At 33.6% G+C, this 50,539-nt stretch overlaps 3 protein-coding genes across 9 annotated transcripts; 2 read left to right on the top strand and 1 right to left on the bottom strand.

Moving 5' to 3' along the window:
* The first annotated feature begins 904 nt into the window (after positions 1-904).
* On the top strand, positions 905-15,548 carry LOC138318443 (uncharacterized). 6 transcript variants are annotated; one of them, XM_069260801.1, is made up of 18 exons: positions 905-1,192; positions 2,794-2,874; positions 3,202-3,248; positions 3,476-3,536; positions 4,007-4,138; positions 4,451-4,520; positions 6,662-6,759; positions 7,139-7,309; positions 7,672-7,815; positions 8,032-8,089; positions 9,097-9,158; positions 10,160-10,201; positions 10,980-11,051; positions 11,319-11,372; positions 12,302-12,364; positions 13,036-13,098; positions 13,516-13,946; positions 14,598-15,548. In XM_069260801.1, the coding sequence occupies exons 2-17, from the start codon at positions 2,826-2,828 to the stop codon at positions 13,932-13,934; spliced, it is 1,605 nt and encodes a 534-aa protein (XP_069116902.1). In that variant the 5' UTR covers positions 905-1,192; positions 2,794-2,825; the 3' UTR covers positions 13,935-13,946; positions 14,598-15,548. The 6 variants fall into 6 exon arrangements, with proteins under 6 accessions (XP_069116902.1, XP_069116919.1, XP_069116937.1 ...); XM_069260818.1 differs by lacking the exon at positions 905-1,192 and adding an exon at positions 2,189-2,599 and having other exon boundaries at positions 7,148-7,309; XM_069260836.1 differs by lacking the exon at positions 905-1,192 and adding an exon at positions 2,189-2,599 and having other exon boundaries at positions 13,516-13,739.
* Positions 15,549-25,101: 9,553 nt separating this feature from the next.
* LOC138318482 (uncharacterized) lies at positions 25,102-30,373 on the bottom strand. Its single transcript, XM_069260873.1, has 3 exons — positions 29,901-30,373; positions 27,854-28,048; positions 25,102-26,683 (listed from the first exon to the last, which is right to left on the bottom strand). The coding sequence occupies exons 1-3, from the start codon at positions 30,322-30,324 to the stop codon at positions 26,055-26,057; spliced, it is 1,248 nt and encodes a 415-aa protein (XP_069116974.1). The 5' UTR covers positions 30,325-30,373; the 3' UTR covers positions 25,102-26,054.
* Positions 30,374-32,352: 1,979 nt separating this feature from the next.
* Positions 32,353-50,212, top strand: LOC138318473 (uncharacterized). 2 transcript variants are annotated; one of them, XM_069260850.1, is made up of 15 exons: positions 32,353-32,495; positions 34,086-34,143; positions 35,077-35,208; positions 36,542-36,611; positions 36,818-36,876; positions 39,427-39,558; positions 39,671-39,731; positions 40,530-40,597; positions 41,002-41,037; positions 41,763-41,819; positions 42,143-42,196; positions 42,885-42,977; positions 43,320-43,433; positions 44,382-44,447; positions 45,150-50,212. In XM_069260850.1, the coding sequence occupies exons 1-15, from the start codon at positions 32,463-32,465 to the stop codon at positions 45,518-45,520; spliced, it is 1,404 nt and encodes a 467-aa protein (XP_069116951.1). In that variant the 5' UTR covers positions 32,353-32,462; the 3' UTR covers positions 45,521-50,212. The 2 variants fall into 2 exon arrangements, with proteins under 2 accessions (XP_069116951.1, XP_069116959.1); XM_069260858.1 differs by lacking the exons at positions 32,353-32,495; positions 34,086-34,143 and adding an exon at positions 38,567-38,594 and having other exon boundaries at positions 35,139-35,208.
* Positions 50,213-50,539: the final 327 nt, after the last annotated feature.

Raw genomic sequence — 50,539 nt, 5'->3', positions numbered from 1 at the left:
ATGAAATTATCCATGGGTAACAATGAAATAAGTTTGTAAAGTCAGATTGAAATTCGGTTCAAAATATTCATTTTGATAATCAACACAATAATTTTTCAGTTTTTATTATTGTAAAATTGAACCTTGTTTCGGTATTTTTTGTCATCTAGTGCTATATGAGTACCTAGACTTTAGTTAAGAACAAAATGACAAAATACTATCCAGTTGTTATAATAATACACAACCAAACTTTAGCAATGTGGTCTATGTAAACACATTTAGTTAGTTGGTCTCCCTTGGTAATTTCTGGCATGTTGTCCCTCAGACATCGTCAATAAAAGTGTTTTTTGAAATCGATAATTGAAAACAGAGAGGACAGCGTATCGGACAAAACTAAAAAAAAAATTACGAACATCGCGAATATTTCAGTGAAGAGAATATATCGTAATTAAAGTGATACTTTTTTCGTGAAAAGTTGAACAGACAGTAACATCTAAATCTTACAAACCATGGCCGATATAGAATGGGTTATCTATAAACTACTTGAAAGGTTTATCTTGATCTTCACACGAATGCCTTAACTTCCATTGTCAGCTTTAGAATACACATTCCATAACATTTATAGAGAATGCAGTTGTAAACAAAAAATTGCTAAATACACAAGTGTGGGTAAAACGCGATACATTTTTGGGGGACTTTGAGAAATATTAATATCAATAAAGTGATAATACTGCATTAACGATTTATAATGCAAGCCGTTTATTATGCGGCTGTGCTGTATTTTATTTTGTCATATGCATGGTGGAGTTGTCTTTCTTCAGATGTTATGTCAATTGGCGTGTAGTCTATCTGATGCAATCATTACATTATTTCTATGGTCAACTGATGCAATCATTAAATTATTTCTATGTTCTGTCTGACTCGTCATTCATTTTACGTATGTTTAGGCTGTATGTATTGTATGTTTGGAATACTGACAGTAAAGATGGAGTATAACTTGTGAGGAAGGTTTGACATTTATGTATAGAGAATTATTTCAAACAACATCTGACCAGGTCGAACAGCACAAACCATAGAAGGAATATACGTATCCAGCCTACCTTGAGGCCAAAAAGACGTCATTGTCTGTTTAACGGACTAAATAGTGCTACTCTGCTGCAGCTACTATACACCACCAACAACGTATTTTAATTTGGAATAGTCACCTCATAAGGTATCAATTTGATATTGTGGCTTCTACTGTAACTAGTAAATGTTTAATATTGTGCACTCGTTCATATAAACCTTAAATAACATATATGACAGGTTTTCCCAATGAAATATTGACAGCTTTATTTTACATTTAGGCATTTATACGTAATTTTTCACACTGATATGTAATGCTAGGTTTACACTATGTTCCCGGCGGCCACGGCAGCCCCGTTTCGGGCCACCGTGGACAAAACGTGGTGACCGCGAGACAACTTGAGACAACGCAGAAGGACGTGATAGACAAACGTGAGCGGTCGTGATTACCGTGGATGCCGTACCAGATTTTTAAACTGTCAAAAAATTTGCCACGGCAGTCACGGTACAGATGGTAAACGCCACAGGACGTCATAAAACGGGATTGACGTATCAAAACGTAACAATGCGTGCGAGGCCGTAACAAAACTTCCAGACGGTCCGTGGTGGAACGGGCAGCAAGCACGTTTCCCGGAATCTAACGGTGATTTCAAGTTTTGTGACGTTCTGTTGCGTTTTTTCCACGTTTTATCACGGTTGATGCAGATTGGCTGCACGTTTTGTGCCGTTTTGTCAAGGTTTGTCAAGGTTTTGACGGCAAGCTAAGGTGGATGATAACCGTTTCGATACGTTCTGTCAAGGCACATCACGGCTTGTAGCGATTGAAAGCCCGACGTGATACGGCGTGTTACGTCTTATTACGGTCTTACGTTGCAACCAATATCTGATGAAGTATCATTGCCTGGCCTGGTACATATTTGCTACTTCATGGATTATTTGTATTATTAAACAGAAATAGTCATTATCAAACACATTAAAACCATCAAATTATACAAAAGCTATTATTACAAAAGATAGATTAAGTGATTAACCATTACAGACAAAATGGCGTAAAAACACTTGGCTATAATATTTATATATTCATACCAAATATAATTTGTAATTTAAATGTGTTTGAAATGACATTTTCGGCAATAGATATTGTTTCATTTGCTTCAAAAAAATCCCGGTATCAGACTTTCATCCCTAGTAAGCCTTGGCGGACCGTGAAAAACGTATCGGAGCTTGATCAAAACGTGTAAAACGTAGCAGACCTCATCAGATCGTAACAGGCCTAGTGAGAACGTAGTGGTATCCTTGATAGACCGTGCTAAAGCCGTAGTGTACCTTTAACCTCCCGGAACAGCACTTTCCCGTATATCTACGGTCCATGACGTAATCCGTAAAAGACCGTGGCAAAACTTCACAAGACCTAGCTCAACTTGAATACAGAGACAAAAATAGCCAAAATTCCACGGCGCACCACGTTTCGGGCAAACGGGGCTACCGTGATCGCCGGGAACATAGTGTAAACCTAGCATAATGGCTATTTAAAATTCAGGAATGTGTGCATCAGGTTAGTTTTTTTTTATTATTTGATAAAATTAATCAGATTGTGAAAGCAAAACCTCCATTTAATCTTATAAATGTTAACATTAATGTATGTTATATTTATGATAGATAATAAATCGATGTTATGTTTTAATGTATTTTCTGTTTGTATTTGTTTTACATTAATCGCTAAGACCTTTTAACGTTATCTATATTTAGTGTAAAGGAAATACCCCTGGCTAAATGCGTATATGTGTAATGCACTGATGTCGATGACACTCTGTACCTCTCCTACGGAAGGTAAGGTCCTATCTATCATTTATACTGTTTCCTATGATTCAAAACCAAATGATTATACTCCATAATGTACGGTAGAATGCCTTACTAAACATACTCATATAACATATTTACATACCTACCACTGCATGGGTAATTTTTTATCTAACAACATTCAGATTTTAAAGAGTTAAACTAATTCATACTGTAAAGTGACAACTGTGCTATTTAAAGCGCTTAGTGTGTTCTATAACTATTATTCTAAAAGTAGCATCAGGAAATTCCTTAATTACGACTACACTATTTTTAGACCTACTGCATTGTCATATATATTCTTCTTTTCTCTTACAGTAGTGTATGGCATTACTGTTTGCAACGCCATGGTAATATACAAATATGTACGTACTTATTTTGTTAAATATGTTGTAATGTAATTCTTCGATTAGGTAGATCGGCCGAAAGGTTACATGCTAATAATCTAATACTTTATCAAAGGTCCTGGTTTTGTTCATTATTGAATATATAAGAGTTGCATATTTTGTTAGTCATTGACATGTTCATTATTGTTTTGCATTTTGATTTGCAGTCTCTGTACTTCCTGACCAGATTTTGTTTTATGTTAAAGGTGCTTTTCGTATATGTAGGCCTAATAGTAGTGGAAGGGATAGAGGCATGCGACTTTCCAGGTATAGAGTTTTCTAACTTTACCAATTAACCATCAATAAACCATGTGAAATGATTCTTCCTTCAAAACAACAACATTAAAACGACTAGCTTCAGAATGTTAGATATGTTACACAACCAAGACACTACTGTGTGACGTCATATAATCTTGGTTACGGAAATGTAAATTAATGAAACGAATGGGAAGTGGAACGATTTGTAGTCTTGTGCTGGACATGTTAATTCATTATATATAATAAGTTAATAAATTGCCTTAACCTAGAATATGTTATAGTACGAACAATTATGATATAATCATTTTTATTTTTTGTTGATTACATGTTATTATTACATAAGTACTATTTATGAGAATTTTTTTTTACATTTTTAATTTCATTTATAACATCAATATCACAATTGTCCAGTTATGTTAGCCTTAATTTGAACCAGTTTAACTTTTATACGTTTTTGAGGTTCTTTCGTTAATTTACAGAAACAATATCAGAAATACAGTCTGATGGATCAAACAAGTGTCGTTGTGACACTAAACGCGGATACTGTGGGGATCGAGAGGATTTGTGTGTAAGGAAAGAATGCGGTGAAAACCAAATTTTGCTGCGTAACTGTAAGTATTTGTGTGCTTCATGTTACATTTATCTAACACAAAATTTAGCTTTTAAAACAAACCTCTTATTTACTGCGATATAACTGTCGGAGGTTGAAAAATATTATACAAAAATAGAATTTTGATAAAAAAGACATATATGATGTTATGCGATGAGACTACATGTATATTAACAATGAACATGACAAAAGCAAATATTCTTAAAGTATCCTGACGTATTATCAAAAAAAAATTTGGCTGCACAAATCCTTTAAGATGTCCATAATGACATTAAAGTCGAGACTTGTGTTAAAGTACTAATTGTTTTCATAGGTTCCTGCATATGCCAGGATAATTACGCGGAAAATTCTCGAGGACACTGTGTTGAGTTAAATATACCAAGGCAAGTATTACTGGAAGTTATATTCTATATAATTTACTTTCATTATGCAACAAATACCATTATCACATGACAACATCACTTAACCCCGACAGAATGCCGAAACCTTTACGTTATTTTTTTTAAACAATAGATGTTCTTAAATTGATGGATTTGACAATTTAGATGCTAACCATTGTGTAGTTCTATTAAGCTTCTATGACCTATGAAGATGAACTAACTCAGTTTATATAAAAATGTAATTATAACAGAAACCATGATTAAAGGTGCAAAAATGCCATTTGTTTGAAATGCCGGCATAAAATTCAACTTTATTTTGGTACATAATTATAAAAGGTTATTCTGTGAAAAATTAGATATCACAAACTTATAAAGAACCAATTTTATACAATAATGAGGCTTATGTTTCGCGGTTCATTTACACAATTAAGGGTCTCACTTTTCAAAAAGTATTAACTTATAGTTCCTGACGAAGGAGGATGGAAGGAAACCCAGTAAACTCGAGAAAACATTACAAATGACCTCACTAGGCAAGAGGTATCAAATTGACTAAACTTGATCAGATCTAAATGGATATATACATGAACGTACCATGTGCCTATGTTAACTTTCATTCCAAACGTTCACAGTCCTTTTTAATCGTCATTTATTTTATGGAATGCCGAGATTTCTAAAATAAAGAAAGCTATACCTAGAAAATATATTGAAATTATTAAAGGTAATGAACCAGAACCAGAACACAAACAACATATAATATATATTAACAATAAATTAGAGATATGTGTCTTTAATGTAAATCATTTTAAAATTGTAAAGCCAAAAGAACTTAAATTGGAAACCCTGCATACTATTACTACACCAACTATAAGACCAACAGCAGAAATTAAATGGAATACTCAATTTCAGAAGGAAATAGATTGGATAAATGTTTGGAATTTTTTTTGGAAATACCGACTATGCAATCACAAATAAAATGAAAAAATTTCAATGGAAAAGTATACATAGGGTGATATATACCGAAAACAAATTAAGTCTAATGAATAGATCCGATGGACTATGTCATATGTGTAGAACTGAAAATGAGACTTTAACCCATTTGTTTTTTAACTGTTTATTCACAACACAATTGTTAGACATAATACATGCTAATCTTTACAATAATGAAAGTTTTGACACTGTAAATATGACATGGAATATTGATGAGGAGAAAATGATGCTCGGTGACTGCACTGATAATTTATTGAAAAATGCAATATCTAACACAGTCATAATTACAACTAAATGGGTTATATGGAAGATCAGGAATATAAAAAAATACCAAAACAAATAAACTTCTCCTACATCAGCATTTCAAATTTTAAAAGAATTACTTACAGATAATCTATAGTATCAGTATACATAAAAATCAAACAAAATGGGAAAAAGGAATTGATAGTTTCAAAATACCAAAGTTTATAAAAAAAAAACTGTGACTTAAGAACTACATGTATTTATAATTACTCGTTTATCACTCATGTATATGTGAGAGTTAGCTCCCCTTGTTGTTGATATCAATTTTACTACTATTGTGTTTTTCATACTCCTAAAACTAATATTATGGGTTGATTAGAAGTTAAATTAAAAAATGTAAAAAAAAAGAAGAAGAAAGTACATATTAACAAATAACATTACATAATATGTGTACCACTGAAATTATTAAAAGTAAGAAAGTATTTATATCAATTTATAATAGAATGTCTGAATAAGTGATATGGAGTAGTCTCCCTTCTACCGATATTTTATATTAGAGTTGTCTCCCCTTACCTGACATCTTTGATGGCAATATTAACTACTTGTTTGAAATTACTAATATCAATTTATTTTGAATGGATATGAATGATTGAGAGGTAATGATGAATAAATGGTGAAAATATCTGTAAATAATGTAAAAGCGGTGAAAGTTTGTGTTCATGATTAGCATAATCTATGTAAATGTGGAAATTTGTGTGCAAGTCCTTCTGTGAAAGGAACATGATGTTATTTATACATGTATGTCTATTAAATAAAAAAAAAATGGGAAAAAGAATCGTCATTTATTTAAAGAAACTGTGATAAACTATGCTGGGCACGAAATAAAATCTATTAAATGTGAATGTTAATTTCAGATGTAAAGTTGGAATGATAGAGCTCTCTAATGGACAATGTGTAATGCCGAGCACTGTTCCAACTTTCAACATAACAACAGTTAGTGTTGCTCCTGCAGGTAAGTTACAATAGAAACAGGAACCTGCATTACGATTGTCACAGTACTTGTAATATAGTGGGTGTCTCAGGAACTACATATTTCTAAAACATGCATTTTAATTACGTTAAAGTGGAAAATTTTAACTTATAATTACAGCTTGTCATGTGTTCTGCATATCTACTCAATGAAGATGGAAAATTCTTAACAATAATCATTTCCATTACAATTTGATTGGTGGAAGTTGAGGAATGCAAGTGACACCACGATACCATGCAACTGTATATCATACTCAGTGAAAGAATTGAAAAATGACACTAAATCAGCAAACAACAATAGTATTAAAACGCAATACGTATTAACTATATTGATTACATTTTAGATGATGTTTTATTCGCAGGTTTTACAGAGTATCGCCAGCCTCCGCCTGAGGTGATGGTCACCAACTTTACCTCTACGTCTGTAACCCTCGGTATCACTATTGACCGGAAGGATATGGATGTGTTAGTGATCGCTCGTATATATAAACCCCTAAACGAGTCCTTGTTGAGACAACAGGAAATAAATCTTGGTAAATATTGTTGGGAACATTTGTTATCTATATTAGACCTGCTACATTAAAATTATGTATTTCGAGTTTATCATGTTATTTGCATTTATCTATACAAATTACGCGTTCAGTTTCTTTATATTTATAATTAAACTTTCTTTAGGTTTTCTTTATTTTGTATCTACACCACCACCAACTATTTGCCAAGGGTGATGTTGTACATTAAGTACGGGTTTTGAGCGTCTATCTCATGATGTTGTTTTCAAAATTGTTTCTAAATATCGAAACCCATCCCCTCTATGCAAATGTATCGCATCAAAAAGGAGATTATTAGAAATGAACCATATATTTTTAAAAAAATCCATATCATTTATGTTATTCAGATCCGAACAGTAATATGGCCTTAATGCACATTCCCAACTTGACTCCAAACACGAGTTACACGGTAGCTGTCAGATTGTTTCCCAAGTTTGCCAGGGCATCCGCTACCACCATTATTCGGATACAGACAGATACATATACAGAAGGTAGTTGTTTGATTTATGTACTTTTTGTAGTTTGTAGTTTTTTTTCGTTTTTTTTTCCTTTTCTTTTTGTAATTCGTCACTGGTTATAGGTAGACAGGGTTATTGCATGTATATTTTACGTTGTTGAATAATTACGTACATACATGTGCACGGTCAATTTTCGAAGTTGGTGCATGATATGAAAAGCATTTGATTTTGTTTTTGTTGCAATTTCAGTTTTCGTTCGAAAAAAGGAAGACAATCTTGACACGGACAACAATACATTTATAATTGTGTAAGTATGATAAACACAAAATCATTGATAAGATGAATTTGTTCAAAACATACACAAATGCGAGATTATCCAAAGTCATGATGTGAACAAGATACCGAAAGGCGTTCAAAAACACCATAAAATCAAGATTTGAATTGTCAATATATGTAACAAAGTCGAAGACAGATTACCTTATTCTATTTTTCGTGGTTTTATAGTTGATATTTCGGCTACGTCTATCGCATTTGTGTCTCTTAACTAGTTTTGTTTCGATTGACTTTGTTGGCATTTCTTACATAAATAAATACAAGATTAATAATATTATAGTCAGTGTAATGTAGGCGGGTATCTGGCCTCTAAATAACATCTGGACACAATCATCCAGCGTGGCCAACAAATTTTGTTCAACTAGCTGTTACTCTTAACCGCATCATGGGGCCGCGGTGGCTGATTCGTTAAGATCTCCCGACACATTATCACAACCCCTCCACCACTCCAATGTTAAACAGGTACCAGACACTGAACGCTGGTCGTTGATTTTGACTATTCTCCACCAATTTACCTGACACGTCCTTGATCATACTGGCGCTGTTGACAGGCATTAAACTAATCAATACCAAATCATACGCGCTTCACTATCAACTACTGCGATGCTGTTCATCATTGAAAATAGTTTTCCTTAATCACATCACTTTGGCATATGGAGCACTGTATGTATTGGGTTCAAGTTGTTTGTAGACACAAAGACCAACCGACTACTCCTCCTAAACTACTGGAAGGATTCAACGAATCTTGGTGGCCAATAATTCTTACACAGTGTAGAATGTGCGTAAACTGCATCGGAACAAGATACTTTTCGCTTTCTTTATAGATGTGCCCCTATGTTTTGATGAAACGTGACCTACTGGGGGGCAAAAATTATAAACTACTGGGGGGGGGGCAAAAATTATAAACAATAGGGCAAAATGATCATTCAATCATTTATTGTTTGTTTTGCACAATAGTAAAATCGTGTATTTTTTATGAAGGGTGATAGCAGTACCACTGGCAGTGATGTTGGTAATAGGCCTAATGGTGGGGATCATTTTAAGTAAGTATTATTTGTTTATTTGTGATAACACTATAACAAGTTGGACATCAATCATTCATGTGAATGTATGTCGTACTTGATTAATGAATAAACTACTAAATACGTGGTCAAAATGACATTTTCAGTGATTCAGAAATTGTAATATTTTATATATTGCAAATAAATGGAATAGCAAAAAGTGGAAAATGAGGAATTGAGACCATCATCTACCCTAAAGTTAATCTTTATGGTGTTTACACATACCGTATATCAGTTGCTGTTGTACAAATACGTCTGTAAGATATCAATTTTATAAATGCTTAGATAATTCACAATATCATTTTATTCAATAAGTATGTATTTTCATGGTATCTTCCACGGAAGTTTACATACAGAAGTCAACTGTATGATACTGTTATGAAACAAAAATTTGCTATACATGTAATTATATACATTTAAGATTAAAGAATTATCAAAATGGTATTTGATATAAACTTTAATTTTTGTTTCATGCTGCATGTCACTGTAAGTACATTTCTATAGCTATGCTTAATTGTTTTTAATGCATACATATTTTAAAGGTTCTCCACCGCCATCGATTGAACAATAACTGGTATTTAATCGTGTATGAATAGCTATTTTTTATTTTTGCTCTTGGTGCATGTATAGCCACGGAATTCTTTCAGGACAATTCATTATTTTCAATATTTTTATTTTTAATAAAATGAGAAACTCAAACTTTTTGATGATGGTAATGGTGTAAAACAAGAGTACTTTTGTAACTGAAGAAAAGTACTAAATCGTTTGCTCCTGTTTTTTGATAGAGAAAAATAGCATTTCTCAGCGGTGGCGCATCTTTAACTAACGTTAGGAATGTGAGGCTTTCATAATAAGTTTACCATTTACTAAATATCATTTCTATTCTTTAAAACATATCATGCTTTGGTTGTAAGTGATGAATTATTTGACGTTATTTAAGGTTACAAATTAAAATTTTCCCACCTGTTTTCAATATTATTCAGATAGGAAGAAAATATTGAAATACCTGAAAGAGAAAGACGCAGGTATGTTTTAAAGTATTGGTCGCCTTTTACATTATAATTTGAAATTGATTTATACTAGTTGTATAATGAAACATCATCGAGTCATTTCTAGATATTTGTGATCCTGTCACTAAAAGGTCCAATGTTTTACCTTGATACTATTTTTTCTTCAGTTAAGATTATGGGAAAAACTTTAGGTACATTTGTTTTTGTGAAAAAAATGTCATAGATTCGATTCATTTATCGAAATCAGTTTTGAAATTTTTTGAAGATAGACGAATTAACGGAAATTTCAATCAACATCATTAAACTCTACATACTCGAATAAACTTTTGATTGTGAAGATAAAAGCATGCAAATGTAGCAAAAAAGTAAAGGCCCAATACCTTCCCGAAACAATAAAAGCTGTTTTTAAAGAAAATAATAGCATAAGAAAATAAATATCGATGGCCTAAGATGGGGCTACAACACCAAGCAAATTTAAGACAATTTAACATAAACATAAGACAACCAATCGTTATGAAAATTAACATTTGATTTATTTTAAATTGTTTAGAAAGTAATGATAAGTGAAGTGTAGTAACGGTAAGCTAATAACTTTTACGACTCTACAAAATTATCAGCAGTTGGCCTTTAAGAACTTTACTCAACGGTCTATTTAAGATATCGATACCATGCTCAATTTTGTACTTTGATAAACCATCAAAGAGTAATTAATTTGTTCATCTTGAATTAATCGCTAAAAAAGTTAATATGTATACATGCTAACATTAACTGATTGTTTTACATTTATGTGTAGATGTTAAAGATGACCAAGCCTCATTTTCTGAAGTGGGTGGAGACACAGAAAATAATGATACAGATGCCATGGGTATGTTTTATAAGAATAAATCATGAGTCAGTTTTTATTATAAGCGTAAGCCAATAGCTTTTTTTATGGGAGGAAGAAATGCATGAGTTTGCATGTTGTGTGGATCAAATAAAATCAAAATATAAATATCCAATTGAAAACGCGAGTACTACTAATATGTTCATCATACTTCCATTTTTCTTTCATGCCATCAATAACATCCCTTCTCTGTCAAATAACATTTGTCCTAACATAACTTATATGACGGAATTTGTTACTTGTTTTCAGATCTTGAAAGTAATAAGGTCCCTATGTTAACGTCTCGCGTTCCTAGAGAATATGGTAAGCATAGCAATATTTGTGTTCATGTGATATATTGACCAGTCTCTGGTGTCCACTTACCTTCACTCTTGTACCGTCTCGTCTTAATTGTCATAGTAACAAAGTTAAGGTTTCTGATTGGTCAAAATTTAGACATCCTTCGAGTTCTATGAAGATTAGTATATAGGGGTTTGCATGGATACCAGTTGCAATAGTACGACTGTGTGAACGTTTGGGAGACTTATGTAACAGTGAATTATTACAATGAGCAATATCTGTAATATTTGTAATATTAAAAATAAATGATATATTTTATCGTGGTCAGGTGACCTCTCGTCTCTATAAGTACTGGTAGAAACAGAAACGTGGAAGCCAATAGCCAATATAACTCCTCTCTTATACGAATGCTTTAATTGTCAATTGAAAATTTAATTTAATAAATGTTATTAAGTATTAAGAACAATCACATTTCTATATAAGCTTCAAAATAACTTATTAATATTACATTAGAATTGACTTATCGAAATAAATTTTAAACTTTAATCTTCCTTTTAGCGTATATTTCATAATTACTTCACATAATTTGAATGTTTTCCTGACTTTGTTTCAGACTATGATGGAAATGATAACGATTCCCTGCTTACCGATGATAGGCTCACAACATAATTATATATTTCGTTGTATTTAGTAATAACAGTTAATTTATTTGCGCAGGTATTCTATCCAAGCATTTCAGAAATATTATCAATAGTGTACCTTTAAATATTGGGTAGCATTTGTAGATAGAAATTATCTAAGACTTTATTAATAATTAAATCACGTTTTACGTGCATCTGACTTGGACAGTTATATCCAAGATCTATTCACAGTTAACATATTATCAATAGAATTTATGTCGTGTTGAAACAATGTCAGGAAACTTATTGACAATACATGTTCTCCATTTTCAGCCAATATCAAGAAAAATGCGGACTGCAGTCCTATTTATCCGCTTTTGCAAAATACGGATGAACGTTAGTATTTAGTGATTGATATGAAGGATTACAATGTTCGTATTATTTCGAGATTATGGAATGTCTGTTTTTTGTTTGTGTTTTTTGTTTGTTTTACTTTTGATGGTGGCATTTGCTATCTTAAAATGGAATGGTAAATAGATAATAACTGTCAATGAACTGATATGACTTGATCAGGTTAGATAGAAATAAACCTATTTTTAGAAAACTATCGAATGTAACGAAAACTTTTAATGATAAATTCGGCATGATGATGAGATAGATTTAAAAGGCGTGAGAAATAACGTCGAGATGACAAGTAATTATATAAAATGTATATCGGTCCTTGTCTGTGTGAAGTAGAGATAAGACATGTACAATAAGATGTTTGGGATGGATCAAAGAAACGAGTCACTTGCCGAAAAATGCATTTAATCATATAGATCATAATCTACCCACGACAATTAGCTATAGAATATGCAATTATAGAGTTAACATCATTTAGATATGACTTTTCTTAGCAAATAATCACTACGGTAGATGCTTTCGTCATTTTACTACTTTTTGATAGGTCAAAAAGACGAATTTCAGTAACTTGATATTCATTAAACTATCAATAATTGTTCGACATATCAACTCGAGTTGTCCATTTACTTAAGTATCATTCTCTACATTTTATCATTGTATTTTAGGAGGTCAGAATGAGGCGAGCGATGCCACATATGTGAAGAGCGTGGACAATGACTGTGCTAGTGGTAGGTACATAGAATGTATCTTAGTTTTATTTGGATACAAAGTGTGAGGGGGTGAATTAAAATGGAAAAATATAAACAACCGGATAGCTGCAGTATATCTTACGGATAAAAAACTTAAAACTTTTACATTTAAGGTAAATTAGGTAATGACACAGTAAGTATAAACACATAAAACTTTTCTTTTAGCTGTTCCATTAAAAACCAGTAAATATTATTAAGAACCTTTGTCATGACATGGATTGAGAAAACTATTATTAAAACTGTGGATTTTGTCAGTTATTTGAACATTTCTCGTATAAATCCGTCGAGTATGATGGCTGATTTTGTCAAGTGCTTAAGATTTAAGTTAAATGCAAGTTGTTTCGTACATGTAATTGTTGTATTTCAAAGTATTTTTCCCGATTCCTTGCAATACAGTCGACGTTGACATCACTCGTCGCACTACCCCGGAAATGTCCATTGGATCCGATAGTCACTGGGAGAACACCAGTGGTCCCAGAAGCGACATCCTTCAACCTGAATCCCAATTTGAGGATATCTCTAACCGCAGCCTTTCGGAACAGCCTCATACTTTAGACAACAGTACCATACATCAGCCAAGCATCACACAACCAAACACGATGGGCAGCATCAATATACAGGTGATAACTAATCGTGGGCATTCTCCCTCCCCTGGATATGATCAACTAGGCAACAACACACGCTATCACCCTTCAGATGATTCCAATAGAGAGTCGGATAACCTTCCAAGTTGTTACAGTGTTCGTTCATTTGGTGGGACCCAACCAACCAGTGACACCAATACAAGCCTGTACAACAATAGACAGGTTACATAATCAAACCATCGTGTACATATATATTTTTTCATTGTGATTTTTTTTATCATTATCAACATGATATTAATATTTACATCTAACTATATGTATCTCTCAGTTTCATAGTAGTACACGTATTCAACATTTTTGCTTTTTAAAAATTCCAAAAACACCACACTTCGCTTTCGGAATATGGTATTATATTTCATTAATATATAGGGATTGGATTGCGCTTTTATGTTAACCATGCTTGTATGGAGCAATTCCTCTAAGAATATATTCTATGGGGCGCGCTAGCGCCCCATATTGAATATATTCTTAGAGGAATTGCTCCATACAAGCATGGTTAACATAAAAGCGCAATCCAATCCCTATATTTACACTCACACGACTTTTTATTTATACTTTATGCAATAAAATTGTCATTTGAAAGTGACGTAATTATTCAATAAAAGTCGGTCAAAAGTGGGAGGAGCTTACTCAATTGAACAGCGAATTATGACGCTTCACGTAAGATAGAATTATCCATCCGCGACGACAAAAAAGTTCAATATTTTAGTGTGAAATAAACATGACAAACAAAGTAAATTTTATTTAATCAGATCAGATTTTTAAATATATATTCAATTTTGCTAAAAGTTAATATATAGCGTAATAACATAAAGTATTTGTACTCGGCCACAGGTGTGAACTCGGTGACCGTTGTGCAGCGAGGCAAAGCTGACGCACGCTTACACACTGGAGTTCGTCGAAGTTGTCAAAAACCGGTTTTCAAGTAGCTCAATGTGTTTGAGATTGTCGTCTGACTTGACGATATTACATCCTTGGGAGCCATGTGATTATATAATCTACGCTTAGATCCATCGCCATCGATAGATTGAACAATGTAGCTGTGTTGACGCGTAACTGTCAACACGTGGATTACTAGCGGTGCATGTTTTATAATACACACGATTAAATTCTCAAAGAACAGAGACAAGAGGATATGTTTATAACTGACCTCTGTCAGAGGGTCCCACGCCCGTCCACCCCAAAGACTTGATCGTAGGACGAACACAGACACAGAGGTAATGTTTACATTTGACATCCATCATTTTTAACAAAAGTGAAAGCACTGCACGTCGCCCCGGTCGGGATATTTTTCCCGTTTCTTTATACAATTGTTAATTTAAAAAATGTTTGTATCATGTATACATATAAAACATATATGCATTGTTCATATTTTTCCAAATTTCTATGAAAAACAACAATATACAAGTAATGTTGCGTCAAAATGTAAACAAAGCCATGTGTTTCTTTAAAAAAAATAGCCCCTTTACGTCGCATAGAACATTTTCATACGCAAGTTCAAAGTTCAATGTTACCATGCAGTTATGGTAAACAAAATCGGCTAGTACTTTCGTATAGTGAACAAGCCTAGCAAGTGTAAATATACATGTATATTGTTTATTTTTGAATATGCTTATTATTTTTTATCAATTATTGGATCACCATTCGAAGTAACGATACAATATTTGTTACTATTTTTATATTATTATCAAACCATATACTTTCGAATGCTCACAATGTGAAATAGGGAGGATATTATAAAAGTGGCTATGCAATGTTTATGTTACACAGCCACAAGTTTCTATTTATCACATATTTTTTATTTATGGAAATGTAGTTATTTTTTTTTCTTTTTATACTAAATCTGGCTTTCTAACGACCGATTCTTTTTTGCCATACCAGTATAAACAAGAGATCCCAGAGGGATCTTGGCGCCCACCAAAGAATGATCTACGTCTGAAAATAGAAAGAGGGATCTTTTCTCTGATTTTCAACTTTTTATTACAAATTACTCATATGAAATTTAAGAAAGATCTTTTCAGTACTTTCTGAGATATATAACACTAACAAACTTCAATTATCAAAATCCAAGATGGCTACCTGTTGGCCATTTTGTTGACCGATCGGTGCCAAAATGCAATATGCAGGTCCTTGGAGAATCTACATATAAAATTTGAGACAGATCACTTCAGTACTTTCTGAGAAGTAGCGGTAACAAACTTCAATAATTAAAATTCAAAATGGTGGCCTGTCTGCCATCTTGTTGACCGATCGGTCCCAAAATGTAATATGCATAACTAGGGACCTTAAAGGGAACCTGCACAAGAAATTTGAGACATCTCCCTTCAGTACTTTCTGAGAAATACCGATAACAAACTTCAACTATCAAAATCCAATATGGCGGCCTGGCGGCCATCTTGTTGACCGTGCAATATGCACAACTAGGACCCTAGGGGAACCTACATGTGAAATTTGAGAGAGATCCCTTCAGTACTTTCTGAGATATAGCAGTAACAAACTTAAAGTATCAAAATCCAAGATGGCGGCCATATTTGTGACCGTTCGGTCCCAAAATAAAAAATGCACAACTAGGACCCTAGGGGAACCTACATGTGAAATTTTGGAGAGATCCCTTCTGTACTTTCTGAGAAATAGCGGTAACAAACTTTAACTATCAAAATCCAAGATGGCGGCCTGGCGGCCATCTTGTTGACCGTTCGGTCCCAAAATGAAATATGCGCAACTAGGCCCTAGGGAAACTTACATGTGAAATTTGAGAGAGATCCCTTCAGTACTTTCTGAGAAAAAGCGGTAACAAACTTTAACTATCAAAATCCAAGATGGCGGCCTGGCGGCCATATTGTTGACCGTTCGGTCCCATAATGAAATATGCACAAATAAGGCCATAGGGAAACCTACATGTGAAATTTTGGAGATATCCCTTCTGTACTTTCTGAGAAATAGCGGTAACAAACTTTAACTATCAAAATCCAAGATGGCTGCCTGGCGGCCATCTTGTTAATCGATCGGTCCTAAAATGCAATATGCACAACTAGGGCCCTAGAGGAAGCTACATTTGAAATTGGAGAGATATCCCTTCAGTACTTTCTGAGAAATAACGGTAACAAACTTTAACTATCAAAATCCAAGATGGCGGCCTGGCGGCCAATTTGTTAACCAATCGGTCCTAAAATGCAATATGCACAACTAGGGCCCTAGGGGAACCTACATGTGAAATTGGAGAGAGATCCCTTCTGTACTTTCTGAGAAATAGCGGTAACAAACTTTAACTATCAAAATCCAAGATGGCTGCCTGGCTGCCATTTTGTTAACCGATCGGTCCTAAAATGCAATATGCACAACTAGGGCCCAAGGGGAACCTACATATGAATTTTGAGAAAGATCCCTTCTGTACGTTCTGAGAAATAGCGGTAACAAACTTTAACTATCAAAATCCAAGATGGCGGCCTGGCGGCCAATTTGTTAACCAATCGGTCCTAAAATGCAATATGCACAACTAGGGCCCTAGGGGAACCTACATGTGAAATTGGAGAGAGATCCCTTCTGTACTTTCTGAGAAATAGCGGTAACAAACTTTAACTATCAAAATCCAAGATGGCGGCCTGGCGGCCATCTTGTTAACCGATCGGTCCTAAAATGCAATATGCACAACTAGGGCCCTAGGGGAACCTACATATGAAATTTGAGAAAGATCCCTTCTGTACGTTCTGAGAAATAGCGGTAACAAACTTTAACTATCAAAATCCAAGATGGCGGTCTGGCGGCCATCTTGTTAACCGATCGGTCCTAAAATGCAATAAGCACAACTAGGGCCCTAGGGGAACCTACATATGAGATTTGAGAAAGATCCCTTTTGTACCTTCCGAGAAATAGAGGTTACAAGATATGTTAACGAACGGAAGGACGATTATAAGCATAGATGTCACTATTTTTTAATTTCATCGGGATATGAAATAAATTGTGTTTGCAAATTTTTGTGAGAATCGGCTACGCGGATTTACAGTTTGCAAACAAACTTTCTTTCATACCATGAAGAAATTTTAAAAAGTGACATCAATGCTTAAAAAGCACAACTTCAAATGAAGTCTCTATATAAAACAGTAGTAATCAGGCTCGAATGTGTCTTTTTAGTCTAACTACACTACAATCATACGGTGTCATATATATTGGTTATGACGTCATAATCATCTGTGCCATCACAATGTAATTACACGTGTGTCTTACGATATTCATGATATTGCCGTATGGCATCACTGAACTGGAAAGTTGTGATAAACAGTTTTACACCTGTCCGTCCCCTATCGCTGTGATAAGTTCCGCTGGGGGATTCCTCTGTCTTTAGGCTTTTATGTTATTATGTCGTGCATAAGGTACAATCTAATCATCAAAACCATTATAAGTATTAACAAAAGGAAACTTCGAATAACTTACGGATTATAATGGAATTACAAGCTTTGAGGATTAATTTATCCCCCCTCCAGGTGTTGATCGGTTGTTTTGAAAGATAAATCAATTATATTTTCCTCATCTTCTAGTTTTTACTCGGAGGAATTCATGTTTTATTTTGAAGATTTTGTGTGATTTTAAAAAAATAATTTTTGATATTCATGTATTTATATTTACTTACATTATGCTTATCAATTTTGTTTTTCTTTTATAAGATAATTCTCGTGTAACTTTCTCGAGCAGCATTTTATTGTTTTATCCTTGTTCATCGAGGGTTGATGCATTTCTAACATTTATGATTAAATTCAAAAAATCGCAGTTTCCTTTTATGGCATAATCCCAATTCATATATAAGGTTTGCACTGTTGAGGGATGAAGATTTCTATAAATAGATACGGAAAACACATATTGTTCAATTCCCATTGCATAGTTATGAGTATGAGATGGCAGTTGAACCTTAAAATCTGGTTCTGACTTAAACCCTCATGCCACATTAATTTAAGACGCCCATAAGGTCAGGACTGAATTGGGTAAATCGAGTCTAGAAGAGCGGACATTTCTGTATTTCAGAAAGACCTATGTGTCTCTTTGTAAAGCACAAATTAATATAATCAAGTATAATACATCGATTCTAGAAGAGTGGACATTTCTATATCCAAGAAAGACGTATGAGTCTCTTCGTAAAGAACAAATTAATACAGTCAATCTTTCACTTTTTCCATAAGATCAAATTATCTGTTTGTTAATATTTTATTGCATACTTTACTGATATCCATTAATGTTCGTCGCCCTCAGGGATTTTGAAACAGAAATCCACCGATATGAAAATCGAACATCAGCTCGGGAAATTAATATACAATAACACACCTTAACTACGAGATTCAGATAAGAGATTAATAGACATTTGGAATATCTGGTTTAACAAATCTTGATTCGAATGAATTGTTTTACCTCATAACCTCAAAAATGATCACGAAAGATAAATTAAGAATAGAATGGAAACATCTACTTTTCTGGAAAATTATAACATAAGACTCCATTCTAATATTGATAATAAAGCTTGGGCTGGCGCGTCGTTAACAGGACAAGTGAGTCAATCAACATGACCTTTGACATCATTCTTAAATTGTTTGAATGGCCATGATTGGCTGCTTATGGCTATATGAAGTGATAGTATATATTTTTTTTTTATAAAAAAACAATAATTAAGAAATTTCCTTATTAACTACAAATGTATAATTGTGGTCAAACGCATTTGGATGCAAAAATACATTATTTCACGTTTGAAGAACATGTGTAAAATGGTGGAATAAAAACAATATATGATGATGATATATAGTTTATATCGAAATATTATATGAAAGTATCTTGCAATAAAAAGATGATTTACAGCCAATAAACGTAGGAAATATTTGTATTTAGTCTGAAAGTTGAATGTTGAAAATAGTTTATAAACTACTGCCGAATAGTTAAGCATGCAGTATTATAAGACTCTTTCATATGTGGATATGAAGGAAAGGGATATTCTATCCGAGGGTCACAAAATGTAGTAAAACCCGAGGCTTGCCGAGGGTTTTGCAACATTTTGTGATCCCGAGGGTAGAATATTCCTATCCTTCATATCCACTTATGAAAGAGTATTTTTCTTTCATACCTGACGTTTAATTGCAATTTTACAACTATAATATCCCGCCAAATCCACGGCTGAAAGTCAATTTTTCATACATGAAAAATTACGTGATATTTTCAATAAAAATTCCGTTGTTTGCATCTTTGATAGTAAAACCAGTCAAGTTTATGAAAAAATGTTAAAATTGTACCGAGGAAATAGAAGTTTTGTTGATGCCGTGACGTAACGAGGCTTTATTGCATGGGTAGCCATGCAATACAGCCTCAGGCGGCATGAGTGTATTGTTCTAGACCAGCCAGTATCACATCCGTAGGTATGAAAGAAAACATTCTACAATCTGGTTGTTTTCCAGAAATAATGATGAAAATGACAAATTCTAAGTGTGGAAATATTGTACTTCAATTTCATTTTTAAAGGACTATAGGTATGGGAAGGGTCTTTTGTGGCCCCCAAATCCGCTATTTTTCAAAGTCTGTTATTTTAAGATGTTAATCTTGCATTTCAAATCTTGTAAAGAACAGAAGCTAATATAATCAGACGGTATAATACAATCGATTCTAAGAAGAGTGGGGACGGACATTTCTTTATCCAAGAAAGACGTATGAGAGTCTATCGGTAAAGAAAACAAATTAATACCCAGTCAATCTTTACAATTTTTCCATAAGATCCATTTTATCTGTTTGTTAATATTTTAATGCATACATTTACTGATAATCCATTACATGTTCGAGTCTGAACCGCAAGGGATTTTAAAACAGGAAATCCACCAGATAGGCAAATCGAACATCAGATCAGGGAAATTAATATTACTCAATTAACACACCTTAAAACTACGAGCTTTCAGATTAGAGCTGTAATAGACCTTTGGAAAATCTATTTTTAGGGTTTAACAAATCTTGATTTCGACATGAATTGTATTAACATCTATAAACCTCGCAAAAAATGGATCACCCGAAAGAGAGATATGAATTAAGTATTAGAATGGCATCAACCAATCTACTTTTCATGAAATAATTATAACATAAGACTCCATTCTAATAATTGAATAATAATGATTGGGATGGGCGCGTACGTTAAACTAGGACAATGTGACTGTCCATATCAACATGACCTTTGACATAATCTTAAAGTGTTTGACATGGCCATGTTTGGCTGCTTATGGCCTATTATGTAAGTGATCGTATATATTATTTTTTCCAGAAATTAAACTATAATTAACTGACATTGTGATAATTATGGTCAAACGCATTTGGATGCAAAAATACCATAATTTCCGTTTTGAACGAACATGTGTAAAATGGTGGGATTAGAAGGAACCATATAAATGATTGATGATATATTAGTTTATATCGGAAATATTTTATGAGAAAGTATCTTGCATATAAAAGGTGGATCTCTAACAGCCAATATACGTTAGTAATAGGGAATATTTATTTATTGTTCTGTAAAGTTGAATGTTAAAGCAGATTAGCTAGTTTTTATAAGACTATTTATATGTGGATATGAGAATGGAAAGGGACCTATCTATCCGGAGTTAGTCATACAAAGGAGTAGTAAAACTCCTCGAGGCTTGGCCGAGGCGTGTTGTGCGAAACATTTTGTGAGCCAAGAGGGTACGAATAGAATTCCTATCCTTCATATCCACATTATGTAAGAGTATTTGCTTTCATTTAAATGGTAGTTTAATTGCACTTTTTACATCATAATTTATTATCACGAATTTTGACCACCGGAGGAACAGTCACAATTTTTCCATACACCTGGACAAACGAATTAAGTGTGGATTTTCTACTATAAATTCCGTTGTGTGCATCTTTTGATAGGTAAAAAAAGATCAAGTTTATGAAAACCACAGGTTTTTAATAATTGTACCTGAGGAATATAGAAGTAGTTTTGATGATGTTGCCCGTGAGCGTAACGGAGGCTTTATTGACATGGGTTGGCCATGCAATCCAGCCTTCAGGCGGCGATGAGCTGTATTCGTTTCTAGTCCAGCCCACGTATCACATCCGTACGGTATGAAAGAAAAACATTCTTAAGACAATCGTGGTTGTTTTACCAGAAATAATGATGAAAATGACAAATTCTAAGGGTGGGAAATATTGTTACTTTCATTTCATTTTATAACTGGCTATGATCGGTATGGGAAGGGTCCTCTTTGTGGCTCCCCCAATCCCGCTATTTTTCTAAGTCTGTATATTTCAAGATTGTTAAATCTAGCCATTTCAAATTTAAAACCTACATAATCGACATAATTTCTGATTGTGTTATTAGGTAACTGTATTAGCAAGTTCTATGTTTGCCATGGCAACCATTTTTATTACACATAAAATATATGCAAAATCGTGGAATATTTTCATTCCAAATAATTTACCTTTTCTTTATCGCAGTTTTTCATCTAGGTTAACCATCAGAAGCGCATTCTAAGAACAACTTTTATATTTCTCAAAATATGATGTATTCATCGTGTCTGCCTAAATTCCTTTAAAAAATAAGTTTGTACTCGGTTTTTGCTCTATTGCTCCTGTTTAATAGTAGAAGAACTTATGAAAAAAAATATGACAAATTTGAGCACAATATTTTCGAACTAGGATGAATAATTTATGACAATATGTGTGTGTATACCACCTTGGTTATAGAGCAAAAAAACAGACTTTATGACAACCAAAATTATCATTATGTTTTTATCTGGGGCATAGTCCAACTATTTCATAATGCAAGTCAATTAAGTTTTTATAATTACTGACTTTGAAAATTTGGTAGATTTAGGGTCCGATAAATAAAGAGGCCATTACACATATTATTCACTAATTTCTTTAACCGATTTGATAGGTATATACAGAGGAAGAAGGAACTTGTCATTTTATCTAAATGTATCAATAATTAAGTATATTTCTTTTATTCTGTAAGAATGACTCCATATTTTTCCTTACACTACCACAGACTCTCATTCCTTGTTGCTATTTTTTTATCAAAATGGTTATTTTCTCTAAACACTATCTTGTGATTTCTTATTCTTTTTTTTATGCCACATTGTGTGGTACCTTATTTGACAAGATCTCGACGAGCTTTACATATAAATCAAATCCTATACATCATTAATTTTTTCACATGTTCTCGTGAGATATGCGCGACTATGATTATAACAGAGATGACCAGAGGGATCTTGGCGCCCATCAAAGAACTGATCTATATATTGAACAAGAGGGATAGATGGATCTTTGTCTTCTATCATTTTTAAACTTTTTCAAACATACTACATATAACATTTTCGAGACAGATTACCTTAGAAGTACCTTGTTGAGAATATAGCGGGTAACAAACTCGAAACTATTCACAAAGCCTAGATAAACTGCACCTTGGTGGACCATTCTTGTTGATCAAATCGGTCCCACACAAATCCACAAATTGATGCACAAACTAGGGCCTAGGAGAACCCTACATGTGAAATTCTTTGCAGGAAAGAATCCATTCAACACTTTCTGAGAAATAGCCGTCTAAACAAAACTTCTTTGATATAAAAATTCATAGTTGGCTGTGTGGCAGCAATTTTGGTTGAACGATCGGGTACACAAAATTCACAATCACAGCGGCTCAAACTAGGTTTCACCTAGGGGAAACCTACATTTTTTTTTTTTTTTTTTTTTTTTTTTTTTTTTTTTTTTTTTTTTTTTTTTTTTTTTTTTTTTTTTTTTTTTATGATTTTGAGACAAGATCCTTTCAGTAATTCCTTGAGAAATAGGCGCAATAACAAAACTTTGAATAACAAAATATCCAATTTGGCATGCCAATGGCGGCCATCTTGTTAACCGATCGCGGTCCCAAAATGCAATATAATGATCAACTAGGTCAGCCTAGGGTGGAAACTTACATATGATAATTTTGAGTAGCGGATCACTTCGTGTTTACTATCTGAGTAATAGCCAATTACCATCAACTTTTAACTATCGAAATCCCAAGATGGAGGCCTGGCGGCAACTGTTCTTTGTTCTTTCCTATCAGTCTCAAAATCTCGTATGGACTAAAACGGGGACCAAAGGGTTCAGTAGATTGAAACTAAGAAAAAGCAATGGGTAACAAACTTCATCAATAAAATCCCAAGATACTGGCCTGTCGGCCATTCTTGTTTGACTGATCGGGTTATACAAACGTTCAACATGACACAGCTAAGGGTTCTAGGGTAACCTCACAGATGAAATATGAGGATAGATCCCATTCAGTACTTTAGAAATAGCGGGTAACGATAGATATTGTTAACGGATGGAAGGACGGGACGGACCCATGGACTGAGGTTACATGTACAAATTTGTTATGTATCAAACAAAATTTCTCATGTGATTTAAATTTGGTTGTATGTTGCACCTTTTAATAGAATTTTAATTAAACAATTCCACTGAAATGTTCATGTGAGCTAAGTGCCATATGATTATAAAACATACATGAAATTCTAATTAAAGAGTAATGAATAATAGTAACATTTTATTAATTATAATATAATGTGTCAAAATATTTTTGCACATGTACAATTTTCAGAGCATTCATAAATAGCAAAAATTGTGCTCAGCCTGTAACATGTGAACTTACGAGACAGAGATATGTACTGATTAATGGACAATATGTATCCGTGAAAAACGTTCTTATTGCGAACAAAATTTCTGATTATGTAAAATTTAAAACTTTAAATACAATATATGACAATTTGTAATCAAGCTGCCTGATGATTATCCTGTTTGAATTCATGTACCATGTATGGTTCTATATCGGGTTCTCTAGGTCTCCCAGCATTCTATTTTTTTTGACACATGTGACATTGAATGAATGTCAAGGTTCATTCATTTTAACAAACCTGGCCAGTCCTTCATTCCCAGCATGCTACAGACATTAGGTCTCTATGTATATATCCTTATTAGTTAAATATAACAAGGACATAGTCATCTCAGATTATCCCCCTGCCAATGAGAATAGTTTGATTGTGGAGACTTATGTGTATGAAAAAAAACCAGGAAAAAAGGAAGTTGAGCTAAAGACAAGATTGGAGTATAATTCAAGTAGAGCGGGGCTGCAATTGATGAATCAGGTATAACAGCCTTGACATTTATATTAGACTATATACACAATGATGGGTGGAGTTTTTGCAAGTTAAACATTTACCATTTACCATGATATTTTCAGCAATGTTTTCCATGGTAATACGGAAAAGTGCAAACAAATTGAAAACCTAAAAAATAGCATTACTAGACCATAAAAAGAATGTGTCATTTTTGCACATGTAAAATTTCATAACATTCTTAAATTCATTAGTATAGAATGCCCAGTCAGTAACTGGCCTGGCTTCTGAGACACAGCTATATGTACTGATTAATGGATAATATATATCTGTGGAAACTTACACATGGAAAAAAAATTCCAATTCCGATTACACGTATGTAAAATGAAAACTTTTAGTACCATATATGACAATTTGTAATCAAGCTGCCTGATGTTAATCTGTTTAAACTCATGACATACTAATGTCTATTTGACCCTGTGACCTTGACTGAAGGCAAGGATATTGATTTTAATAAACATAGTAGCATTTCATCATAATACATGTATTGTTTAATATCAGGTTCTAGGGTTCCCAGCTTTTGAAAAGCTGATCTTTTTGACACATGTGACATTGAATGAAGGTCAAGGTCATTCATTTAACAAACCTGGCAGTCCTTCATCCCAGCATGCTACAGACATTAGGTCTCTACATATCCTATTAGTAATATAATTATTGAAAACAAAATCCTTTAAATGTTTCAGTTATTTGACCCCAATGACCTTAGTAAAGGTCAAGGTACAATGTAATTCATTTAACCAAACTTGGTAGCTCTTCATTCTTGCATTTTGTAGGTCTAATATCAGGTCTCTAGGCATCTAAATTATTCACAAGGAGTTGTTAAAACTTTTTAGTATTATGATCCCTGTGACCTAGAATGCTACTGTCAGATCAAATTTTAGGTCTCAATATATATTATACCTAATGATATTAGAAACAATTAGATCTTCTAGTTATTGACAAATTCAACAAACCTCATGGGAACATGAAAACAAAACATGATGACTATACATGTAGGTCATCCTTACCCTTTGTCTCAGATGACATAATGACTAGCTATTAACAAATTCAAGGAACCTGGGAGCATGAAAACAATAGTATCCCAGTTTGCTACTGAATTTAAAAATTACTAGCTGTACTGATACCTGTTGTTGAGACTTGCTCTTGAAATTGCGTAAAATTCTGATCTTACATCGGACAAATATGCAGGTGTTTCTACTTCTTCATCGCTATCATCGCTATAGGCATATGACAAACTTTCAACATTTCCTAACCTCAAACTACCTCTATAAACCTCAAGTTTACCGTTCGCCTGTTCAAAAAACTCAGCTGCTGCATTCGATTTAAGATCCTCAGGTAAACCACTACACAAAAATCTATGATTCATGACTAACCAAGATACAATTATAGCTGTTGTACTAAGCTTGGTATGAGGTGTGATGCCTGAATCAGGACGCAATGGTATGAGTGAGCTCTCTAAAAGAACGTCATATTCCGAATCATAAAAATAAATAATTAGGTCATTACGTGCAACACCAATACAGGGACATAATGCATGCTTCCCTGGATGACTTTGTTTTTGAAGAAATGAGAACACCACAGACTGTGCAATAGTTTGATTGTTTCTGGGTAGTATGGAGGCCTTTACTTCACCAGATGCTTTTCCAGGACTGTCTGATTCATCTATCAGTGGGTTGCTTAGTACCACATCATGGTTGATAATCACATCGAGGTTTCCATGCCAAACTTCTTCATTTCCTGTAAATAAAACCTACACTGTTTGTAAAGTAATAAGGAGACAGGTAAAAAGATATAGATCAAATATAAGGCAGCTGTACAAGGGGCAAACTGCTGTCTGTTTCTGCTCTGAATTCCCTAATACTGTACTTTCTGAGAAACAGCAGGTACATGTAGTAACAAAACATTAAAGATGCTACACCGCTGACAAATGGCATTTTTTCTATTTCACAAACAGGAGCAGACAAATTAGTATTTTTTTTTTTTTTTTTTTTACACATTTACGAAAGTTATTTACTTTACACCACTACCACCACTGAAAAGTTTTTGTTTCTTCATACTATGATCATTTCAAAAGTCTGAGAATGACGTTAAAACCCGATGTTATCATTGCGTATTGATTTAGAAAAAGTACTCAATTAGAAAATCAATGGAATTGTACGTTTAAACTATTTTCATCAAGGAGAAGTCTCAAAAATTTATTATAAGTATTGATGTCACTATGTTTTAAAGGGACAATTCAGTCTAAGAATACATTAAAATTTGCACATGTTTCGGAAACAACCCAGTTCTAATATAAATTAGATTACTTGGTTTTACTGTGATATGCCAGAAAAGCCCACTGCAGTGAATTTATGGTCGGATGTCTTGTATGCGGAACCCTGGCCCTTGTCAATGTAGTAAAGATTTTATTGTCTAGATCTACTCAAATTGCTCTTACAGTAGTGTGTTTACCTTATTAGATGCATGTTCTTGTCTAAATATAATTTCATCAATTACTCAGTGGTTGTGTATTGCATTTGTGTAACATGCATGAGTTTGGCTCGGGTGTGGGTACTACAGCGTACATGTTGTACTTGTTTAATCGTATTGATCAACGATTTGGAAGTCCAACGGTATCAATCAAAATACTTAACAATGTCGTGAAATTTCTTGTTACATGTATATGTTTCATAAGGAATATAGAACAATACATTTATGTCATGTTTTGCTTTGTAGTTATATGTAACAGAATTAGCCTCACCGAATTATCTCTTTAACTCCATCTGGTTATGAAATAAATTTTGTTTGCAAACTTTGTGAGAATCCACTATGCAGAATCACACAGTTTGCTAACAAATTTTCTTTCATACCCCGATAAAGACAGTTTGAAAATAGTGACATCAATCATTAGATAAAAATAGTATTTACCTATACTTGTATCTCCAAAATTACATGGCATACCACAACTTTGTGAACATGGACATTTTGTCTTTTTCCCAGCACTGTTTTTATCAATAACATGTTTGGGTGTGAGTGATAACTGCCCGAAGAGATGATTTGTAAGCACAATAGAAAGGTCAGTATCTTCTAACTCTGCCAAGCCAAGGAGAGGAGACTGAATCTCTGAAAAAGAAAAAAAGGAGAAAATATCAATGAAATTTTCTTAAAATTGCCAAAACATTAGCATGTGTCTATATATCTACATGTATAACAATGTATGTATGATATGAAACAAAAAGCCTACCTATAGGCCCAGTAAACGATCACCTGAATAGTAAACATATTTGCTGTAATTAGCATCCAGGGTGCTTAAAAAGTATAATAAAGGAGGGCGCTTGTTAGGTAATGAAAATGTATGTTGTGGTCAAAAAACCACTAAAAAGTCAGCCATATTTTAAAAAGTCAGCCATATTTTAACTCTTTCAGTACTCATGGCACATTAATCTGTCGTAGTAAGCATGCATATATATGCCTTCTTTCGTTTGAAATGCGTTACATTGTGTTATTTCATGTAATATCGGATACAATGCCAATGTTATAAGCAACCCTGTCGCAGTATGTACATGCATATGCCTTCGTTCCTTTGAGATGCATTAGATGGTTTCATTTCATGCAAATAATTCAGAAAATCAAATACATTTAATTTAAAACTAATGTATATAACTTTTACAGAGAAACACATTTCTTTAGGTGATAGAAGAACAACCCTGTAAAAATTGTAAATGTTATATTCATGATATTAAAATTGCCCCTCAAGTTTTGAAGGGTCGGGTGAAAAAACCCTGCATACAAAGAATTATCTAGAGTGCTGGTTGTGCTGCAGTGAATAATATAATTTGATTAAATTTAGGCAAAGCTTATAAATTTGAGAAAGATCAGCAGTACTTGATCTATTATTTTATTTGTTTTATAAACTTTTACCAAATATTGTATAGTTGTACATAATAAATAGACAGATAAATATGAAAGAGTTATCTCCCTTCACCCATCAGATGACCGATTTCTTATAATTGTGTTTTAGTCTCATATGAATTCGAATATGCTTTCGCTTTGTGTGCATAATTTGACTATCACTGTGACAGATAGCAAAACACATCTTCAATTACAGGCTTTTCTAGGGTCTCTCAGGGGCTGATGTTCGGCCCCATTCCCAATGAGATTTAGGCTAGAACTTTTCCAATTTCATGAGTTATGAATCTGAAAACATTTTAGACTTGCCAAATAATTTCGTTTTTAAAGTCGAAAAATAAATGATTTTTTATAAAATAATTATATTTCAATTTGATGAAAAAATTGAATAAATGTACCGGTTAATTATAAATAAAAAACAATGTTCAATAATGATGTATCATGAGATAATAACTGTGCACACTAATAACATTGTAACTTATTAAAGATGATATTGTAGCTTATTTAACTGATGTGACCTTGAATGGAGATTAGGTTCATTCATTTTACAAATTGGTAAATTTAGCTGTTCATTCATGCATTCTGCAGGCCAAATGTCACATTTCTAGTCATCTTAGTTATTTACAAGAAGTTGTTTAAAGATTTTAACGTTTTTTGACACCTGTAACCTTGAATGGGAGTCAAGGTCATTCATTTGAACAAACTGCTTTGACACCTGTAACCTTGAATGGGAGTCAAGGTCATTCATTTGAACAAACCTTGTAGCTCTTCATTCACACATTGTGCAGGCCCAATATAAGGTCTCTAGGTCTCTTAGTTATTCACAAGAAATTGTTTAAAGATTATAGCCTAATTTGCCCATGTGACCTTGAATGATAGGCAAGGTCATTCATCTGAACAAACTTGGTAGCCCTTCATCCCAGCATGCTACCTAGGCCATATATTCATTTACAAACGGTGGACGGTCGGCACATGATGACTACAAATGTAGGCCAATATTTCAGATGTAGAGACATATTTATACATAATTAACAGGTAATGGTATGATCAACTTAAAATTACACACCTTCGTTAACCAAGTAGCGAAGAAGTTTTTCAAGTACGAGCCTCTCTTGTGGATCGTCCGGTATTGTTCGATTTTTGCAATATCCCAGCAAAATATCAAGGCCTTTTCTGAATATACTGCCAAACACTTGACGTTTATTATTAGTCCTGTCTCTGAGCTGACTGACTTTACAATATGCTTCACTAAACGGCGTTGAATCAGCGGCGTTACACCGCATGAAGACAAGTGGTCTCAACTTCAGAACGTTGATCGGGTCTACTCCCGAATGACATATACTATGCTCACAAATGTTAGCCAACCGTCTGATATAGTTACCAGGAAAATTTACAAAAATATTGTTATCGTCATTGGGGTTACACGTTTTCTTTGGTTCTGTTGGTCCTTCTTGATCTTCTTGCGGCTTACGCTTGTGTTCTGAAGCCATTTTGAAGGCCTGTGCAAAATATTATCCACTCTGTGCAAAATATCATCCACCCAACAGGCTATACTAGCTACATGTAGTTTCCGCAATCATTTATCGGTTATATTCACCTGAATTAGTATATCACATAGACTTGCACAAGTCAGTATGGTACATCGTACGTGGGCGCTACTCATGATCAAGGACGTATATGAATAATATAAATCCTTGGTCTAATTAACAATTATGGACCGTTAAATTTACATTGTATACCGCCCTGTAGGTACATGTAGAATTAAATAATATGACTACACCTCATGTTTAAAACAGTGTTTGTGATAAGTTGAAACACATCACATGAAAAGGGAAATAAAACAGATGCTCCACCGCCGACAGAGCACAAGCTATACTCATCATTTAAACAATAATTGGTGTTTAATCGTGTGTTTATAGGCCTACATATGTATGTCTAATTAAAACAAAAAATAATATAAAATAATTTGTTTTGCTTTTGGTGCATTCGTAATTTCGCAATCAGCACTTTATTCTATATATGACATAGAATGTAGTCACATCTTTTTCGGGACGCAGTTTATTAGAAAAGATATTTTTACCTATAAGTAAAGTAAGAAGCTCGAACTTTGCAAAGTAACTTCTGTAGTCGTCTTCTTTTCTTCTTCTTCTTCTTCTTCTTCTTCTTCTTCTTCTTCTTCTTCTTCTTCTTCTTCTTCTTCTTCTTCTTCTTCTTCTTCTTCTTCTTCTTTTTTTTTTTTTAGAAAAAAAACACCATACGATTTCTACGATTTCAGTGTCAGAGGTGTAGAATCTTTAAATATAGAACGAATATACGAGAACACCATTATCTGTCTATTTAAGTCTTTTGAGCTACAATATTGCAGCTACTTTAAATAGGCCTATCGTATCGTGGGTGACCAATCATTTTTCACATGGAGCATCTTTCACACGGAGTCAATCCTCCCCCCCCCTTTTCGATTGAACGACAATTTTTACTCGCCGTGAATTGGATTTTAGTAATATTTACTCACAGGGTATAGACCTATACTTAGGTAATCGCGAACTTTTGGTATAGAAAATAGTTCATGTCCCCAGTGACAGTGTGATATGAAGGTTTATTTACCCTTAGATGTAAATTCCCTCGGGCAAGCTTTCGGGTAAATAAACCTTTACATCAGGGGCCATAAATTCATATCAATGATTTATAAGTCTCATATATACGTCCCTAAAATGACCAAAATTGAGTTTTTGGTGTTATCTTGACAAAATATTTATCTAAAAGCATTTAAAAACATTCCACTAAATATAATTAGCACACTTAATGCTAAAATGATAGGAACTAAAAGGTGATCTACTTTTAAACTTGAAGTTCTGGCTGCCAAAGAAGGTATTATTGCATGTTTGACCATATGACCTTTCACCCCTAACTTTGACCTCACCACATTGTCAAAAAAATTGACACCATCATTTTTCCGAAAGAGGATGACCTACTGAACATTTTGGTATATGGTGTCAAACTTCATCAAGAAGTGCCCACGGAATCTCCAAAACCCGACATAAGCCACCGGACTAATACGTCCTTGTTCAGATTGGACTGTAAGGAAAACAAGCTTTAAACTACCATATTCCTCCAATAAAAGTACATGTATACACTGTATAGATCTGCTACATGCATATGAAGCTAGAATGAAATTTTGTTATCCATGAATCATGATACTAATATATGCATGTATATTCTAGTGGAAAATTATATACAAATGTACTTTATGTGTTTGTTCCTGTGTTATGAACATTTTGTGTGACATTCGAAAAACTTTTGTCTGCGTATTTCATTGTCAATGTAAAATATAATGAATTTGATTCCTGACATATGTGTATATACATATATACATGTGTACACATGAACAGGATGTTGTGTATTTTTTAGCTATAAAATCCTTGTTAAATAGCGCTTGCATTACACACGACAGTATACTGTAGATCAAAACTTATATATGATTATATCTTATCGTACCTGTTATTTTTATCATTGGGCAAAACCGTTTTAAGTCTATATATTGCATAAATATATAAATAACCGTCAGTCTATTTTTGGCAGCCATGACACCAAACTTAGACGGCTACCTGTCATACTAAGTCTGGCTACCATGGAAGCTACACCAGCTCTGTACCTCAGCATGGTAATATTTTGCTCTGTTTTATACAGATAGCATATTACATTAATATAATATTTATATAATTGTAATGTAACTGTATTCGCAATGTTTATTACCATTATATGGGTGTGACGACGATTTTTAGTCAGTTTTAAAAGTTCGATAATGCGTTATCAAATTCAAGCTGTGATAAACACTAGTACTATTTTATCATACTACATGTATATAACACGAGGAATTCGTAATTTTTGTCGAGTGTCGAGTTTCTAATTAACATTTTCGAGTTTCGAGTCAACCTTTTCGAGTTTCGAGTCGTTTCGAGTTAACTTTTTCTCGAGTCAACTTTTTCGATGAATGGACATCTGTATATATGATATATGTGTAATACTGTGTCGATATACGGAGACCTCAACAAGACACTCGATCAAAAGTCAATCTCATACTACATATGCATATGATATGGCTATGTATATATGTATACGGACTCGTGACGTCATGGCGTCAGCAATATTACTATTTTCTCGGTAACAGTTTTACATTTCTGTAGAAACTAGTCTGGTTTTACTATAAAACTTGCAAACAACGATTTGCGTTGATGATATCACGCAATCATCATATACTTGCAGTCACGAGTTTTTCGAACTTATTTTCATAATGGCATTATATCATACTATGTAGTTCTAAAATTGCAATAAAACCTCGAGGTATGAGAGAAACATTCTCGTTCACATTTGGATATGAGGGATAGAGATATTCAAACGTCGGTGTCACAAAATGTTGTAAAACCTTCGCAAACATTCGGGTTTAACAACATGGCGTGACCCTCCGATAGAATATTCATATCGTTCACATATAAACATGCAAAGTCGCAGATATTTAGATATATTTATTAAACCGTAATGGTATTTCATTAAAATTATATTATTATTAAGTAAAAGATTGAAAACTATTATGGTGTTTGATTTGCAGTACAGCACTGGATAATTAAAGGTATTCCATTTTTTCATAACATTATAAATTCAAATCAATGCGGTATCAGACATGTATTGCGTTGTGGTGGAAATGTTTGGTGAATACCAAGAGCAATTTTACTGCCCTACAACTTTGGGTGTAAATTTGTCCACATATAACAGAATAGGACTACCGGTTAACTCTCCAGGACAAGCTTTGTCCGATAGAGTTAACCAGCTGTCTTATTTCATTATACTTTTTACATCGACTTTATATACAACTGTACTGTATATGATCTGCAAGCACACGAGATTTTGTTCAAAAAATTGTTCGAGACGAAATAAGACCGCTGATTGGGGTTATTTCGTTGATATTTGTAATTTGTGGTCACTGTTAATACATGTATGTGCTATACGCTGCTCATTGCTCATACATGTTCAACTCAACACTTGATTGGATTGCTAGTGACATCTCCTTGTTAAACTCTTAACACAAATGCATTATAGAACTGTTTTTATACCCAAATATCCCAGAGAAGTCATTTATGGATTACAAAATGTTTTTGCTTCATTGGTTTTTATCAACACTTGATCTTTGTCTTATTTTACGTTTGTCTTTTGTTTTATGTTGTTCGAAAAAAATATAAAGCATTTGTTTTTGAAGGCATCAGCATTCGTTGTACTGAGAACGACAGTAGGGGTGAAGATGTGCGACTTCCCAGGTAATTATAAAGAGGTTACCAAATCAATGCCTGTAACATATGGTATGAAGTAGTACATTTAGGATTTTTTTTTCAAAAGTTCTCGCTTGAAAATTTAAGAGATTAAAATCTAAACAAATAGCTAACGATAATACAGTGTACTATAATATGTAATACTCATGAGTGTTATATAGACACGACCGATACACATCGATATGACTTCAAGATTTGGCGTAGGAAAAACAAAAGAAGATGTGTCATTCATCGGTATCATGATTATAATCTGAAGTATGACTCAATCTGTTCCCTCAAGTACCACACTTACTTACCAACAAGCAAAACACATCACAATAGTCAGTGTTAGTCCTATTGTTCATTATTAGCCGAACCGGTATATTTATACATACATAATATGTATATATTTGGTGAATAGTACAGTGTATATTTATGAAAAAATTGTACAGTAGCTTAGTGTTTTCAAATTGGTTATGGTTTTAAAATTACTCCTGAATTAGAGAATTAAATATAGAGACTGTGACGATGAACATAATCTTGCTATCTGTGGTAGTAATTTCAGTTTTGTGTCTCTGCAGTTGTAGAGCTGGTTTGTGCCACGAAATCCCATTGTAGGCTGTAAAATATTGTCGCAGAAATATCTTTGCAATGACACAGCTACATACTTTCATCATGACATACAAGCTAGTTTTGTAGTAAATTAAAACTTGAATAGTTGAGAAAACTCAAATGGCAGGATGTTTATGTCTACACGGAGTTATCAAGTAACTAGTTAAAGGTTTGACAGAAAATATCCTTTCGTAGGTCGATATATTACATATGATTTTTCAAGATAATAAACTCCAGAACATCAACGATGACCATATAACATGTTCTGTAGGCCTTGTATACGTGCACATGTACATTTGCTTTACTTTAAACATTGTGATTTGTTTACAGAAACCATACCAATGGTCCAGACTGACGGGACTATAAAGTGCGTGTGTGACAGCGCACGTCTTTATTGTGGATCACGGGAAGATCTTTGTCGCAAATATGCCTGCAAAGGAAACCAAACTCTGCTTCAGGACTGTAAGTGCCTCTCTGCATTTAATTTCTGGTTTATATCACAGGGACCTGACACGAATTTCTAACAAACCGTATATATATATATATGTACACGTATAGTTCCAGGTTCCTGTGGTTTATAATGACTCTAGGGCTTTTGTTTGGCCGCAATGAATGAGTAAATTATTAGATTGCATACATGCTGCTTTAATGGAGTTAGATGAAAATAAGATGCATATTAACTTATGATGAATAAGTAACCATTTTTAAGGAATTTGTTTTCTATTGATGACTGAGTAAACGGAACAAAATGTTGAAATTCTCCTGGTTTTGTATATTATACAGTCTACTGCATTCATGTAGGTAGTTGGGGCCGCGGTGGCCTAGATGTTAAGATGTTCGACATATTACCACAAATTCTCCACCTCTGGGTCACGAGTTCGAATCCGAGGTGGGGGAGTTACCAGGTACTGTACGCTGGTCGGTGGTTTTTCTCCAGGTTCTCTGGCTTTCCTCCACCAACAAACCTGCCATATTCTTAAATGACACTGGCTCTTAACATGACGTTAAACTAACGATAATAAATGTAGGTAGCTTTTGTTCTTGAAGTTAAAAATGGCTTTCTTTGTTGCTCAAAAATGTCCTTATACTCGGGTCAGATGTCTATTTACTAGCATTTAGCATAGAAGCCTTGCATCATTAGCCGATTATCTATTTTATAGCAAACTTGCTAGTTATAGCCAGTCCCAAAATCATCATTCGGCTTGGAGCAGTGGTCATTCTTCCTCAATGTGTAAGAACCCATTTTTCTAGAAGTAAAAAGAAGATCCTCCCTGACTGACATGCCTCAGAACTTATTTTATCGATCATGGTATCAGTCAGAGTGTTAAAGGTCCGAGAGCTTACATCAGACCTCGAGGACTAATTATCAGAGAGTTTGTTTATCACAAACAAATCAATGTATTTGTGTAAACGAAGAATGTAAAACTTTTACCAGCTGATACAAAGCCTGGCAGATGTCAAGCAATCTTGAATGATATAACATCTGATGGAAAGTGACATCGTACCTCATTAAAAGTGATATCACATACATTTCTGGGTTTTTTTTTCGTAGTCAATAAACAAACACGTTTTAATGTAAACACACAACATGTCAGGTAATGTTGATGCAGGACGTAATATCTCTTGAATGACGACGCCATGTTTCCTATTAACAAAGAATGTCATTTTATGGGTTTAGTAGGTGGAGAAAATCCGCTGAATGAGTTATTGACAGTTTTCAGAGCTATGATCTACAAGGTATACGATAATACATCTTATTTAAACTTTGGTTTTACATTTTAAGTTTGATTTGTAGGTTCTTGTACCTGTCCCGAGAATTACAAAGAAAATAGACATGGAGAATGTATGAAGGTTAATATGGTCAGGTAAGGATCCCTTTGTATTGTAGTTATTGCTGTAATTATTTGAATGAAATGCCAAATGATTCTAAGTGTTAAACAGATATTATTTCCAAAGATACGTTCTAAAGTTGTCAAATTCAATTTGAAGTAAGCTTTTGACAAATATTTCTACATTTTTTTGTCGATCTTGCAAGGAGACTTTGATAAACATGAAAAAAAAACATTTTCAGATGTAAGGATGAAGAGGTTGAGCTTTCCAACGGTCAATGTGGTCGCCAGAATACTACAGGTACGAACAATGGTTGATTTAAACATGTGTTATCGAATAACAATACTGTAATTTAAATATTATGTGTTATTAAAATAACTTTATAATAAATATTAGTAATTAGCCCTATTTAAATTAGTGATAATTTGCATGCCTATATATCACTTTCATTTGCGTGATATAAGTTACACATGTGATTTGCATGACAATGTCAAAAAGGATTCGTTGTGTAAAATTTTATAAAGTAGAATTTTGTCAAATAAATGGTCCTTGTACGTGCTGTATACTCATGTTACATTTACTTTTTACAAACTACACAACAATAAACGAGTTAGCAGTGATACCTTATATTAATCCCGATGCATGCACACTTTTTATAAGCTAAGCTACCTATGTATGTTCAAACACACCTAAGAAGTAAAATATAGACATACAACATATCAAAGTTAAAGATGCTCCACCGCCGACAGAACATAAATTATATTCATCATTTGAACAATAATTGGTGTTTAATCGTGTATATATATGTCTAATTAACACAAAAAAATAATACAAAATAATTTATTTTGCCTTTGGTGCATGAGCAATCAGTACTTCATTCCATATAGGAAATAGTGCCACGGGATTTTTTCGGGATGCAATTTATTATTTTTTATATATTCAACTTGAAATAATATTAGAAGCTCAAGCTTTTCAACGGCGGTAATGGTGTAAATTAAGTAACTTTTGTAACTGAAGAAAAATACTAAATCGTCTGCTCTTGTTTTTAATAAAGAAAAAATACCATTTGTCAGCGGTGGAGCATCTTTAAACAGTGGTTAATACCTTATTCTGATTTCACACACCATATTTACAACGTACACAATCTGTAATTACTTTAAAACAACTTAAAAAAAGAGTATGAAATAGCACTTAGACACCGCACTTTTGGGACCGACATTTCGTTATTATTATACTTTTACCATCTCAACGATGTATAATATATGCATTATATCAGAAACATACATAGAGATTGGCAACTCCGCCATTTTCACGATAAGCAGATGTACCTCTGTATGTGCTTAGGGGTTTTCGATATACTTTTAAATAATCATATAGAGGAAAAGAACTTTGATATTTTACAAAAGTTCAGAAATGTTCAGATGGTTTGAGTACGATTTCGGACAGACAAAAAACAATATTTTAACTTATATACTACTAAAACAATATGCACTAACGGTTTTGAATTGCCGATTTTCGAAAAGCAGGTAAAAGTGGTAATTTTCATGCTAATCGGAACAATTGGTCATTTCAAACATTATTACTATTAACAAATATTATGTTTGAACTTTGTATTGATGCAGAAATATCATGTGTAATAGAATACACTTGAAAATAGTTAGCCAAGGGAAAACGCATATGAAATGGATGTCCCGCTGCCTGTCAATAAAGAAGGAGTTTCCAATCTCTATGAATCTAATGTTTCTGATTGCATTAACCAGTCATTTTATTAGTTCTGATAAAATAACCGTCGTCATCAAAACCTCACAAAATCACTTATTTGCACTGCTGAACAATTATTGTCGTTTAGAATTTGTAAAATATACACATATGTTACTCGAAGATGTACGTTAGTTGTGTCAATTGACAAAGAGATGTATTGTCGAGAGCCACATACAATGTATTAGGTTTAATTGTTATCATATATTTACCGGTTTCTCCTCATCACCAGATCGCTAACTCGACTTCCATGCACGGCAGTAAGTTGACGTTTCTATATACCGCGCTTTCGGGCTTTTCTGCATTATCTCTATCTTATCATTCCAAATGCATGACGTTTACTTGGTAATGGGACTTCGATATAAGAAATGTTTGAAGGGTTAAATGGAGGTACTTCTGACAAACGTGCTGTTGCCATGCGAGCTTTCATTATCACATACTGTAAGCGTATTTATTTTTGCGCAGTCTTTTTTTAACGCTAAACCGATTTTGAACTTGTATTGAACAAGTTGATGCATTCGCGCATTTTGCGCTCGACTCCCAAAACACATAATTAGCGCAATCATATGAAAAAGCAAAATTTCTAGTGTGACATGCGCTCAAAAATGAGGAATGCTAAATATGTACGTTTATGTTATGAAACATATTCCACAGGTTGGTAAGGGGAGCTATACTATTATAGATTGTGCAACGCAGTTATTGTGGAGACGTTTTGATAACTATAATGTTATCTTCATCAGATGTGATGAATATATTCGTTAGATGTGGTTAGAGCTGATACGACCGACACTTGATCAGTTCATCAGTTATTGAATATATATGTGTGTTTTTGAGGATGTAGTTACAAATAAACAGACAGTAAGTTTGAAGAAAAATATGAATAAAGCTATTTGTACTCAGTATATGCAGCTTTTGTAACGTTGACTTGTCTCGTCTGTCTATTTTTCTTTTGTAAATTCAAAGGACTTCCCTGATGAGGCAGATATCATACAAATATGACCACTGGAGTTTCGTTATGTTAATACTAATTTAACGAATCGAAATGGAGCAAACAAGGACACCAATCTTATCATAAACTTATACTGTTCACAGTTTCGGGCCGTAACACAACAGAAATGGATAAACTAACCTCAAACAAATCTTACACGACGTCTACAAGAATGATAACAACCAATGCTAGGACAACCACTGAAAGTGATTTACCTATACACACTCGCCCAGAAGGTAAGACAATTATTTTTGTTATTTTTCCTTCCTCTATCGCCATTTTCAATTTTATAAACAAAGAATAGTAACTTTTTTTTTCTAATCCTCAATTTGTTTGTTTGTGATGCAGGAGAGCAGACTTTTACTGCAGTTCCCGATCTGTCCCCAGCTAATAACACGGTTAATTATACGTGAGTAAATTAAATAAGTTTAGTTTGTTTTTAGAAACTGCACGATACCAATCCTTTGCAAATATCATGTTAAGTGATACCAAAGTAATTTCACCATAAAGTATTTTTAGGTCATAATCTATTGTCATCATGTATCGTCTGTCGCCGTGCGCCGTCCGCCGTGTGTAAACTTTAAACGATTCTTCTCAATAACGGAAAGGCCCAGGATACTGATATTTGGCATGTAGCCTACGGAAATGAAGGGCTACCAAGTTTGTTCAAATGAATGACCTTGACCTTCATTCAATGTCACATGGGTCAAAAAGGCTCAAAACTGTAAAGAACGTCTTCTCAAGAACCGAAAGGCCAAGGGTACTCATATGGGGCTTGTGACATGCTGGAATGAAAGGCTAGAAAGTTTATTCAAATGAAGGACCTTGTTTTTCATTCAAGGTTTCAGGGTTCAAAAAGGCTTAAACCTTAATACGACTTCTTATGAATAACTAAGATGCCTAGAGAACTGATATTGAGCCTGTGACATGATTGGACGAATGGTTTCCATATTTTTCGAATGAAGGACCTTGACCTTCATTTAAGGTCACATGGGTCAAATAGGCTAAAATCTTTAAGTGATGTCTCGTGAATAACTCAAAGACCTGGAGACCTGATATTTGGCCTGTGGCATACTGGGATGAAGGGCTACCAGATTAACATGTAGTAATGACAGGTAATTAATTAAAACAGTTAATTTTGATGCAGCTAGGGGAATTTAAGCACATTTTCACATTACAAGAATATTTTATTTTTCCGTTGTTACAGAGAAATCCTTATACCAGTACTAGTCGTCTGTGGTGCAGTTCTGTTTTTATTGGGGATCATTAGTATTGGTAAGTATGAGATTATATTTAAAGGGCCACTACCTTTCCGAAACGGCTTTTAATTTTTAAAATGGAAATGTAAAACGAGATTGATAATTTTGTAGAGTCGCAAAAGTTATTAACTTACCGGTAATTCTACACTTATCATCACCTACTGAACTATTTAATTTAAATAAATAAAATGTTAATTTTCATAACGCGGGTCGTCTTATGTTTCCCGCCGTCGTCCTAAATGCCGCGCGGTAGCTGATTATCACTGCGCCAGAAGGCAAAACAGTGAAATGAAACCCAACTGTTATTAATTTTGCTCCGGAAAGGTAGTGGGCCTTTACAAAGCCTCTATAATGTTAGATTACGAAACCCCATATTTGAAAGTAAAAACATGTTTATGTCTTAGCTTACTTTTATTTCAGGAAAGAAAATCTGGCGTGCATACCGCACACGTCAAGGTATGTCATTAACGTTTTCAGGCAGATATATATTGTAAATTTTAAAAAGTACTTTCCTTTTTTCTGAAGTCTTCTTTTGTGATTTTGTGAAAAAAGAGCTTAGTAATCTAGATTTTTATTTAGCACATTGGAAACTAATTGTACATCAGAACTAGTCAGTCACTGCAATCAGCAAAGCATATTGATATACTGGTATTTAAGATATATACGCATTATGCGTTGTCATATCGACATTAGGTAGGGCAAGAATATATATATAACAATGTGAACTAAGTATGCAGGGACCAAACAATAAAAAAGGGACCGTTCACAAAAGTACAAAAAATTAACATTGTTTGTTCGAGTTATACGGCCCGTCGACAAGTAAGGTCTTTAAGGGCCAAACTACAAGTCATGCATTAGTATCATGGTACAATTGAAAGACATTTTATCATGTCTTCGTCTGATCAGTAAAGTAAAAGTTTACCAGACATACATTTCCTTGTATTGTAGTGAGAAAATCCATACTAGGATATTTGACAAATCAAATGATTTTACATTTCTTTTGCCTTCGAAATAGACATTTAACATCAAACTGAAGTTTGGATATAATGGTTTAAAATTAAATCAATAAAATATCTCATTCATTCAGATGAGTACATTTTCAGAATTTTAATTTTGTGGTACAGCATTAACTACCATGCGTATAAAACGATTTGTACTGGTAATGTTTAATCGTGTTTTAGATGCACGCCGAATGCAACATGTATATAACTTCGGAAGACAAGAAAGTGGAACTAAAGGTGAGTTGAATATAATCGTTAATAAACGTCATGAAATGTTAAGCGGCGTTTTAATGATATCAAGTCGGTCATGTTTCTGTTTCTGTAAATAATGGTTTCCGACCGGCAATTATAGGATGCGCTGTATCTAAACAAAACGATACTTGGACCGGTGTATCAGCACATATGTATCCAACCTGGCTTATTACATTGTAGAGGTTTTATATATTATTTATAAACTTTGTTCAGAAAAAAATTGACCATTCTATCCTATGATAAAAAACCATGCAATTTCAAATCATTTGCAATCAATTGTCTAAATTGTTTAAATTACTTGGTTTCAGAAGCAGATGGAGATGAAAACAACCATCTCTTAGATACCCGCACTAACGGCAAAGGTATCATGTGTACATGTATATACTGCAGAATTCATTTGCAACAGTTATGAAATGTGTGCTTATTTTCTGAATTTAGTATTATTATATCACTATCGTTAAGAAATGTTGTCTGTCCAAAAGGATAGGAATCACAAAGCGGATCCATTATATTTTGACATCATAACCGAAGATTACACACACAGTACTAATAATGGATATATCGTCTTTCCACGCACAATGCACGTTTAGAAATACATGTACATATAAATACATTGTACATTGCAGAACACCTGGATGATCATCATGTAACTGACACCAGACGGGAATTTACAACATTTATTGAATTATTCGGTGTTTTACAATATCCATACTAATGTCGCACGTTTCTACCTGTATTATGTGTATTGTAGGTCGTGTGCAGAATTTAAGAGCCAAATTGATTACTACAATTGTCATTTATTCATATTGTCATTAAGGAATTAATTTACCAGTAAGCAAGTGACAATATATCTTGTGTTAATTTTTTCAATGATTGTTAATATGAGGGTAACGTTTCATAAGGCCAAAAATATTAAACTGAATCACCTTTGGAAGTTTCCTCGTAAGTCTTGTTTTCACGTAAATACTGTTATTAGTTTAATACAGATATATGTTAATGTGTCAATAGAATATCCTTTAAAGTTTAACGTGATGAATCCTGTTGATACAGAGCAAGGCAAGAATGAGGATATTCGTATACTGATAAGAGATGAAATGCCATCCACCCACATAGATAAGAGGAACCAGACCATGATATCCGATAGTAAGTATAACAGGAGAAGATATGACGTCAATGGGACTAATACATGTACCACGTGATACCCGATAACGTTTGTGTGGGTATCTCAAGTGGAGCGGGATATCATCTTTTAACGTCATTCCATCACCAAGAGAAACATAAATTCCACGCAAACGTTATTCGGTATCACGTGGTACGTGAATTAGTCCCATTGCAAATGGTTGCACATTCAATCTAGTGTTCCTTCAGAGTTATGTCTAGGTACTTTTAACCTGTTTTGATAATAATATATTATTTAAATAGTTTTGCCGATATTTCGCAAAACAACATACTGTTTGTCACTACCAATATCTTTTGAAATTTAAGATGACCACAAACCTTCTGATGCAGAGCTGGGTGAAAATAATGATGAGGCTGCACATGAAGATGATAAAATAACGACTGTTTCTGAGACTGGGAGTAACACCAAAGACTTAAATGGTATATATCATCTTCCAGTTGTATGCTGCAAAGTAGAAAATTTAGAAATACAAACAATGAAGAAATACAAATTGTAATGGACACCATTACATAGTCCCCCAAACGACCTCCCCTTCCCATCCCCACCTGCAACAAATCAATAATGCAGTTGCACAGTGTTGACCATCTTGGGAAAAATTTTGATGTACTTTTATATTGGAATTCAGGGTCTTCTAAAATGTACATAACTAACACAAGGCTATTTTCAGATTGATCAAATTGATTTGGCAGTGATCATGACTGTATGGCAACATCCCTGTAAATTGTAAAGTTAAAACCCCCATTTACCAATTTTTAATGAATTGCATACGAAAATTTGAAAGCAGGAAATTGGCCCAGCGACAATGTTTCAATTTTTTATGGTATTGATCAGCATCCCTTAATACCTCTATATACTTATTTTCTTTGAAATCAGAGACCGAAAAAAAAACCCAGGAAGTTGGCCAAGCGGCCATCATGGAATACCAAAATCTACGAAAATATTTGCATGTTGTTCGCCATCCCTTTAAATCCGTATAGACCAATTTTCATTGAGATCGGAGACCGAAATTATAGCAAGAAATATACAAAGCTAACTAGCGTTTCTTTTGCGAAATTGTTATGCTAGTTACAACATATAACTCTAAGTTGTTTTGTCGAGCATTTATCAATGTAAAAAGCAATAGTTCGCAAGTACTTTCGCTATTCTATATTTTACACAACGATTCTGATTTAAGGAAGTAGCTGATTTGCTATGATAATGTAATTATGAAGCTATACATCCACACAAGTATAATGTCAGCTTGATTTCATTCCTCGTATCATCTTTGATAATTTCCGTTGGTTTCCAATATATTTTTATTTGATAACATTAAGTCGCGTTGACAATATCTAAAATAGCTATGATAGTATTTATTTGATTTATGACAGATCATTACGGTTATGAAGGGGATTGCACAAATCTGAAGAAAGTGAACGATTGCCATCTCGCATACAGTAAGAATATAGAATTATGTAATGTAATTTCTTGTTTCAAATTTGTATTTACATTTTTCACCCCGCATTATATTGTAAGTATACTCAACAAATTATATCTAAAAGTATTCAATTTTCCTGTAGTTAACTAATAATATATTTTTTTTAACTTAACATATTTAAAAAGTTTTTAATGATGTCTAATCTAATAATATTATATCAGAAAAAACATCGTAAAGCAACTTATCAACGCTGGTCAAAAGTTTAGCGGTTATACATTTTGCCATCTGATTTTAATTTTAGATATTTTTCCACCATTTTCAATACTGTATCTTGCGGATTAAATTGTGGCGAATATAACAATGTCCTGCAAGATCGCGAAAATCCCCTCAATGCAAAAATAACTGGTTATGCGATGACATAAAAGGTCATATGTAGCAATAATCAATATGACCGGAATGCTAATCCAGAACTGGTGGAGATAGGAGTGGTAATATAGATCCTAGTACATACTTTATGTTACCTTATTATTATTTTTTTGAAAGATCCACAGTAAATCTGCAGTCAATTGAGAGTCTTACTGATAATATGCATTGGATCTTATGGTAAACTTCCATACCTGGTGGGAGCGGTTACATGAATTAATATAATTGCAATTTTCCAAACACACAATATATCAAAATAAAAAAAAATAGTAATTTTATTTTCCATTTTATTCTGTAGTTGACACTGGACAATGTAACACAACACAATCGAAAACGCACGTTGGCTTTGGACAAGGGGTTATAGAGTCTCCTAGAAATGAAAATCTTGCCTGTGGACCCTCGCCTTCATCTGAATCTCCTCTAGACAAAGCTGAAAACGGACCACAGTTACGTCAATATCTTGCAAATCCAACCACACGCAATGGTATTGATAGAAACGTTATTAGTGGCCATAGGCGTTCTACCGTCTTTCAGCCTGATATTAACGAACAAACTGACCAAAAAAATATTATAATGGGCATCATCCGTACCAGTGTTTTTGTCACGAGAAATGTAAAGAGGTCATGCACATGGGAGGGCGATGTACTAAAACCATCATGGTCTGATTGAGAGGGTACTATTGCCGCATAGTATTATCTCATGATAGGATAGTGCCCTCGCCTATGGCTCGAGCACTTCTCCATCCTTCGACAATATATGAGGCAATAGTCCTTTCTCAACCAGGTCATAAAAGATAGGTAATTGCTCTTGTAAGAATCAAAGATATTTTGTTTATAACACTTGCCATGGTAGCAATTTTGTCAGCAATTTCCGCATATTCTTGACTTGGACTAAAAATGAATAAAATGAATTTATCGGTTTTAAATTTTTGCGAAAATAACTGACTATATGATACAATTAAAGTTATATGTGCCGTATTTTTCATACTCACGAATCAAGATGAGCTTTTAATATGTTATTCAGCACCAAAAGTTACCAACGTTTTGAAAATTACAGTGCTTTCAATGCATTGGTTTTAATTTTACATGTGCAAATAAGAGCTGAAAATGATTTTTGGCAGTACTGCCAAAAATCATTTATTTACATCAATAGTGAAGTGAAATGAGTACATACGGCGAGACCATAAAGCCAAATTGTGGTCTACAATTTCATTACACATTTTTACAATGTTTTTAGTATTTGTAAAGTGGCTTCTGTAGGTATGTTTTCATATAAACATAAAAAAGGCATAAAAACAAAAATTTACAGTACAAAATTTCTGTGTTATTACTAACGTTTATATGTCATCTGAAGCCATTTGAATGATTTTTACAGCTTTGTTCATCAAACGTAATGGTTTTTGATAAATTAATGATGAAAAAATAGCATGTCAAAATTGTCGCCCAGTTACGGCACATATAACTTTAAGTGCTTATTTCTAGTCAGTTAAAGTACTCTTCATTACTCAATAGTCCTAGAAACGCACTGTATGACTAAGCTTTAATGAATTGTTTCCGATTTAGTGAGTCATTTTAGGTGAAAGCATTTGAAAAAAATATGAATATCATATTATCAACTCGACTTGATATGATACTTTAAAGGTGTATATATAACGAGGAATAAAAAATACTTTTATAGAAATTTTTACTGGAATGAACAAATCATATGTAAATTATGTGTCATTTTTATATTAACATAGCTTGAATGTGATGTTTTCACCCAAATTTCAGGGACTGATTTTAGCATTTGTGATATTATATTAACAAATTATTACTACATCGCACAAAATATGCACGAAACATAAAAAAAACCAAAATAATTACTCATTGGAGATTTGTGTGATGTATACATTTTAAATCATTAAATAATAGTTTTCAAAGCCCTCCGAGACCTATTTTTTGTCTACGCACGTGCTCCCATGTGTCAAAATAGAATTAAATTGGTGCCATGATACATGTATTCATAGCGATTGATATTACTGTTTACAGTTTATGTGTATTGCAAATCAGATAAATTGTGTATGATCTGATAACATTTATTTTGCATGTGTACACGTACATTTAGTACGTTTAATTACTTCCATGTATACCTTATACTAACAACTCAGGTTTTAAGGAATTTATTTGTTGAAGATAAGGTAGTTAATAACATTCCACATTTGTGAATCAGAGGTTGATATACTTTAGTATTGCAACTTTTTTGCATTTGAAACAAAATTTTATTTGCATTTTTCACATAAAAGAAAGACAGAATACAAAAGAAATCACTTTCACTTGAGGTACCTGTGTCTTCTGGTCAGACAAAGGGATTTGAATCCCAATATCACACTCTGCCCTGTCTTTCTTTGTGATATATTTATATAATTATTCATATTAACAATACCACTATCCGGCATTATGTTCAAAATAATAATAACACCAGTATAGTATTTGTTTTCTACTTATTGATCATCAAATAAATTTGGTATTAATTACCACTTATGAGGCATTCACACTTACCTAAACATATGGAGGAAAGCTTTTTTAGAATTGTAATAATTCATCTTTCTTAACAATTTCTGAAAGCAACATGTTGCTTTTCACATACCGTCTGTAGATATAGTACTCTGCAATCAGTTAAACAATATTTTGTGCTTGATGTTTCTTTCATTGTTTACCAAATAAAATTAATGTAAGCAGACAAAAAGTATCCAACTTTCAATATCACTCCACACAGTCTTTCAACATGGTCATACTCACAGAATATAATAATATATTTCCATTCTACTTTCAGTTTCCCGTTTAATCCATGTTAAACCAGATGGGCAATATCAGGCTATGAACTCCAATCTGGTCAAGCGTATGAATATTTAACGTGGTTTTAACGTTGTGCGGTCTATAAAATCTAATAGTATTATCGTGTTGACAGAATAGAGTGTATGAAAAAAAATCATCGCATAATTTTATTTGTTCGCTTTGTTTCAAACCGTTTTGTGTTGAACTATATTCAGAAGCTGATACTAAGGCTGTTCCGTTTATTGAACTTGGTGACGTCAACACTAGCGCAAGCGGGAAATTCAAAGGATATACGTGTATAGTTTGTAATTTAAATGATCGTAATGGAAATATAAGTAATAAACTGTTACCAGATTGGACATACAGTTGATATGAAGCCCATCCGTCCACAGGGACCTGGCACGATTTTTTTGAAACTAACAGTATACATATACTAACGGGCGCCATTCTATTTATCTTCCTTCCGGATGGGCTTCATATTAACTGTATGTCCAATCTGGTAACAGTTTATTGCTTAAGTGAATATATTCTTCTCTCTGCTTACAAAATGTACTAAGACGGCTGTTCAAAATATCAATTCCGGTTAAACATATTCGTTGCCAATATTTTATGTAAAATTATATGAAACCATCTGAGAGTAACATCTTTTGTTGTATTAAGAACAATCTTTTGAAGCTTGTCCACTTCAATTTCATTTTCATAAAAAAAGTTTGATCATTTTTCATTTTCTTAATCTTTTTATATGAAGTTGAGTAATTGATTCTTGAAATACATATATCGTACGTATCTGTGCACATTTATAAATGGCTGAAAGCATTGTTTTGTGGGATTTATTTTTGAGACACCCACAATGACATAACAGAAGTGATCAGACAATAATAGGCGATTTGCCGGTTCTCAATGACGTAAGCGATTTTCTTTGCAAACACCTAAGCGGCAACCGGAACAACCGGACAAGTTACCGAAGCGGCTATCTATAAGAAGTACTTACTGCTATGAATTACGTTTCGTTTTTACTGTAATAATGAGATATGCCTTTCCATTTCTTGAATAATTAACGTCACAAATACAACACAAATAAATAATTATTTAAAAATTAAAGGAATGGGGTGATTTATGTAAAACTAACATATGAACCAAAGCGGCAAAACATAGCTAACGTTAGTCTTCAGTACATGAGCACTACGAATAAAACTATTGAATAGCAGACAAAAACACGGCGCCTATCTGCATATTTGGAAGTCAAAGTGTATATGATCATGAACTACATACAGGAAATAAAAAAGATAAGAAAATTAATTATAAAGAGGCATGGTTCCACTCGTGATATCTGCCCGTCTAAAGTTGTATAGATCTAGAGGTGACCATTTTCAATGTAACGTTAGACTGAAAATAAATGTCAAATATAAGATTTCTAAATACATATGTTTATATACTTTACATCTAATATATAAATGATATACAATGTATTTGTGAAAAAGCAGTTTGTAAAATCCAATTAATAATCTATTACACGACAGCAAAGTTGCGTAGTCGTGCGATTTGCGAATTTTAGTAGGGATTTTCCTGATTTTTAAAGAGCGCATATCGGAGGACCAACTTCTACCGTGGAACATATTTTTCAATGAAATAAATTACACCTTGTTTATCCTATTGCAGATTGATCACTGTACATGTATGTATAAAGTAATGCAACTTTATGTACAATAATATATATATTTTAAATGTAATTACTATTGGAACAACGGAAGAATGCACAACTGATAAAGATTACAAATAACAACTTTTAGCGTATGTATAAATTAATTCTCATTGGCACTATTTGTGATTCAGGTAAAGCAATAAGAACTTATGGATTCTATGTGAGAACGTAATCAGTAGACGTTCTATTAATTCTAAAATGAACATGAAAATTCAGTGGTCATTTTTTATACGCGCCTGAATCTACATCGTTAAATACTTAAAGTTAAACTTTTATTATCAATCCAGTCCTATATCAAAACGTGGAATAAGCCGACACCGTTTGGTATCGGGCCAGGTCATCTCCGATTCAGACTGACCACCGAGAAGCACCACTTACCTTTTTCTATTCAACAAATGAATATTATATCTACCCAAATATAGCAATCCGTCGAGATTAAAGGTGATTTGCATACTACGAGGAAATGGCGACGACGACGACGGGGGAAATTTAAAGTTGCGGAAAAGAAACTACTGTGTTGACACAATAGAACGTGCATGCGTGATGAAATGGATGACAATGAGTAGGTAAATTATTCATTTGTTGAAAAGACGAAGGTAAGTGGCGTTTCTGGGTGGTGATATTTTGTAAGTAGTCTAAACCGGAGATGACCTGGTGCGATACCAAACGGTGTCGGCTTATTCCACGTTTTGATATAGGACTGCGCTCTGGCCCTAAACCAGACATCTATCTGTCATAATGTCTAAGTCTGATGTCAGGGCCAGAGTATCTCGGGCTAGCCTAATATATAGTCTAATTACATACTATATAATAGGCAAAAAAAAAAAATAATAATAATAATAAAAAGCCTTATAATATAGGCAGGTTTAGCGGTGTCAGGGCCTGTATCTCGGGCTAATATTAGGCAAAAGAATTAAAAAAGCCTAATAATGCATTTATGCATTTATTTGAGAGCTTGAATTATTTTGATTACCACACAAATAAAATAAAGTAACAGTACAGTAATTGTACAGTAATGTTTATAAGTACGCGTAATATGGGGCAAGGAAGTAATTCCAACCGTGTGGACAAATCAAAATTATCAAACTTTCGAGGCGATCTGCCCCTTTATCAAAACATACAAAACGAACACGATTACATAATAGGATACGAACAGTAATGCGGGACAAAGCA

The sequence above is a fragment of the Argopecten irradians genome, chromosome 1 (assembly GCF_041381155.1).
Source record: "Argopecten irradians isolate NY chromosome 1, Ai_NY, whole genome shotgun sequence".
Lineage (NCBI taxonomy): Eukaryota > Metazoa > Mollusca > Bivalvia > Pectinida > Pectinidae > Argopecten > Argopecten irradians.
The sequence above is the reverse complement of the archived record's forward strand: the minus strand, read 5'-3'. Positions and strand labels throughout refer to the sequence as shown.

What these genes read in the sequence shown, in the direction of transcription:
- LOC138318482 (XM_069260873.1), bottom strand. Translation starts at nt 30,324, where the DNA reads ATGGCTTCAGAACACAAGCGTAAGCCGCAAGAAGATCAAGAAGGACCA. An exon ending in TCGCTACTTGGTTAACGAAG is followed by an intron (nt 28,049 to 29,900) that starts GTGTGTAATTTT and finishes TTTCTTTTTCAG; the next exon opens with AGATTCAGTCTCCTCTCCTT. An exon ending in TTTTGGAGATACAAGTATAG is followed by an intron (nt 26,684 to 27,853) that starts GTAAATACTATT and finishes TTTTATTTACAG; the next exon opens with GAAATGAAGAAGTTTGGCAT.
- LOC138318473 (XM_069260850.1), top strand. Translation starts at nt 32,463, where the DNA reads ATGGAAGCTACACCAGCTCTGTACCTCAGCATG. An exon ending in GAAGATGTGCGACTTCCCAG is followed by an intron (nt 34,144 to 35,076) that starts GTAATTATAAAG and finishes ATTTGTTTACAG; the next exon opens with AAACCATACCAATGGTCCAG. An exon ending in TACCCGCACTAACGGCAAAG is followed by an intron (nt 42,197 to 42,884) that starts GTATCATGTGTA and finishes CTGTTGATACAG; the next exon opens with AGCAAGGCAAGAATGAGGAT.
- LOC138318443 (XM_069260801.1), top strand. Translation starts at nt 2,826, where the DNA reads ATGTGTAATGCACTGATGTCGATGACACTCTGTACCTCTCCTACGGAA. An exon ending in CCAAATTTTGCTGCGTAACT is followed by an intron (nt 4,139 to 4,450) that starts GTAAGTATTTGT and finishes TTGTTTTCATAG; the next exon opens with GTTCCTGCATATGCCAGGAT. An exon ending in TTTGCAAAATACGGATGAAC is followed by an intron (nt 12,365 to 13,035) that starts GTTAGTATTTAG and finishes ATTGTATTTTAG; the next exon opens with GAGGTCAGAATGAGGCGAGC.